This window comes from Dromiciops gliroides, chromosome 6 (assembly GCF_019393635.1).
Source record: "Dromiciops gliroides isolate mDroGli1 chromosome 6, mDroGli1.pri, whole genome shotgun sequence".
Lineage (NCBI taxonomy): Eukaryota > Metazoa > Chordata > Mammalia > Microbiotheria > Microbiotheriidae > Dromiciops > Dromiciops gliroides.
In genome coordinates this window covers 260389996-260462084 of record NC_057866.1, presented here as the reverse complement: position 1 = coordinate 260462084, position 72089 = coordinate 260389996, and the positions used below count along the sequence as shown (strand labels likewise).

At 36.9% G+C, this 72089-nt stretch overlaps 1 protein-coding gene across 1 annotated transcript; it reads left to right on the top strand.

Annotated features, from left to right (window-relative positions):
• The first annotated feature begins 35651 nt into the window (after positions 1–35651).
• On the top strand, positions 35652–66897 carry EREG (epiregulin). Its single transcript, XM_043973477.1, has 5 exons — positions 35652–36002; positions 55784–55870; positions 63122–63245; positions 64671–64820; positions 66762–66897. Exons 1-5 carry the CDS (start codon positions 35957–35959, stop codon positions 66850–66852), a joined length of 498 nt encoding a protein of 165 aa, XP_043829412.1. The 5' UTR covers positions 35652–35956; the 3' UTR covers positions 66853–66897.
• Positions 66898–72089: the final 5192 nt, after the last annotated feature.

Sequence of the window (72089 nt, the reverse complement as noted above, 5' to 3'; positions counted from 1 at the left end):
ATGATTGAAGAAAGTTTAATTGTTCATAGGTAGACAGGGACAATATAACAAAAATGACAATTTTATCTGAAGTGATACATTTGTTCAATGCCATCCCAATTAAATTGCCACAAAAGTATTTTATTGAATCAGAAAAAATAATAATAAAATTCATTTGGAAGAACAAAAATGTCAATGATATCAAAGGAACTAATAAAAATAAAGAAAAGAGGTTTAGCAGTACCAGATCTTAAAACTATATTATAAAGCAGTAATTAGCAAAACTTTTTGGTACTGGCTAAGAAATAGAAAGGTAGCTCAATACAAAAGAGTAGACATAAAAATTGTAGTAGCAAGTAAATATAGAATACTTGTAGCTGACAAATGTAAAGAAAAGATCTTGCAATAAGAATTCGTTATTTGGTAAAAATTGTTGGCAAAACTGGAAAGCAATATGGCAGAAATAGGGCATAGAACAGTATCTTATACCATTTATCAAAATAAGGCCAAAATGGATACAGGACCTAGATATAAAGAGAGAGAGATTACATGAAAATTTGAAGAACATGGAACATATGAGAAAATCCCCTATTTCACTGAACATCCATTTTCTCCTGAAGGAAAGGAAAAGTCAGTTTTCCTGGGTAGTTGATTCTTGGTTGTAATCCTAGTTCCTTTGCCCTCTAGAATATCATATTCCAAGCCCTCTTATCCTTTAATGGAGAACCTGCTAAATCTCGTGTTATCGTGACTGTGGGTCCATGATACTTTATTTCTTTCTGGCTGGTTGGAATATTTTCTCCTTGACTTGGGAATTCTGGAATTTGGCTATAATATTCCTGGAAGTTTTCATTTTGGGATTACTTTCAGGAGGTGATTGGTGGATTCTTTCAATTTCTATCTTGCCCTTTGGTTCTAGAATATCAGGGCAGTTTTCCTGGATAATTTCTTAAAAGATGATGTCTAGGCTCTTTTTTTGATCATGGCTTTCAAATAGTCCAAAATTTTTAAAATTATCTCTCCTGTATCTATTTTACAGGTGAATTATTTTTCCAATTACATATTTCACAGTCTTCTGTTTTTCATTCTTTTGGCTTTGTTTTGTTAGTTTTTGATGTCTCATAGAGTCATTAGCTTCCATTTGCTCAATTCTAATTTTTAAAGAATTATTTTCTTCAGTGAGCTTTTGTATCTCCTTTTCTATTTGTCCTATTTTATTTTATTTTTGTTGTTGTTTGTTTTGGTTTTGGGATTTTTTTGTGGGGCAATGAGGATTAAGTGACTTGCTCAAGGTCACACAGCTAGTATGTATCAAGTGTCAGAGGCCAGATTTGAGCTCAGGTCCTCCTGAATCCAGGGCCAGTGCTCTATCCACTGTGCCACCTGGCTGCCCCTTGTCCTATTTTATTTTTAAGGAGTTCTTTTCTTCAGTGAATTTTTGTGCTTCTTTTTCCATTTGGCCAATATTGCTTTTCTTTTTGGGGGGGGTGGGGGGCAGGGTAATGAGGGTTAAGTGACTTGCCCAGGGTCACACAGCTAGGAAGTGTCAAGTAGCTGAGGCTGCAATATTGCTTTTCAAAGCATTCTTCTCCTCATTGAATTTTTGTGCCTCTTTTACTATTTGGCCTATTCTGATTTTTAAGGTGTTATTTTCTTCAGTATTTTTGTGCCTCCTTGACTCTTTTTTTCATGATTTTCTTGCATAACTTTTATTTCTATTCCCAATTTCTCCCCTACCTCCCTTGATTTTTAAAATCCTTTCTGAGTTCTTCTATGGCATGAGACCAACTGATATTTTTCTTAGAGCCTTTGGATGTAGGAGCTTTGACTTTGTTTTTTTTCTGAGAAAGTGTTTTGATCTTACTTGTTACTATAGTAATTTTCTATAGTCAGATTTTTTCCATTGTTTTCACTCATTTTCCAGCCTACTTCTTGAGTTTTAACTTAGCTAAAGTGGGGATATGCTTCCAGGGTGGAAGGTGCACTGTCCTAAGCTTCAGGGGTTTTGTGCATCTGTTTTCAGGGATACTTCTAGGAACCTTTAAGTTTTTGGTTCTTCCAAGGTAATATAGTCTAAGGAGAGGTGTGTTTACTACTCTCCTGTGCTCCAGTCTGTATGTGACCAAAGCCCTCTTTTATGCCCTGGAGCTGTGATGAGAGTCCCTGCTCCATGGCAGCCAGAAGTTCCAATGTTATAGTGGTCTTCCTTGCCCTGTGACCGCCATCCAGGACTGTGACCCAAATCCATGTATAGGTAAAGCAACAGAGTCATGCCCCCAGTGCCAGCAAAGAGACCCATGTCAACTCCTTCTTATCAGTTGTCACCACCACCACAACCACCCCTTGCCATCTGTGGGCTGAGAGCTCCAGAAGCAGCTGTTGCCACTGCTGACTTACTGGCTCCCAAGGCCTGCTCCTGGTTTACAGGGTCCTGTACTGGACTGTACTTCACTCTCAGCAAATTGCAACAGACCTTTCCTGCTGACCTTCAAAGTTGTTTTTTGGTGGTAAAATTATTTCACCCTTTGGTGAATTTTGTGAGTTCTGTTGCTCTGGAATTTATTTTAGGGCACTATTTAAAGGTGTTCAGAGGGGTTTTGGGGAGGGCTAAGGAGAGTCCCTGCCTTTTTTCTGCCATCTTCTTCCACTACCACCCCCAGCATTATTGTTTTAAGAACACCTTTGAGGTCGGGGTGGAGCCAAGATGGTGGAGAGGAAGCAGCAAACTGCCTGAGCTCTCCTTCTGTTCCCTCAAAAAGAACATGAAATCAAGCCTCTGGACGGATTCTGAAACTACAGAACCTGCAAAGGGACAGAGAGACACAGTCCTCCAACCAGAGATAATTTAGAAGACTTCAGGAAAAGGTCGGTCTGACTCGGGCAAAAGGGAGGCCCAGCGCAGGGCAGCAACCCAGCTCCGAGGGGGTTGGGGCAAGTCAGCAGGAGCTGCGGGCCATAGCCGAACAACTGAGGCCCCTGGAACCTGGTTCAAAAATCTGGTGGCCAAGGACAGTGGAAAAACCTACCTGCACCGGCCAGGAGGGCGACGAATGGGTCAGGCGGGAACGGACGCCAGGAGCGGGCGCCTGGCTGGCCAAGTGCACCCAGACAGGAAGTGCAGGGCGGGGGATCTCCACACACCATAAAGGCCTCATAGTAAAAAGCCGGTCACACAGCACCTATACCCCTGCACAAGAAGCCCAAAACAGGGACTCTGGTGCCCCGAGAGCAGACCTCAACTTAAAAAAAAAAAATAAGCTGCAATAATGAGTAAGAAGCAAAAAAGAGCCCTCTCTCTCCATTGAGAGCTTCTGTATCAATAGGGAAGAAGCCAACACAAACTCAGATGAGGACAGTACCCTCAAATTGCCTACATGTGAAGCCTCACGAGGGAAGGTGAATTGATCTCAGGAACAAAAAGCCTTCCTGGAAGAGCTCAAAAAGGATTTTAAAAATCAATTGAGAGAGGTAGAAGAAAAAATGAGGAGAGAAATGAAAGCAAAACAAGAAAACTATGAAAAAAGAATCAGCAGCTTGGAAAAGGAAGCACAAAGATTGACTGGCCAAATGGGAAAAAAAAAGTGCATAATTTCACTGAAGAAAACAATGCCTTAAAAAATTCAGTTGGCCAAATGGAAAAAAAGGTGCATAATCTTACTGAAGAAAACAGTGCCTTAAAAAATTCACTTGGCCAAATGGAAAAAAAGGTGCATAATCTTACTGAAGAAAACAATGCTTTAAAAATTAAAATTGGACAGTTGGAAGATAAGGAATCCATGAGACACCAGGAATCAGTCAAGCAGAATCAAAAGAATGAAAAAATAGAAGAAAATGTGAAATACCTCATTGGAAAGACAACTGATCTAGAAAACAGATCCAGGAGAGACAATTTGAGAATCATTGGACTGCCTGAAAGCCATGACCAGAAAAAGAATCTAGACACCATATTCCAGGAAATTAATAAGGAGAACTGCCCTGATATCATAGAATCAGAGGATAAAATCATCATTGAAAGAATCCACCGATCACCTCCTGAAAGAGACCCCAAAAGGAAAACTCCAAGGAATATTGTAGCCAAATTCCAGAATTATCAGGTGAAGGAGAAAATACTCCAAGCAGCCAGAAAGAAGCAATTTAAATACCATGGAGCCACAGTCAGGATTGCTCAGGACCTGGCAGCTTCAACATTAAAGGACCGCAAGGCTTGGAATATGATATTCTGGAAGGCAAAGGAGCTTGGATTGCAGCCAAGAATCTATTACCCAGCAAAAATGTGCATTTTCTTTCAGGGGAAAAGATGGACATTTAATGACATTGGGGACTTTCAATCTTTCCTGGTGAAAATACCAGAACTGAATAGATAATTTGATCTCAACATACAAGACTCAAGAGAAGTTTAAAAAGGTAAAGAGAGGGGGAGAAAAAAAAAGGTTACCCTATTAGGTTAAACTGTTTATATCCCTACATGGGAAGATAATGCTCATAACTCTTAAGAACTGTAAATGTATTTGGGCAGAGAGAAGGACTTCACACAGAGGGTATAAATATAAAATGTCTTTGATGTGATGATACAAAAACAATTTTAAGGGGTTAAAAAGGGAGTCTATGAGGAGGAGAGGAAAGGGGAGGTGGAGGGGATGAATTATATCATATGAAGAGGTGAAAAAAAAAACCTATTACAATAGAGGGAAAGAAAGGAGGGGTGAACATTGTTTCAACCCTATTCTCATTAGATTTGATTCAAAGAGGGAATAACATATACGTTCATTGGGATAAAGAAACTTAACTCATTCTTTAGGGAATCAAAAGGGGAAGGGAAATGGGGGGCACTGATAGAAGGGAGGACAAAAGCAAGGGAGAAAAGGGTAAAGAAAAGAGAGGGGGGTGATAAAAAGGGAGGGCAGATTGGGGGAGGCAGGGGTAAGAAGTAAAACGTCGGTGAGGAGGAATAGGGTGAAAGAAGGGGGGGAAAGTACAAAGGGGGTAAATAGAATGGAGGGGAATAGACAGTCAGTAATAATAACCGTGAATGTGAATGGGATGAAATCTGCTATAAAACGGAAGCGAATTGCAGAGTGGATTAAAAACCAGAATCCTACAATATGCTGTTTACAGGAAACACATTTGAAGCAGAGAGATACACACAGAGTAAAGGTAAAAGGCTGGAGTAGAATATATTATGCTTCAGCCAAAGTAAAAAAAGCAGGGGTAGCAATCCTTATCTCAGACAAAGTGCAGGCAAAAATAGATCTCATTAAAAGAGATAAGGAAGGAAATTACATCTTGCTTAAAGGTACTATAGATAATGAAGTAATATCAATATTGAATATGTATGCGCCAAGTGGTGTAGCATCCAAATTCTTAGAGAAGTTAAATGAGTTACAAGAGAAATTAGACAGTAATACTATACTAGTGGGGGACCTGAATCTCCCCCTCTCAGAATTAGATAAGTCTAGCCAAAAAATAAATAAGAAAGAAGTGAAAGAGGTGAATAGATTACCAGAAAAGTTAGACATGATAGATGTATGGAGAAAATTGAATGGGGATAGAAAGGAATATACCTTTTTTCTCAGCAGTACATGGCACATTTTCAAAAATTGACCATGTATTAGGGCACAAAAACATCATAGCCAAATGTAGAAAGGCAGAAATAGGGGATCCTTACATGTAATTCTTACATGTAATTAAAATTACATGTAAGAAAGAGCCAGGGAAAAGTAGAATGAAAATCAATTGGAAACTAAATAATTTCATTCTAAAGAATGAATGGGCCAAACAAGAAATCATAGAAACAATCAATAACTATATCCAAGAAAATGACAATAATGAGACAACATACCAAAATCTATGGGATGCAGCCAAAGCAGTGCTCAGGGGAAAATTTATAGCTCTAAATGCTTACATGAATAAAAAAGAGAAAGAGGAGATTAATGAATTAGGCATGGAACTTAAAAAGCTGGAAAAAGAACAAATTAGAAATCCCCAATTAGATACTAAATTAGAGATCCTGAAAATCAAAGGAGAAATTAATAAGATTGAAAGCAAAAAAAGCTATAGAATTAATCAATAAAACTAAGAGCTGGTTTTATGAAAAAACCAATAAAATAGATAAAATATTGGTTAATTTGATTTAAAAAAGAAAGAAGAAAACCAAATTACCAGTATCAAAAATGAAAAAATGGATGTTACCACCAATGAAGTGGAAATTAAATCAATAATTAGGAATTATTTTGCCCAACTGTATGCCAATAAATTTGACAATCTAAATGAAATGGATGAATATTTACAAAAATACAAATTGCCCAGGTTAACTGAAGAAGAAATAAAATCCTTAAATAAACCCATATTAGAAAAAGAAATTGAACAAGCCATTAGTGAACTCCCTAAGAAAAAATCCCCAGGGCCAGATGGGTTTACGGGTGAATTTTACCAAACATTTAAAGAACAATTAATTCCAATATTATACAAATTATTTGGAAAAATAGGTGAAGAAGGAGTTCTACCAAATTCGTTTTATGACACAAATATGGTGGTGATACCAAAACCAGGCAAAGCAAAAACAGAGAAAGAAAATTATAGACCAATTTCCCTAGTGAATATTGATGCTAAAATCTTAAATAAGGTATTAGCAAGGAGATTACAGCAAATGATCACCAGGATAATACACTATGACCAGGTGGGATTTATACCAGGAATGCAGGGCTGGTTCAAGATTAGGAAAACTATTAACATAATCAACCACATCAATAAGAAAACCAACCAAAATCATATGATTATCTCAATAGATGCAGAGAAAGCTTTTGACAAAATACAACACCCATTCCTAATAAAAACACTGGAGAGTTTAGGAATAGGTGGAGCTTTCCTTAGAATAATAAACAGTATCTACCTAAAGCCATCAGCAAGTATTATATGCAATGGAGATAAATTAGAGTCCTTCCCAATAAGATCAGGGGTGAAACAGGGATGTCCATTATCACCCCTATTATTTAATGTTGTACTAGAAATGTTAGCTTTAGCAATCAGAGAAGAGAAAGGAATTAAAGGAATTAGAATAGGCAAGGAGGAAACAAAACTATCACTCTTTGCAGATGATATGATGGTATACTTAAGGAATCCTTGAGAATCAACTCAAAAATTACTTGAAACAATTAACAACTTTAGCAAAGTAGCAGGATATAAAATAAATCCACATAAATCATCAGCATTTCTATACATGACCAACAAAGTCCAGCAGTAAGAGATAGAAAGAGAAATTCCATTTAAAGTAACAGTAGATAATATAAAATACTTGGGAGTCTACTTGCCAAGACAAACCCAGGAACTCTATGAACACAACTATCAAACACTCTTCACACAAATCAAATCAGATCTAAATAATTGGAAAGATATCAATTGCTCATGGATAGGCAGAGCTAATATAGTAAAAATGACAATACTGCCTAAATTACTTTACTTTTTCAGTGCCATACCAATCAGACTACCTAAAAATTATTTTATAGAGCTAGAAAGAATAATAACAAAATTCATCTGGAAAAACAAAAAATCAAGAATATCCAGGGAAATAATGAAAAAAAATTCACAGGAAGGTGGGTTAGCGGTACCAAACCTGGAGCTTTACTATAAAGCGGCAGTCATCAAAACTATCTGGTACTGGCTAAAAAATAGAGTGGTAGATCAATGGAATAGGCTAGGCTCAGGAAATGCAGTAGTAAATGACACTAGTAATGTAGTGTTTGATAAACCCAAAGACTCCAGCTTCTGGGATAGGAACTCAGTATTCGACAAAAACTGCTGGGAAAACTGGAAGATAGTATGGCAGAAATTAGGCTTAGACCAACATCTTACACCTTATACTAAAATAAGGTCAAAATGGATACATGATTTAGACATAAGAGGTGATACCATAGGTAAATTAGGAGAGAAAGGAATAGTGTACCTATCAGATCTTTGGAAAGGAGAACAGTTTTTGACCAAACATGAGATAGAGTATATTATAAAATGCAAAGTGGATGATTTTGATTATATTAAATTAAAAAATTTTTGTACAAACAGAAGCAATGCATCCAAAATTAGAAGGGAGGCAGAAAGCTGGGAAACAATTTTTGAGGCCAGTGCTTCTGATAAAGGCCTCATCTCTAAAATATATAGGGAATTAAATCAAATTTATAAGAATCCAAGTCATTCCCCAATTGAGAAATGGTCAAAGGATATGAACAGGCAGTTTTCTGATGAAGAAACCAAAGCTATCTATTCCCATATGAAAAAATGCTCTAAATCTCTAATGATTAGAGAGATGCAAATTAAAACAACTCTGAGGTACCACCTGACACCTATCAGATTGGCTAAAATGACAAAAAAGGAAGATAATAAATGTTGGAGAGGCTGTGGGAAAATTGGAACACTAATGCATTGTTGGTGGAGCTGTGAGCTGATCCAACCATTCTGGAGAGCAATTTGGAATTATGCCCAAAGGGCGATAAAGCTGTGCATACCCTTTGACCCAGCAATCCCACTTTTAGGTCTTTTGCCCAAAGAAATCATGGAAGGGGGAAAGGGACCCACATGTACAAAAATATTTATAGCTGCTCTTTACGTGGTAGCAAGGAATTGGAAGTTGAGGGGGTGCCCATCAATTGGGGAATGGCTGGACAAGTTGTGGTATATGAATACAATGGAATACTATTGTGCTGTAAGAAATGATGAGCAGGAAGAGTTCAGAGAAACCTGGAGGGTCTTACGTGAGCTGATGATGAGTGAGATGAGCAGAACCAGAAGAACATTGTACACAGTATCATCAACATTGAGTGTTGACCTACTGTGATGGACTATATTCTTCTCACCAATGCAATGGTACAGAAGAGTTCCAGGGAACTCATGATAGAAGAGGATCTCCAAATCCAAGAAAAAAAAAGAAAGAAAGAACTGTGGAGTATAGATGCTGATTGAACCATATTATTTCTTTTGTTTTGGGTGCTGTTGTTTTTTTTTTCTATTTTGAGGTTTTGCATCACTGCTCTGATTCTTTCTCTTGTAACAGGATTAATGCAGAAATAGGATTAATGTTATTATGTGTATATATATGTGTGTGTATATATATATCTATATGTATATGTATAGATATATATAGATATAACCTATATCAGATTACCTGCTGTCTAGGGGATGGGGGGAGGGAGGGGAGGGAGGGAGGGAGAAAAATCTGAAATTGTAAAGCATGTATAAACAAAAGTTGAGAACTATCTTTACATGTAACGGAAAAAATAAAATATCTCAAAAAAAAAAAAAGAATAGGCAAGGAGGAAACAAAACTATCACTCTTTGCAGATGATATGATGGTATACTTAAGGAATCCTTGAGAATCAACTCAAAAATTACTTGAAACAATTAACAACTTTAGCAAAGTAGCAGGATATAAAATAAATCCACATAAATCATCAGCATTTCTATACATGACCAACAAAGTCCAGCAGTAAGAGATAGAAAGAGAAATTCCATTTAAAGTAACAGTAGATAATATAAAATACTTGGGAGTCTACTTGCCAAGACAAACCCAGGAACTCTATGAACACAACTATCAAACACTCTTCACACAAATCAAATCAGATCTAAATAATTGGAAAGATATCAATTGCTCATGGATAGGCAGAGCTAATATAGTAAAAATGACAATACTGCCTAAATTACTTTACTTTTTCAGTGCCATACCAATCAGACTACCTAAAAATTATTTTATAGAGCTAGAAAGAATAATAACAAAATTCATCTGGAAAAACAAAAAATCAAGAATATACAGGGAAATAATGAAAAAAAATTCACAGGAAGGTGGGTTAGCGGTACCAAACCTGGAGCTCTACTATAAAGTGGCAGTCATCAAAACTATCTGGTACTGGCTAAAAAATAGAGTGGTAGATCAATGGAATAGGCTAGGCTCAGGAAATGCAGTAGTAAATGACACTAGTAATGTAGTGTTTGATAAACCCAAAGACTCCTGGGATAGGAACTCAGTATTTGACAAAAACTGCTGGGAAAACTGGAAGATAGTATGGCAGAAATTAGGCATGGACCAACATCTTATACCTTATACTAAAATAAAGTCAAAATGGATACACGATTTAGACATAAGAGGTGATACCATAGGTAAATTAGGAGAGAAAAGAATAGTCTACCTATCAGATCTTTGGAAAGGAAAACAGTTTTTGACCAAACAAGAGATAGAGTATATTATAAAATGCAAAGTGGATGATTTTGATTACATTAAATTAAAAAATTTTTTGTACAAACAGAAGCAATGCATCCAAAATTAGAAGGGAGGCAGAAAGCTGGGAAATAATTTTTGAGGCCAGTACTTGTGATAAAGGCTTCATCTCTAAAATATATAGGGAACTAAATCAAATTTATAAGAACCCAAGTCATTCCCCAATTGAGAAATGGTCAAAGGATATGAACAGGCAGTTTTCTGATGACGAAACCAAAGCTACCTATTCCCATATGAAAAAATGCTCTAAATCTCTAATGATTAGAGAGATACAAATAAAAACAACTCTGAGGTACCACCTGACACCTATCAGATTGGCTAAAATGACAAAAAAGGAAAATAATAAATGTTGGAGAAGCTGTGGGAGAATTGGAACACTAATCCATTGTTGGTGGAGCTGTGAGCTGATCCAACCATTCTGAAGAGAAATTTGGAATTATGCCCAAAGAGCAATAAAGCTGTGCATACCCTTTGACCCAGCAATACCACTTTTGGGTCTTTTTCCCAAAGAAATCATGGAAGGGGGAAAGGGACCCACATGTACAAAAATATTTACAGCTGCTCTTTATGTGGTGGCAAAGAATTGGAAGTTGAGGGGGTGACCATCAATTGGGGAATGGCTGGACAAGTTGTGGTATATGAATACAATGGAATACTATTGTGCTATAAGAAACGATGAGCAGGAGGAGTTCAGAGAAACCTGGAGGGTCTTGCGTGGGCTGATGATGAGTGAGATGAGCAGAACTAGAAGAACATTGTACACAGTAATATCAACATTGAGTGTTAATCTACTGTGATGGACTATATTCTTCTCACCAATGCAATGGCACAGAAGAGTTCCAGGGAACTCGTGATGGAAGAGGATCTCCAAATACAGGAAAAAAAAAAAAAAAAGAACTGCAGAGTATAGATGCTAAATGAACCATACTATTTCCTTTGTTTTTGATGCTGTTGTTTTTTTTCTATTTTGAGGTTTTCCATCATTGCTCTGATTTTTTTCTCTTGTAACACGACTAATGCAGAAATAGGATTAATGTTATTATGTGTGTGTATATATATATATATATAACCTATATCAGATGACCTGCTATCTAGGGGAGGGGGGAGGGAGGGGAGGGAGGGAGAAAAATCTGAAATTGTAAAGCTTGTATAAACAAAGGTTGAGAACTATCTTTAAAAAAAAAAAAAGCATTAGTCAGGCTTCTCTCTTCTCTCTTGGTTTAATATCCTCTTCAGGGACTTCTTTCTAAATTCCAGTGAGAGAAGAGAAACAAATCCTGTTAATGTAGAGGCTGACATGTGGTTCATGAATATGAGACTCAATTCTTTATGTTAGTGTTTGTTCTTTCATTTGGGTGAAGATTAATCTGGTAGCTTTGTCCTTGTGAATTTCAAAGGGTATCTAAATAGTATAGGGGAGAGTGTGCCCCTAACGTGTTCGAATGAAAATGTTTATACCTTTGTTCTTCCTATATCTTGGCAGTAAATATAGCTTGGAAAAACCTAAAAAAAAAAAACACCTTTGAGCAACAAAGTCATTTTGACTACTATAAATATCCAAATTAACTACAAAGGACATATGAAGGAAGACTCCATCTGCATCTAGAATTAACTGATAAATATAACTATGTATAGAATGATTTTACACACACACACATACATACACAAGTGTGTGTTTAATTGTATCCATCTCTATTGTGGGGGAGAAGGAAGAAAAAAATTTACACGATAACTTTACTATATATTTCAAAGGAATAGCAAGTTGTATAAAATAAATTTGCACTTTCATTTGTACTCTTTTTAAGATTATACTATGCTCTGGAAATGCATTTTTTATTCCATAAGTCAACAATTTTAAAATAAAATACAATTCCACCTTCTGCAGGGGGAAAACATCTTGCAGAGCATTTTATCAATGTCCTCTTGTTAAACCCTCACAACATGCCAGGAAGTTAGGTGCCACAATGAGTTCAATTTTATATGTGAGGAAAGTGAGTCTGACAAATGACTTACCCAGGCTGACACAACTTCTCCAGGCTGACACAACTCATAATATTAAATGTATGGGGACATATTTTGGGTCAGGTCTTCCTGACTCCAGGTCAAGTTCTCTATCACTGTGGAACCAGCTGCCTCATTGTGACTGCATGATTCATTTGTATTGTTCATGGGATAGGGTCATAAGAAATATTTGTTCCTTTTTATTTTAAAAGGAGAAATTTTCTGTATAAATATGGTTTCCATCAACTCAATCAGGAAGGTGACGTGACTTTTCCAGTTTCTGACTCTTTGTGTTGCTTTTTAATGAGAGATCATGAGTCATAAAGCTGTAAGGAAAGGGAAGAAACTGAAAAAATGAAAAAGGAGCTTCAACCAAGGTCCTTAATGTAGGAAAATGTGAATGATCTTGGACAACGAAGGAAGCCCACATCTTCCTAAAGTCATAATTTGTGCTAATGTAATTTCAAGCCAATCTATAAATCATTTATGACTGTACTGCTTGCTGCCCAGTCACAAGAGATTTGGATGATGGAAGAAAATTCTTTTGATTTTGTATTTTTAATAAAAGATCTCATAAATCATAAAATATTAGAGCTGAAAAAGACCTTATATTTTTAATTCAGTCTCTGCAATTTTAGAGATGAGGACTACAAGGCTCAAAAAGGTTAATTGATTTACTAACATTCTAGAGACTCATGGCAAGGTCATAATCAGTGCAGTATTCTTTTCACTATACTCCCATTGTGCATATATATATATATATATATATATATATATATATATATATATATATATATATACACACACACACACATATATATGTCTTTCTGTGTATACACACATGTATATATATATGTGTGTGTATATATATATATATGTACATATCTGTAGTTCAATTATTTCAACCATGTCAACCTTTTCATGACTCCATTTGGGATTTTCTTGGCAAATGTACTAGAGTGGTTTGCCATTTCCTTCTCCAACTCAATTTTACAAATGAGGAAACTAAGGCAAACAGAGCTAAGTGATTTTCTCAGAGTCACATGGCTAGTAAGTGTCCAAGGGGAGGTTTGAACTCAGTAAGATGAGTTTCCCTGGTTACCAGTCTAGTGTTCTATCCACTGCATGACATATAGATGTAGAGATATAGATATATCCATCTATACCTGTATCTATATATTTGTGTTTAATGGTAGCCATTTCTAGGGCAGGGGGTAAAGGAATAAAAAAATCCCATGATATACACACATGATATTAAATGATGCCCTCGTGTATGTATATGTGCATATGTAGTCTGTATATGTATACATACATCTATACATATATGTGGGCAGCTAGATGGTATAGTGAATAGAGCACTGACCCAGAAGTTTGGAGGACTTGAGTTGCAATCTCACCTCAGACCCTCCCTCGCTGTGTGACCTTTGGCAAGTCACTTAACCCCAATTGCCTTAAACATCTTGGGCCATCTCCAGTCATCCTGATCTATATCTTGCTACTGGACCCAGATAACTCTGGAAGGAAGAGTGAGGTTGGGGACCTTGCACATCCCTCTCTAACTTAAATGCAAGTCATGACACCACCCCAATATCATGGTCCTCTTCAAGAATGAAGGACAAATAAAAACACATATATGTATATGGGTATGTATATGCATGAATATATGTATATTGTGTATGTGTATATGAGTGTACATATATGTGTATATACATATATTATGTGTGTATGTATATATATAGTGTATACATGTGTATAATAAATAATGATTTGTTCAATCATTCTCCAACTGATGGGTACCCCCAATTATTTCCAATTATTTGCCACTACAAAAAGAGCTACTATAAATATTTTTGTATATATGGATGCTTTCCCTCTTTTCTTGAGCTCTTTGGGTAATAGATCTAATTGTAGTTCATGTGTGGATTAAAGAATATGCACAGTCTAATGGATTTCTTCCTTTTAGAATTGACTATTTATATCCTTTCACCATGTATCTATTGCAGTAATAGTTGTATTTCTTACATATTTGAAATAATTCCTTATCTCTTTTGAACATTGTTACTTTGACAGAGAGACTTCCTACAAACCTCCCTCTCCAGTTAACAGTTTCCCTTTTAATTTAAACTGGATTGATTTTTGTATTTTACAAAACCTTTTCAATTTTATGTAATCAAAACTATTCATTTTTATCTTTGGTGATCTTCTCTGCCCTTGTTTGGCTATGATCTCATTCCCTATCAACATTGTGAAAATAATTTTGTTCCTTGATATTCAATTTTTATTTATGATCTTTTACCATTTATATATTTGAAAATTATTTTGGTATAAGATGAAAAATGTCAGTCTAAACCAAAGTTCTGCTAGTCTTCCCTTCCAGTTTTACTAGCAATTCTTGTGGAAAAGTGAGTACTTCTGGTAGCTCTTACTGGCTGATGAGAGCCAATTGTTAAATTTTCAGTGTGAGCATTTACACCTCAGAAATTAGCAAATGTTATAAAACACGGCTTGATTTCTTGTTTTGTGAATTGTCTAGACTTTAAAAAGTGATAGAAAAATTCAGAGTACATTTAAAAGTGCACATTCATTTATTTTTTCAAAGAACCAGTTACTAAACATTTACCAGCATACCCCTGCTTTTTCCCCAGAAGCTAGGTTCTTTGGTTTTATTAAGCAACTATTATCTATTTCTTTAAGTTGTACACCTAATCTGTTCCATTTATCATCCTCTCTAATTTTAACAAGTTCCAAAGAGTTTTAAAGACCACTATTTTTAGCACAGTTTGAAAATCTAATACTACTAAGTCTCTTTCCTTTCTATTTTACCCAGTTATTTCTTTTGAAATTTTTGACCTTTTTTCTCCTGATGAGTTTTGTAATTCTATTCTATTCTAGGTTTCTAATGTAACCTTTTAGTAGTTTTTTCGGCATGGTACTTAATGAATTAAATAGCTCCAGTAATATTGTTATTTTTATCATTACTATTTTTCCAATTAGTCAGGCATCTCTTGAATTTTATAGTGTTTTGGAATTGTATCCATGAACTCTCAAATATTTCATACATGCTGCATGCATGTTCTCTTCCTGCAAGTCACTAACCCTTTGTGGGGGGGGGGGGTAAGTTTCTTCATCTGTAAAATGGGGATTTATGTGGGATTATTTCATATACTGAAGCTTTGCTGAAATTATTATTTAAAGTAAATTTTAAGCATCTTGATGTAGATCATAGTATCATCTACAACAAAAAATTTTGGTTCTTCTTTGCTTATGTTCATTCTCTTAATTTGTCTTGTTTTCTGGTTATAATTATCATTTCTAGCATTATATCATATACTAATAACAATGGTAATGAATGTTTTTTACTTTGCCCTTGATCTTATTGGAAAGACTTCCAGTTTATCCCCATTATGTATAATGCTAGATCTTGATTTGAGATATTATTTTTTATTTAAAAAAACCAAACATCGATTTATTCCTATGCTTTTTAGTGCAGTCAATAGTAATAGCAAATTACAATTTATCAAACGCTTCTCCTACCCAAAATCTATTAATATGTTTGTGACTTTATTGTTTTGACATCAATATGATGTTATATTTATAATTTTCCTGAACTCCAAATTCCTTTTCTTTTTTTCTTTTCTTTTTTGCAGGGCAATGAGAGTTAAGTGACTTGCACAAGATCCCACAGCTAGTAAGTGTCAAGTGTCTGAGACCGCACTTGAATTCAGGTCCTTCTGAATCCAGGGCTGGTGCTTTATCCACTGCACCACCTGACTGCCCCCTGAATTTCTTTTCTAAAACTAACATAATTATATAATTTATTTAATTTGCTCTGTACTTTTTACTAATATTTCATTTAAAATGTTTGCCTTGAGATTCATTTTCATTTTCTTTCTCTGTTTTGTCTTTTCCTGGTTCATATGTAAAAAACCATATTTCTGTCATAGAAAGGATCTGTCAAAGCCAAATATTTTTGCAAGTGGTTTAGAATTAATTATTCTCTCTATATAGAGTACTGTGCCAGGAATCCAGAAGTTTAGAGTCAATGTCACACTTACTAGGTATGTAACCCTGGGCAAGTCACTTAACCTTTTTTTTTAGGGGGGGTCAATTTCTTCATCTATAAAATGGGCATAAAACCAGCACCTTACCTCTTAGGGTTGTTGTGAAGATAAAATGAAATAATTGTAAGGAGTTTTGAAAATCTTAAAGTACTATGGTAAATGTTTGCTGTTATTGTTACTGTCATTATCATCATTGTTATAAATGCATTTGATCCTAGGAATTTTTTTAAATAATAAACTTTTTATTTATAGTTTTGAGTTCCAATTTTTATCCCTCCTTCCCTCCCTCCATCCCCTTCCCTCTCCCTAAGGTGACAAGGAATCTAATATGGCATATACATGTGAGATTATGTAAAACATTACCATATTAGTCATTTTATACAAGAAAACTTGAATAAAAGGGAAAAATGAGAGGAAGTGAAAAATAACATGCTTCAGTCTTTGTTCAATCAATATCAGTTCTTTCTTTGGAGGTGGATAGTATATTTCATCAATAGTCCTTTGGGATTGTTTTGGATCATTGCGTTGCTGAGAATAGTGAAGTCATTCACAGTTCTTCAACAAACAATATTGCACTCACTCTAGAAAGCATTCTTCTGCTTCTGTTCACTTCGCTACGATTCTAGGACTTTTTATGGAGTTGCTCATTTATGACCTCATCAACATCTTTTTCTGAGATTGAACTATTTAAATTATCTTTTTCTTGTTCTGCTGACATGGGCAGTTTTATGTTTCTGAAAATATTCATCCATTTCATTAAAGCTATCAGTTTTGTTGATACATAGTTGCACAAAAAGTTTTTAGTAATTTTTTAAAATTTCTTTTTAATTTGTTGTGAATTCTTTTTCATTTTGGATATGGGATATTTTGTTTTCCTCATTTAATAAAATCAGATTTTTAATGGTTTATCTATTTTGGTTTTTTTCAACGTGAAATATACTCCTGGTTTTATTATTCAGATTATTTTTCATAAATTGGGCCAAATTTTGCATTCTCTAATCTTGAAGTACCTCTCTTGTTTTCCATGACATTTCAAATGTCAACAATGGCTTTATAATCACATCTGCCAGTTCTTTCAGGATCTTAGGATGTAGTTCATTTGAGCCATGTGATTTGAATTCATCAAGGGCAATGAAGTGTTCTCTTACTATTTCCTTATTTATCTAGGGAATTAATTCACTGATAGTAATTTTCTCTCTGTCATCTCCAATGGAAGGGTTATTTTCCTTTGCAGAGAAAGTGGAAAGAAAACAAAAATAGAGCAGCCCTCCTTTCTCTTTTATCGGTTATCATCAACCCATCCATCTCCAAGACATAATACTAACCTTCTTTGGTACCCTCCCCCCACTTCTTCCAACATAACAACAGAAAAGAAAACCTCAGCCCTTTTGTTGTCCTTAGCTTTGTTTCTGGCCACGAGACCAAACTCCATACTAACATTCATTTTCTATTATCATCATCCATACATTTCTCTTTAAAACTCAGTTGGTTGGGGGCAGCTAGATGGCACAGTGGATAGAGCACTGGTCCTGGATTCAGGAGGAGCTGAGTTCAAATCCAGCCTCAGACACTTGACACTAGCTGTGTGACCCTGGGAAAGTCACTTAACCCTCATTGCCCTGCCAAAAAAAATTAAAAAAACTCAATTGGTTGGTGTGTTCCCTATGCATCCATATCAATCTATTTAGAAAAATCCATTGTTTTCCTCTTCATTGGAATTATGTTTTGTTTATTTATTTTATTTTTAATTTATGAAATAAAACAAGCATTTCCATAACAGTAGAATTTTAAGATGATTGCAATGAAACTGTAAACCTAATGTGTACAACTTGCTTTTCCTCTTAAGTATATAATAAAGTTACCATGTACATTTCCTTTTTCCCTTTTTTTCTTCCCTCCCCCAGACCTTGAGATAGCTATCATAAGATACAAATGTGTGTATGTATGTACGTATGTGTATATGTGTGTATGTAAAATCAATCTATATATACTTCTATTTATCAAGTCTTTCTCTGGATGCAGATGGTGTTTTCCTTTATATGTCCCTTGTAGTTAATTTGGGTATTTATAAAGTCCAAATGACTTAGTCATCAATGTTCTTAAAACAATATTACTCGGGGCAGCTAGGTGGCGGAGTACATAAGGCACCGGCCCTGGATTCAGGAGTACCTGAGTTCAAATCTGGTCTCAGATACTTGACACTTTCTAGCTATGTGACCCTGGGCAAGTCACTTAACCCCCATTGCCCCATAAAAAAACAAACAAACAAACAAGATTGCTGGGGGCAGCTAAATGGTGAAGTGGATAAAGCACCAGCCCAGGATTCAGGAGGACCTGAGTTCAAATCTGACCTCAGACACATCACACTTACTAGCTGAGAGACCCTAGGCAAGTCACTTAACCCTCATTGAAGTTACTGCCCCCCAACAACAACAACAACAACAACAACAACAAAAACCAAACAAAAACACCAACCCACAACCAATATTGCTGTTACTGTAAAAACATTCTCTTAGTCCTGCTCATTTCAATCTTCATTATTTCATACATGTTTTTCTACAATCAATGAGCCCATCATTTCTTATAGCACAGTAGTATTGCATCATGATTATATTCCACAACTTCTTCAGCCATTCCTCAATTGACAGGCATCCTGCAATTCCTAGTTCTTTACCACCACAAAGAAAGCTGCTATAAATCTTTTAGAACATATAAAGTGGAATTAATTTAATTTTTGTCTCCAGGATTTCATCCTTGAGAATGTCCCATTCCCCACTGGTCTGACTTCCTCTAAAGTAACTTAGTCCACTGGAGCCTTCTTATAGTTCTTCTGAAACCATGAAATTGAGAATGAATGTCAAACAATGGACAGTTTTTCTCCCCTCTGTTATAAACTTTAGGATCTTGTGATCTCTTCTTTCCATGACTTTTTCCTGAGAAATCAGTTCTCTCAGTGAGATTCATATCCAGAACAGAATATCTCTTCATGGATTCAAGCAAAATTATTAGCTGCTTTGTTTTTGAGAAAGTGGGAGAGAAAAGAGCAGAGAACAGATGTCTCGATAATTGAAGTCCCCCTTCACGCCTTTGTGCTGAAATTGTGATTTTTTCCCCCAAATTCCTCATCTGTTTTTTCTTCCTGTTCAGATAATCCAAAGTGTACTCCAATGAGAAAATAAGATTTTTTTTTTATATACAAAAGATACCTTATGCCTTCTCTCCTTTATTCTATGCCCTTTATTTTATGTTCATCCAGCACCATGTTATATTCATAGGTTTCATTCCAGCAAGTCTCAGAAATGCCTATGAGGTTTTAGAAAGAGTGAAATAAAATCAAAGACTCACAAGTGTTTTTGTTATGTTGTGGTGACCTTAAAGGGGGTGGGGAATTCTAGTTTGTTACACAATATTTGCCAATTTGAATGTAGACATAGGGCCACATTGTGGTTTTTCCCTACTGGATTCTTTCCTAGATTTTTTATCTTATGAATTTCTGGGTGTTTTAGCTGCCATTTTTCTTCATTCTTTAAGGCTGACTTTATAGATATACACTGGTTGTCTTCTTCTTTGTTTAGTTTTTTTTTTAATTTGAAAACTGTTTGCTTTGGCTTGTAAGACATCCTGAAAATAAAATTCTTATATGATTTTATTAGGTATACGCTATCTCTGTTGAGGAATTGATCCTGCCCTATATTCTAAACTGTCATTCAAAAATCCTAGTCCCTCTCTTAGACAGCAGCTTGTTAACTCAATATTTATTTCCCAAATTGGTTTTTCTCTTCTGCATCCTTCCCTTTCCTTGAATAGGCAACAGTCAAAAATGCATATCATGGCCTTATATTCTTTGGTTTCTTGTCCAAGATTTCATAATCATTGGCAATATTTTCTTTTCCATAGTTTTTTTGTAGCCCTGTGAGTGATCAAAGGGGGAAGATGTCATTCATTTTGATATGTTGGAAAGTTCTTTTGTTTTAAACCCATGACCCAGGAAGACAAGAGATAGTTCTACTTTTGCTATTAGGTCAGTCAGTCAAGAAGCTTTTAAGTGGTTACTATGTACCCGGTACTTACCATTCTAAAGTTAAGGAATAGTCATCTCAGTACCCTGGATCAGAGAATTGGCAATGAATATTGAGTTCTTCTTCTCCATCTGCCCCTTATTGGGTCATCCCTCCTATGATAGCTTCTATGTATCTGTTTTAACATGCTTGGGAGTTTAAATAGTTTTTCCTCCTTACTGGAATCAGCTCTCTCCTCTTCAGGAAAAATTTTATTTTTAAAAACTTAACTGTAACATTGTACTTTTCCTGCTCTTTCCTCTCTGAGAACCTTTCACTTTCTGTCATTCTCACAAAGGTCAAATCTGTCATTCTCCACCTTAACCTCGCCACCCTCACTTTTATTTTAATTGAAGCCTAGCATCTGTTTCCTTTAGGAGTTCTTCATTCTAACAAACCTATTGCATAGATAAGAATGTTTTGAATCCCTTTATCTTCTCCTCTTGAATACAGTATTATTAATTGATCTGTTTTTATTTTTTTCTAGTTGCTTTCATTTTCTTTGGTAAAATTATCTCCTGTTTCTATGATTAGTTCTGTCATTCACCAATTCTTTAAGATTAAATGACTTAATCTCCATCTAATTTTTATTTTGTTCTTCGATAGTTCTTTATTGGATATAATTTTTATTACATTGTGGTCAGTAAATGATGAGCTTAATGTTTCTACTTTTCTGAATTTGTTTGTGACATTTTTATGTCCTAATCATTAACTTTTGTAAATGTGTCATGTATGGCTGAGAATTACATATACTTATTTTTATTAACATTAGTAATTACCAGAGATTTATCATATCTAACTTTTCTAAAAGTCTATTCACTTCCTTACTGTCTTTCATATGTATTTTTGTGTTTTATTAGATTTGTCTAAGTCTAAAAAGATGTACATTGAGATTCCCAGTTCTTATATTTTTACTGTATATTTCTCCCTATAGCTTGTTTCATTTTCCTTCAGGCATTCAGATACAATATCATTTGGCTAAAATATTGTGAGAAAATGGGTAATTGTCTCCTCTCAATGAGGCTATAACAATCAATCATACTCCTCCTGACCTGTTTTTAGGACAAAGGTCTCAGATCTCTTCCTCCCCCTCTGGCTAACAAAATCACATGGTTCAAGTAGCCCTGATCTCAATAAGGTCTGCTCCAGAGTTGGGAGTTGTGTCCATATAAGGAAGAATTGATTAGGGATGGGAATACTGCATTCAGATTAGCTAGATTTTGCACATAGATTGTAACCCTTGAGTAATCAGACCAATGATGAAAAAGGGGAGGGTCCATTCATGTTAGAGACTAGGGTTTAAAACAAGGCCTGCGAGCCCCCATTCTTGGCACCCACTGCACACTAGGGTGCCCCTTTTTCACAAGAAGGAAATAACTGAGCCTTTGTCACATCACTGCTAAGTTCCTGAGAATTATTGAGAAGAGGATTGTTTCCCCCAGAAATATATTATGTATAGATTTTAATTCATTGTCCAACCCCATAAACTTTCCCAGTTTATCTCCATTAATTAAATGTATTTTATTGCATTGTCAGAGACCATGATTACCAGCCTGATTTAATCAGTTCAGAAAAAAGTAATGCTCAAAGGACGCCCAGTCTCACCACCATTTCCTCTACATTTTATAATCTTCTTGTGTACCCTTAATGTGTTAGTAAGTTCTCCCTTCCTCCCCTTTTATTGTCTAGCACAGGGATTCCTAATCTTGTTCCACTTATGACCCCTTTTCACCAGATAAAAATTTTACATGACCCCTGGTATATAGGTATATAAAATAGGTATGCAAATCAAACATTTATTGCCAAATTTTTCGCAACCCCCACATTCAGTTATGTGACCCCATGTGGCATCATGACCCACAGCTTAAGAAACTTTGCTTTATCTAACACATTCCTTCTTTTAAGGCTACAGTAACATAACAGAACCACTTGCAGGCCTTTGGTTTTATTATACTCTCTCTATGACCTTTGTTGATATTAGGGTTTTGAGGACACAGTTGTTTCTTCTCTCCTATTAAAATGAAAACACTTTATTTTATATAGAGCCCTTTCCAAATGCTCAGATATATTTACCTTTGTATACTTCACTTCTGTGTTTCTATTTCAAAGTTTTTATTTAGCTCTAGTCTTTTCATCAAGAATATTTGAAAAGGTTCTATTTAATAAAAGTACCATCCCCCACCAAAAAAAATTATATTCAGATTTGCAAGGCAAGTGATTCTTGGGTGTAATCCTTTATGATCTGTCTTCTTAAATATCATATGCTAAGCTTTGTTCTTCTTTAATAATGGTAGTTAAGTCTTGTGTGATCCTGACTATGGTTCTTCTGTATTTGAACCTTTTCTGGTTGCTTGGAATATTTGTACCAGAAGACTGTGGACTGTGGCTATAATATCACTGGAAGTTTTCAGTTTGGGGTTTCTTTGGAGAATTGACTGGTAGATCATTTCTAGTTTTACTTTGCCCTCTGTTTCTAATATGCCCGAGGAGTTTAAATTTATAACTTTCTTAAATATGATTCCTGGATTCATTTGTTTATTTGTGCCTTTCAAGTAGTCCAACAATTCCTAGTTTATTTTCTCCCCATCTTTTTTTTACAGTTTTGTAATATAAGGTTATATTTTCTTCTATTTTTTCCAAAATTTTAATTTTAAAAAATATTTATTATTATATTATGGAGTCATTTACTCATTTTCAGTCAATTCCAATTTTCATGGAATCTGTTACATTAACAATATTTCACACCTATTGTAATGTATTAATTCTTCTTCCAAGCCTTTCCTCTGAAACTCTCACTTCTTTTCCATTTTTTAGAGCTCTCATTTCATTTAAATGTAATTCTAATAATAATAAGAATAGCATTTATATAGCACTTACTATGTTCCAGGAACTATACAAAACACTTAACACATATCTTATTTGATCTTCACAATCAACCAAGAATATAGGTGCTACTATTATTCCTATTTTGCAGTTGAGGAAAAAGCAAACAGAGATTAAGTGACTTGCCCAAGGTCATACAACTAATAGATATCTGAAGTCAGATTTGAACTAAGGTGATTGCAGGTTGAATGTTCTATCCACTGTTCCACCTGACTGCCTTTTAATTCATGGTTCATATTTTCTAAGAATTCTAGTTGAACTTAACATCCAAACCATGTTTTGATTGATGGCTATGCTTGCAGTTATTTTGTTATTTTCTTCTTTTGGATATGTGTCTTGGGTATTGACTCTACCATATTTCTTCATTGTTGGTCTCATTTCCTGTTTACTAATTTTTCTAACTTTAATCCTGAAATTGAGATTTTATGTTGGTGCCAGACTCTGCAAAAGTATGCACTAACTTGGCAATAAACTATATTCTCTTAATTCTTGCTGCTACCTTTTCTAGGCATGGCGAGTTGTGATCTCTAAGTATTTTGGAAGAAGTGCAGGCCAGTGAGCTTCAAACAGTGCACCCCATGCAGTCTATAGATTATAGTCTGATAACCATCCTCCTGCTCTGAGTTTTGCAGCCTTCTTACCCCAGTAGGGAATGTAGATTACACAACTATATATGTGACTTTCTAATAGAATGTAAGTTCTTTGAAGGCAGTATCACCTATGACTAGTATATTACCTTGTACATTGCAAGTATTTAATAGATGTTTATTGACTAAAAGATTGAATGATTTATAGTGAGCAAAAGGTTCTGTCATTTTTCCTTGGTAAGAATACAATTCCCATTTTTACCCCCTGTTTAAAGTCTTCTATTCTTTGCTATATCTTGAAAATTGATTTCTTAAGGATTTCCAAAAATGTGTGACATCTAATATGGATTTCTTCTGACTGTGCTTGGTCTGGTCATTCTTCTTGATTTAAATTTCTGGAGAGCCATTTTTACTTTCTCACTGGGAATTCAAACATGATATTGCCATTATATTCAAAGATCTGTACTGATAAGGAGAAACCATTATATCAATTCCATTTCACATTTCTGTTTTTATCTTCCATTTTAATTTTTAAAAGGCTGGCTAAGATAATTTCAGTACTTTTAAACCTCATTTTCTAATTATTTTGCATGGGTTAAACTTCTCTAAAGTTTAAAACTGATGTTTCTTCATGACATGGAGTTAGCCCATGCTTTTGAAGGCTATGAGAGCAGGCTCTATGAACATGAAAAGGTTATGAATATGGACACAGTGATGAAATGGATATCTGTCATTCAAGGACAAGTCTAGCTAAATTCAGAGATACTTATCATTGCATTGCTTCAGAGTGACTAACTTTTAAATTATAGTAACTCTCAAAGGACTCCTCAGTCCTGGAGGAATTGCATGCTATATGGATCTCCTGCACGAATGAAATTGTAAGTATTAATGTAGGTTAATGTCTCTAAGGTATGATGATAATGAGTCTATACTTTTCAGGGTTAGCAACTTGTTTAAATAGGACAGGTAGGAGCTTTTCAGTGTCAGTCTTCTCATGTTTATCCTTCCTCTGATTTGGTGTTAAATTTCACCTTTGTCCTAATTCATCTAACTAACTATATACAGCTTATTTGTATATGATTCCCACAAATCAGACTGTTAATATATATTCATTTCACTTCTTTGGTGATATTATTCAATGTTCATTGCATCCTCCACTATTTTCATGAATAATTATATGTATGTCCCTCAAATGTAGCACATTGCTTGGTACACAGTAGGTACATATTAAATACTTGTCATTTGATCAGCTGATTGATATAAAGGTGTGATGTCTCTGAATAATCTACAAACCATTGGTCTCTCCTATTTCTTCATCCTAAACAATGTTTGACAAAATATTATTTCACCACCTCCATCCATTCCCACCTTGTCATTTTAGTCAGAGTATCAATTTATATGTTGACAATTGTAGCATCTTATGAAGTTCTTCATAGAATTTCTCTTCTTCTTTATGCTCTGCAACTACTTACTGCATAAGATGCAACAATGTTTAAAGTAGTCCCCTTGCCAGCAACTTAATCCTGACCACTGCAATTCAAGATGTCCATGTGTCCCAGGAAACTATGTTTCTGGATACCCTTTGGTGCAAAATTAAACCAACTGAACCAACTCTTCTATTTGCCCTTCCAAGAACTCAATTAGCCATCCTTCCATTTCGCCATGAGATCTTCATTAATTTTGGTGTTACTTTGATCAAAAACGTCATTATGAATGTGGTTCACTACTCTTATTAGAATGCAGTCATTAAACAAATATCTCCCATTTAAAGTAGCTAAAGTCAAATTAATGTGAGTAGATTCTCTAAAAAAAAAAAAAAAAGACTCCCAGTAGCTTTTTTTCACTCTTCTACCTCTGTCATTATTTCTATAAGCTTAAAAGAGATTTTAGCTGTGTGACCCTAGGTAAGTCACTTAACCCTCGTTGCCCTGAAAAAAAAAAAAGAGGCTGCATGACATTAAGAGGCATTTTGTATTTTTATATGTTTCATGTAATGTGCCTAAGAATTCATCCTGCATGGTGACTTTTTAATTTTACTTAGCTAGAATGGTCCCCAAACAATATGGTTGTCACCAGGACCATGCTTCAGAACTTTCTTACTAAGCAGAACCAGTCACAGTCCCTGAAATAGCCTTGGAGTATCTGCCATGCCCCAGTGAGGCATCATGGTAGAAGTTCTGTGAAAATAATTACCAAGAATCAATGTGAATTATCTATTTTAGAGTCAGTTAGGACATTACTTAGAATATATTAGAAAGTGTATGTGTGTTTATATTTTATAACTATATATATATACACACATATATAGTATATACTATTCAGAATAGATTATAGATAATATATGTAGATATATATCCTTTCTAATAATGTATAGAGGATATGCTGGTGGTATCCTAATATTATTTAGGATAGACTAGAGAGTGAATAAGTATGTATATGTCTGTATATATAGTGTGTGTATACAAGTATACCTATGTGTATACATAGATATGTACATACACATACACACATACACTCTAATCTTTTATAAGTACTGTTATGACACTAATACTAATAATAGTTATTACTAATACTACTTATTGTGAACATAATAATATATGACTATATAGAAACAAATATGTATATTTATATATACACACACACACTCTATTCTAAGTAGTATTAGAATACTGCTAGAGTATCATCTGTTAGGAAGAGAGAAAGCTAGAGAGAGAGGGAGGAAGGGAGGATGTGTGTGTGTGTATATATATATAATATGCATAATATATAATTGTATAGTATAATATATATACATACATATATTACTCTCTCTAATGTATTCTACATAGTTTCTTAATACTACTTAAGTGTGTGTATGTGTATGTGTACATATATATGTACATAGACATATATAAACACACACTCCCTAATCTAATCTAAGTAGTATCCTACTAGATATTGGGATATACACATGTCCTATACATATACCTATGTACATATGTATAAACATATAGTCCTTTAATTGAAATTAATAATGCTGACATGTTACAAGTCAACAAAAACAAACAGATATACATTAGATCCTGATGATTCATTATTTTATGCTTTTACTAGCATTTTTTTCGTTCTTAAATGCTACAAGGATCAGAAAGTACAACTGAATCAAAGCACAAAATGGACAGTGAATCCAGGGGTGAAAACATTTCCTAAAACTTTCTAATTTGTCAAATCTGTCTTCAAATGCTTTTCCCGGATTTGGCTATATTAACATTGTTCGCAGACTTTTCGAGAGGAAAATATTTCAACCATTTTAAAGAGGTTTAGTAATATCTTCATTTACAAAAGACTTTTCCATGTACTTTCTCCAAATGGTGAAGGTGTTATTATTCACATTTTATTTTTTACAGGAAATCAAGGTTTAAAGAAGGTTACCAAAATTATACTAAGTAGGGATGTGAGCCTATCTCAGGCCTTCTTTTTACAGGTCCAAACTCTCTCTTTCTCTAAAAAGATGTTAAATTCCACAGAAACTAAATGAATGAAGGAATACACATTGACGGACCATTTGCCTAAATCAATAATTAAAATTATATGAATTCTTTAACAACAAGGCTTGCAGCTCCTGAAGTTGGATATTTTAATTTCACTTATAAGAAAATAAAAAGTTTTCATTTTAATTCATGGCAACACTCCATATGTGTGGAATGAGATTGTGGTTAGTCCTAAAGAATAGCTTTGATCCTGTAGCTCTTCTGCTGAAAATTCTTCAGTGCATCTCTTTTGTCTGTAGGCTAAATCACAAATTCCTCAGCCTGGTGTTTAATACTTGCCTTCCAGACTTATTTCATATTACTGCCTTTCTTGTAATCTACATTCCAGACAATCTGGCCTGGCCTACTTACTGACAATTAAACTCAGCATTCCATCTCTTGCCTCCTGCATGTTGTCCAAGCTTGGAATGGATTCCTTACTTTTATTCACGTCTTCTAATTCCTGGCTTCCTTCAAGGATCATCCAAGGTGCCACCTCCTAAAGGAAATCTCTCCCAATCTCCCTAGGAACTGGTTCTCTTCTCAAATGATCACATATTTATCTGTTTCCATGTTGTATCCCCCCAGTAGAAAAGAAGTCTCCTGTTGTCAGGAACTCTGTTCATTTTGCTTTGGGCTCCATGCCTAATGCAGTTCCTTGTGCTCAGAAGACCTTTAATAAGCTTTTGTTAAATTGAATTAGTACAGGGGAAGAGAGAGGATTTGACGTGGTCTAGGAACACCCAGGGATTCTTCCTTTTTTTTTTCTTCGGTGGGGCAATGAGAGCTAAGTGACTTGCCCTGGATCACACAGGACTAAGTGTCAAGTGTCTGAGGCCAGATTTGAACTCAAGTCATCCTGAATCCAGGACTGGTGCTTTATCCACCACACCACCTAGCTGCCCCACTACATCACCTAGCTGCCCCCAGGGATTCTTATCACTCTCTTTTTTTCAAGATTGGTCAAAAAGTCGAAAAGCTAAAGCTATAGGATGGCAGTTCTTAACTTGGGGCCCTCAGAAAGATTTCAGGAGGTCTGTGAACATGGATGGAAAAAAAGGTCTGTTTCAAGACTTCCCAGTAAAAAGGAATTTAGATGTTATCTAGTCTATTGGCTTCATTTTATAAGAGGAAATTGAAGCCCAGATCACACGACTCTACATTTAGGACTCTTTCCCCTACATTGCAATTGTGGTCAAATTTCTAGAAAAAAATCGCCTTTTTATTTTTTGTCCACCAATCCAAAATTAGATTGCTGAAACTAAGTCCAGAGACTGAATCATGTTAATATTCATGTTAAAGATGCATTCAGTACTGGTTCATTAATACTATTAAATCTTGGTGCAAAGTCTTTGGTCAAAGTTACCTCTTTATTTTAGGAGGAGTGCAGAAGAATTAGCAAGAATCAGTAGACGATATCAAAGTTGATGCTTCATGCACATAACTAGAAAATCCAACAAAGGTGATTTCAATAAGGACAGCAGCATTCCAAACTCTAAGGAGGGGTTTCTAATTAAGTGTCTCTTCCATGTCATTTTCAAGTGATATTTGAATATCTCAACCATCTTTATAATTAGTATTCCACAGGTATTCATGACTCAATTTCATTTAAAGAAGAAACTGTTATAAAGTCACAACTCACCACTAGTGCTGTGTTGAATGATAGTTTCCAAGAAACATCAAAATCAATATATAATGTGATAAGCCAATCTCCCTAGGAATTTAAAGATTACTGAAAATGTGTATGCATAATGAAGCTCAAGGGAGTAGCTCTTTGGATGTGCCACTTCTTGAATGTTATTAATATTTGCAAGTAAACAAAATCAAGTTTTCAAGGGATGACTTGTCATCATAGCACAGATGGGAGGATGTTCCTGGTGTTTTAAAAAGCCTTGGGGCATCTAGGTGGCACAGTGGATAAAGCACTGGCCCTGAATTCAGGAGTACCTGAGTTCAAATCCAGCCTCAGACACTTGACATTTACTAGCTGTGTGACCCTGGGCAAGTCACTTAACCCTCATTGCCCTGCAAAATAAACAAACAAAAAACAACAACAAAAACCTTGATTATACTGCATGTGTGCACTATTAGAGGGTCATTTCATTGCATTTCTCCCTTTAGAGATAAGCCCTGTAATCCTCAGAGCTTCTTCCTTCCATAGATATGAAATCAAGCATAACTTCACAGATGGAAGATGTATACTTATGTGCCAAATTACCTTTTAATATATTTTGAGGAGAGGAGAGAAGAGTAAGGAATATGAAAATAGGCTTCCACCTAAAGGTTAAAAGGAAACTGTAGAGCCTGTTTCTCTGATAAGAAATCTTGTGTTGTTTTTTTTCCACATTTTATTGATGTGTTTTATTTTTACATTACAAACATTTACACATTACTCCCACTTTGTTAGAGGTTTTTTGTAACAAAATAAAACAGTTGAGTAAAAGCAATAATGCAGTGACCTCATCTGAAAATTCATGCAACAGTTCACATCTGTTGCACCCCCCTTTTCTATTAAAAAAAATAACAAAGCCATTTTTTACCTCTCTCCAACTTCCCACTTCATTGGAAAAAGAAAAAGGAAAGAAAAAAAAGAAAGAGAAGAAAACATCCTGTAAGAAAAAATGCATAGTCAAGAAAAACAAATTATGCAAAATTATACATCTTTCATTCTGTATCCTAAATCCATCAGTTCTCTTTAATGAGTAACCGTTTTATCATCTGTCCTCTGGAATCATGATTGTTCATTATATATTGTTTGTAGTTCTTAGAGCTTTCAGCTATTTGTCTTTAAAGTGTAATTGGTACTGTACAAATGGCTTTCCTGGTTTTACTTATTTCACTTTTCATCATTCTATAGAAATCTTTAAAATTGTTCCTTTTATAATCTTGATGTCATAATATACAATTGTTCTGGCTCTATTCACTTCACTAGGCACCACTTCATATCATTCTGTTTGTTGTTTAAATCATCAATTTTGGGGGCAGCTAGGTGGCACAGTGGACAAAGCACTGGCCATGAATTCAGGAGGACCTGAGTTCAAATCTGGCCTCAGACACTTGACACTAACTAGCTGTGTGACCCTGGGCAAGTCACTTAACCCTCATTGCCCTGCCCCCCACCCCTGACAATACCATCAATTTCCTCACATTCATTTACCACAATTTATTCAATCATTTTCAAGAATTGCATAAAATAGAAATCAAACATTTTCCCCCTAGAGGTCATCAAAGTCTCTTAAATTGTTTTGTGTGTGTGCATTTTTTAAGGAAAGATTACAGGCAAAAAGTGATTGATAATAATAGGTAGGGTAGGGGCAGCTAGATGGTGTAGTGGATAGAGCACCGGCCCTGGAGTCAGGAGGACCTGAGTTCAAATCCAGCCTCAGACATTTAACACTTACTAGCTGTGTGACCCTGGGCAAGTCACTTAACCCCAATTGCCTCACCAAAAAAAAATTTAAAAAAATTGAATGATAATAATAGGTAGAGGTTAACACCTCAAGATAGTCAGAGTACAAGGATGGAAAGAGAGACTGGACATGTGACTTTATTGCTCTAAGGAACTCCCCACGTGAAGAAACTCCCTCCATCAATGAATAACAGTACCTGCTCTGCAACTTAAAGGCTTAGGGAGCTACTTAGAGCATTGAGAGATGAAGTGCCATGCCTATTAGTAGTCACACAGGTAGTATGTGTCCAGAGGTGGACTTGGAACCAAATTTTCTTGATGACATTGAGGCCAGCTCTCTCTCCCCCATGCCATGTTCCTTAGAATCTGAGGGAATTGGACTCCTGATGTTCAATTCCAGATTTTATAACTTGATCTTGGACAAGATACCCAAATTTTTGGAACTCAACTTATAAAAATGGAATCCAATGTTAACCTATTTATCTTAGAGGGATGCAGTAATAATAATCATAAATATAATCATGATTGTGTATATTATTATAACTTGCCTTTATGTAGCACTTTAAGATTTCAAAGTGCTTTACATATGCTATCTAATTTGACCTCAGGAACCAACTAACAACCTTCCCAATCATCTAGTGATTTAAATTCAAATTTGTTAGCATTATTAAGTCCAGTGGTCCTTGTAAAATATACTTGTTTCCTAATGAAATATAAAATTTTTGGTATTCCATGTTGCAGATATAACTCACCTTAGCTTGGTGGGCCACTAAAATATTAAGTGGGCCTTGGAAAGTAAAGTTGTAAGATCTGATATAGTCATCTTTTTTTAAGTTGGTTTTGGGTTGTGGTTCTTTGAATAGGAAATCTGATTATTTGTATACCTGTTATTTAGGATCTCAGTTCTATCCCCTAACTATGTGAACTTGAAGAAGCCAACTAAACTCTCTTGGCCTTGATCTCATTTGTCAAATGAGAAGTTTGAACTAGATCAGGAATTGTTAAACTGGGGTCCACAGACCCTCAAGGAGTCCATTGATAGATTTCCAAGGGTCTGTAAACATTTATGAAAAAAAAACCCACATCACAACCCTCCATCCTTATTTCAATGTAATGGTTTTTCTTTATAGTCCTATGCATTTTAATTTATGTCATGTATTTAAAAACATTATTCTAAGAAGAACAAAGATTTCACATTGAAATTTAAGGGCATACTCACAGCTCAGACAGACAATTCATTCTTTTTAGTCTTTATCCTTTATCCAAACATTTTTGTTCATGACTATTTATCCTGCCTTTTGAAATATAGTACCAAAACCATAATGGGGCAGCAGCAGAATTTTATGTCTAATTTCACATACTAGAAAGAGTAGAGATCTAGCTTTTTTTTTTTTTTAAAGAAGAGCTCCAAGAGATTCACCAGATTGCCAACGGGGTCCTTGACAGAAAAAGGTAAGATTCTCTGAGATGATCTTAAGGTCCTTTCCAATCCTTACCTTCCTTAGGACTTGAATCTTCAAAGTTCCAATACAACCATTTCTTCAAATGTGTTTTGTGTTCTTTAAGATTAACCAAGATGATGCTGCCTATACATATACTTGATTATAAATTCATGATTTATATCTCTTGGTTTAAGAAGGGGGAAGAAACTCAAAGGAATAAATAATAAGTAATTGTAGTGCAGTCATGGACCACTGAGCTTCTAAATGTGTCATGAAGAAGCAATTCGTGAAAGTTCATGACTAAAAAACAATGAGTAAACATAGAGACAAAAAAAAAAAGAAATGTTTCTTTATCCCATATGAAATAAGATTATGCTGTGGAAAATTTTGGAATCAAGGTTGAATTTTTTTTTTTCAAACAGATGATAAGATTTAGCTTTATAGGCTTAACCAAGGACAAAACAATTCTTCTCTCCATATCAATACTGTAATGCTAACTTGTGCCTTGAAGCCATTCTCCTCATTTCCTCCCCTACCTCATCTTTCTCTTAAATATACAGCCCTGCACTGGGTTAGCTTACCTAAGATGTATTCAAATTGAATGCATTTTTCCTTCCTGTTACTGCTTGTAAGGACTTGACAGACTTCACATTGAAATTTAAGGACATACAGCTCAGATGTACCATGCTTTTTATAGTCTGAATCCTTTTTTTTCAAACATTTTTGTTCATGGTTACTTTTCCTATTCTTTGAAATATGGTACTAAAATTATCATAGGGCAGCAGCAAAATTTTATGTCTAATTTCACAAACTAGAGAGAGTAGAGACCTAGCTTTCTTTAAACAACAACGACAACAAAAACTAGATCTGTGATTTTATTGGTGTGTAGGGAGTTCCTCTACTAGTACAAGTAGGCTTCTTCTCTGCAATTTGTGGTCTTGGAGAGCAGCCTGGTGGTGATGGGAGACTGAGAAGTTAAGCAACCTGCCTGGAGTCACACAGCCAGGACATAGGAAGGACTTAAACTAAGGGAACTAAGGGGGATGCAATAATAACAATAATAAATATAATCAAACAGAGAGACAGAAACAGAAAAACACTAATATTGATTTATTAAACAGTTCTCCTTCACCTAAATGATATTCTAACCCATTACACATCTCTTAATCAGATTTGTTATTCGTGAATTTCATGTAAAAAAAAAAAAGAAAATAGTCTAACCAAAGGATTTGATGATGATTACAGTTCATGGGGTTCCACAGAGTGGTTCGAGGACATTAGCTTTAGAATGTAAGCTTCTACCATTCTCTGAGAAGTAGCTTTTGTTTAATGTAAAAATGTTGAACAAGAGAATAAAGTTCTGGGCAGGGAAAGAGATGGGAAAAGAGGAAAGTAAGAAATAGGCATCATTAGATGCTGATAAAAATTTACTTATTCAATACATATTTATAGAAATCTTTGAGAAGCATGAAGTTTAAGTTCCTGCCCTCATGAACTTACCATCTAGAGAGAAAAACAACATAGACACAAACAAAAAGTTAAAAAATAATAAAAGATACCATATGGTTGGATGCTAAGTGATTTAAAGGGGGGGGCAAAAGTCACAAAGGGGTTTTAATAATGCCTTTTTCTTATTTTTAATTTAAAATACCACAGTATCATATACATTATATGTAGGAAATGAATTTATATCACATGTGAAAAATCAAATCTCATAAATGGTGAAAAATAAAGAAAAAATAGTTTTCAAAAAGTTACTAAACACCATGGCTTTTGACCCACCCTGTATAAGCTATAAATTTGGGAAGATTTTAGTGAAAGAAGAGATCAGTGTAACCTGGGGTAGTCAAGGAATGCTTTGTGAAGCTAAACGTAGACCTTGAAGCATGGATCTTAAGTCAAAGGGGGAAACACATCCAAGGAGACAGGTGAGAATAAGCAAAGCAAATCGTCCAGGCATAACGACTAAATGACCCAGTTAATGCTGGAGATTTTGTATTGGGCAATATTGGAGTGAGGGTTGGAAAACAAGAGTGATCCTAAATAAAATGTCAAGCTAAGAAGGGAAAATAAGCACTTATTAAGTGCCTACTCTGGGCCAAGTACTTTACTAATTTTATCTCATTTGATTTTTACAATTCTGTGAGATAGGCTTTCTTATTATCCCCATTTTATAGTTGAGGAAACTAAGGCAGACAGAGGTGTGTGTGTGTGTGTGTGTGTGTGTGTGTGTGTGTGTATGTGTGTATTTGTTTTTTTTTAAGTGACTTGCTCAAGGTCACCCAAGTAATATCTGAGGACAGATTTAAACTCAGGTCCTCTTGATTCCAGAACTTTATCCACTGTGCCACCTAGGTTTTGTTGTTGTTGTTGTTGTTTTGGTTTTTTGTTGTTTTGTTTTGTTTTGTTTTGTTTTGTTTTGAGGCAATTGGGATTGTGACTTGCCCAGGGTCACACAGCTAGTAAGTGTCAAGAATCTGAGGTCGGATTTGAACTCAGGTCCTCCTGACTCAAGGGCCGGTGCTCTATCCACTGTTCCAACTAACTGCCCCCCCCCCTAAATTTTTGAACACAGAAATGAGATGGCAAAACTAGACTTTTCAGAAGGCTATTTTAACAACAGTATGCAGGATAGATTGGAGCGGGAGAAAAACTGGATGCAGGGAACAATTAGGAGATGGCAAGCGATCGCCTAGATTGGAAGGGGAGAGGGAGCAAAGGATAGGAAAGGATAAAAAATAACTCCAAGGAACTGTGCTTGACTGACTGATTTGCTGATCAAATCCCCACTGAACCAAAACAAGGTGGAGCATTTATTTCTGATGGGACTCACATACAAACACCTTCGTCCGCTAAAACTACGCAATGGGGGCATCTTTTGCAGGAAAAGACTCCCCCCCACCCTCAACCCCAAACTTTACCTACTTCCCTTGGTGGATAGTGGAAGTTCCTTTTAATTGTGCCAAGCTTCTGTTAATTGTGATCCCACCTTCCTCTCCTCAAATAAATTAGCCCAAGCAAAAGACTTGGCTATTCAGCGGGAATCTCTTGCCACCCCACCCACTGTCTCCTTTGCTCCTCCCAACAAATCCCTGCTTTTCCCTAAGGAGCTCAGACATTTTCAGCTTCACTAGAGGTGGAATTCCGGCCTTTTCCAAGTCCTTGGCAGTTGTCCCTGCCCTTCATTCCTAAACCAGAGAGAAGGACCCGGTAATGTTGTCGGAATTAGCCACGCGGTCACACTTCGCTAGGGGAGAAGCAAATAGTTTTCCCCGTAGCCAGGTCCAGGTGGGCGAGGATACCAACCGCCTTCCATCCTTACGGGGGCAGTGTCCAGGGCAGTGTTCTGGGTCACTCCTCCCTCTCCCCGCCCCTCAACCCGGGATCGTAGCGACTGTCCCCAAAACTATTACGACATTTTGGAAGTTCGTGCCCAGGTCTCTTGGACCGAGGTCCCTCCCACTGTGGACTTATAAAAACACTGCGCTGATCGGGTCCACCTCACTCGTCGGACAGGAACGGCTGCATTGTCCCACACACCGTCCGACCAAGGCACACCTGAGGCTGACAGTCCGTCGCGCCCGTCCTTAGCGAGCCAGCCCCATCGCTAGCCGGGCTCGACCCTGTCTGCCCGCCCCTCCAAGGCCATTTCCTGGGATTTCCACCACAGGCAGCAGGATATTCACCTGCACCCAGCCCAGAGTAGACGTCCCATTTCGTCCATTCATTGTTAGCCTGGAAAGCAAAGGCGTGGGCGCAGTCCCCCAGGATGATCAGCTACTTCAGGAAGATGCCAGCTGTGCTGCTCGCCATTGGTAAGCTCCACCCCCCCCCATTCCCCCGGCCCCCTTCTGTCTAACCTCTTCGGCTCTTTTTCCTTTTGGATGGAGTTAGGTCAGAAGATTCTCGATTTAGGCTTGGAAGGGACGGTAGAGATAATCTAATCTAGTGGTTCTCAGGACCCCTGAAAATTACCGAGGATCCTACAAAGAGCTTTTTTTTTTTTAAATGCGACTTACAGTTATTATTTATCATTATTTACTGTATTAGAAATCAAAATGTCTTAGTATTGCTGTGATTACCAGTTTTAACTTGGAGGACTCCTAGAAGTTTTCCGATCTCTCTTTGAAAAAAAAAAAACCCGCCCATTTAGTTCAACCCCATCTTTTTATTTTATTTTTCGGGTTTTTTTTGCAGGGCAGTGAGGGTTAAGTGACTTGCCCAGGGTCACACAGCTAGTAAGTGTCAAGTGTCTGAGGTTGGATTTGAACTCAGGTCCTCCTGAATCCAGGGCCAGTGCTTTATCCACTGCAGCGCCACCTAGCTGCCCCCAACCTCCTCTTTTTAAAGGAGACTGTGAAGTTTAGAGAATTCAAAGGATTTGACAAAAGTCAATCAGGTAGAAGTGGCAGAATTGGTATTTGCACCCAGGTCCTCTAGATACAGGGATCTTTCACTTTCTATCCATTGCCTGCATCGAAAGGAGCCTATTTGGGATGAAAATAGGACCAAGAAGGAAAATAAGATCTTTGCTTTACCTTCTAATACCTGGAAAGAATAAAAATAAAACCATTCCCCAGTTAAACGTGCAGGGCGCGTTCCACTTTGCCTGATTACCAGAGAGCATGACAGTAACATTCTATATGGCATTCTCAGGCACCGGAAAACGAGAAGGGAAGTGTGTAGGTTCTCCTCCCCATCCCCCCACGCTTTCCTCTCTAGAGGCATCACTCAAGCTGCCTCCCTCACCTGTGCTCTTCAGGTGGCTACAGAGTCTCGCTTTACTCCCGGCGAAGTGCTCATTCCTTCCTGTCCTGTGTGGTCAGTAAATGTGTCACATTTTTAATGGATTTATGGGTTAATCATCATGGGGGGGGGTCATAAACACTCTCTTGATAGAGTTCCTCTAGGAAAAAAATAAGGCTTCTTCGGGTTCAACTTTAGTAAAAGGCTGAAGTGTTTCCCAATAGTCCTGCTGGAAAGTAGAATGATTGTTCTCGCCTTCTCTCTGAGATTCAAGTGGAATTCCTCTGATGTTCCGAGCCCACATATTGCAGTTAAATCATGCTTTGGACACCTTGGCCTCAGAAGTAGGTAGACCAGTTGAAAGACATGCTATGCATATTTCCAATTTACATTACAAGGGCAGGGACTGGGTCTAGATCTTTGAGGGAGTAACTAGGTTTCGGGGAATTCTTCCTGAAGGAAACAAGATATGATAATCACACCGACTTTCTGCTGCAACATCTTACACCATAAAAAAAAAAAAGAAAAACAAAACAAAATAAAATAGTTTGTCCTCTTGTATGTTGGCAAGCTGGGCAGCTAGCTGGCGCAGTGGATGGAATGCTAGCCCTGGAGTCAGAAAGATTCATTTCTTGAGTTGAAATCTGGCCTCAAATACTTATTAGATGTGTGACCCTGGGTAAATCACTCATCCCTCTTTACCTCAGTTTCCTCATGCGTAAAATGAGCTAGGGAGGGAAATGGCAAAACCCTCCAGTGTCTTTGTCAAGAAAACCCCAAATGGGGTCACAAAGAATTAAAAACAATTCAACAACAATATACTGGCAACTATTTCTGGTGGGGGAAAAACACAAAAATTATAAATTGGCAACATTTGTTGTTGTTTATGGACTTAGGAAATTAACCTAGAGGTAAAAAATCTCTTGGGACTAGCTTTCCCTCTCATATTACAATGCAGGTGGCTCTTCAGCAACTAAAATTTTATTATTCAAATCTGAAACTCTAAGGACCTATAAATAAACTGGTTACTACCTAGGTAGTATGTTTTTGTTGTTGTCATGAAAGTGCTTAACCACTTTGTTGCACTACTTAATTAATCATAGTTGACCTGTTTCATCAGCTACCCAAGCCTGTTTCCAAATAAGCCACTTCAGTTTCTGTTTTCCCAGTCTGTTGAGATATTTCCAAGCCTCTTGGAAAATTCTTTTTTGAAGCTTAATTCTTTTTATTCTAGTACCTGGCAGTTATTTGTTTGCCAAAGTCAATGAAATACCCAATGCCATCCAAGAATGAGAGATCCTATCTCTGCTTTTAATGTGATCAATTACATAGAGAGACAGTGGGTAAGGGGGGTAGAATCATGGCATTATCAGAGTTGGAATGGTCTTAAGAGTTGTATCTCAAATGTACCAATACCTAAAAAAAAATTCTCCTCATATCTCAGGAGGAGATTGCATTTCTTTGGCTCTTGTTACATCCTAGAATAAGTTGCTGAATAATATAAAATTTCTTTTGAAAGGGGCATATTTTTCTAGGCCTGTCAAGCTTTTTGCTGTTCCTTGTTAAAGCTCATTTAAAAGGTTATTCTTGAAAAAATGCCCAGAATGTTGTCAAGATAAAGTCAGCATAAATGAGTGCTTCTAGGTCCCTTTTTATTTGGTATTCCTTTGTCACGCTATTTGCTTTTTGCAAAATGTAAGCATGTGAACACGTGTGTTTGTGTGTGTGTGTGTGTGTGTGTGTGTGTGTGTTCTATACACTGATTCCCCCATGGTACAAATTGGAACATTGATTCACAGGGAAGCTGGATGATTTGCCTAAAGTCACAAAGTATGTGAATGGAAAGAGAGCATCCTCTTTCAATTTCATTTCCTTGAAGAGCAAGTAAAAGGACAAGTAAGGATCTTAAAGAACTCAAAGAAATTGCTGCTACAAACATAATGAATACAGTCTAAATAAAAGAGCTTAGCCATATGCTTCTTTTTTTTTAAAGTGTTCCATTCCAGCATCAATCAGAAGAAAGTCTTCTTAAACTTGAGAAGCTCCAGTACTTTTTCTCTTAAGTTGTAGCATGGCTAGAGTAGACAGTTTCAATTCAGGAGATGACAAGCATGCATTTGGGCACATTTCCGTACATAGAAACTTCCAAAAGTAAATTCTCCAAAGAATTATGGTGTTTCTAAAATGTACTTGTCCTGTCACCCTCAGTTTACCATGGAATTATATCCACAGTCAGAGGGTGTGGTTGCAACTCGAAGCATTCCCAAGAGATCTACCTGAGCCTTTGGCTGGCTCTAATATCAAATTAACATAGGAAGGTAATTATGCTCCAGGTATTTAATCCTTTATGGAAAGTAGGATCGTTGTACAGTAGGGCTGTCCTGGTTCAGGATGATCCTGGGCCTTGATTTTACCCAAAACCAAGTAATAAGAACCTTGTGATTTTTTCCCTTTATGTTATATATTATAATAACTTGCTGAAATGAATGTACTAAGGGAAAATGTTTTTTCAAGAAAACATAATAAGTAGTAGTAGTGGTATGCATATATATAATGCTTTGCAAAGCTTTTCGTATATGTGGTCTCATTTCATTCTCACAACAATCCTATGAAATAGGTCTACTGTAAATGATTCCCATTTTATAGACAAGGAAAATGAAGCTAACAGTAGTTAAGTGAGTTGCCCAGGGTCACAACAGCTATTAAATTTCTAAGGCAGGACTTTCTGGACCCCAAGTCCAGCACTCTATTCACTGTACCACCTGTTTTTTAAAAAAAGAACTTGGATTCCTTTTAATCTTATTTTGCATGAGGAGATTCCATTTCCTGTTTAATAGTCATTTGTGGTTATACAAATGTCCAGTCAGAAATATCATTTAATGGAATCCTATATGAAGAAGTTTCTGTACCCGTCAAGCCCAATAAATTGGTATTTGTTTATTATATTTATATATAATGAAAATTTATAGTTATAATCTGATTGATGTCAATATAAGTTCTAATTAGGTCATTCTAGTGGAAGACAAAGGAAATTCTACTCCAAAATGTAATCCCAGAGGTACGTGGGAGGAGAAACATAACCAAAAGACTAGTAAGAGAGATTTAGATGATTTTTTAAAGTGAAAGAATGCAAGAGTGGATATTGCCTAATAAAAACATATTTATATACATATACATATACATATGGATATGAAATAGGTACCATATAATCTAACCTGTGTAATATGAGATCTCACAATATGTATAAATGTGTGTATGTACCTATATATGTGGGTATATATGTACATATATTAACACATAGATACATCATTACTGGCCAAATATATTTCATTAAATTCCACATTAGTGTAATGATTTCCTTAATTTATATGCCATCTGAAAGTTTAAAATGTTTTCAGCTCCTTCTCAGGTCAGTTTATTCTCAACAGATACCTGTACCATCTCTTATGAATTTATCATGTATTATAATAATGTGTATATGTAACCTACCCCCCATGAGAGAAATGACTTCTTATCTCAACTTTGTATCGATCACAAACTTTGTTCCTTTATTCTACTGTACGTAGTGAAATGCTTAGTATTCATTAGGTGTTTAATAATTTTATCTTAATGAAGATGATTTTGCATTAAAACAAGAACAACTGCAGGCATCTCTTGACTTAGGAGGCACCAAACGATTTTAATATTAATAAGACATAGATGAGTTAACAGTTGGTATCACTGAGGGAAATGATTTTAAATAAACAACTTGCCCAGAAAAAAGCAACTATCCCTCAAGTTGATTAATTAGGAGGAAATTTCTTAGAATCATAAAAGAGAACAAAATTCCATGAGGAAATTTCATATCACATCTATGATCTACATTTATAGATTTTCAGAATACAACCACACATGCTGCCTTCTTCCCCCATTCAAGATTCTATGGCTTAGGGGCAGCTAGGTGGCGCAGTGGATAGAGCATTGGCCCTGGATTCAGGAGGACCAGAGTTCAAATCCAGCCTCAGACACTTGACACTTACTAGCTGTGTGACCTTGGGCAAGTCACTTAACCCCAACTGCCTTGCCCCCCCCCCAAAAGATTCTATGGTTTCTCTGCAAATTTCAAAGTGAACATGAAGTTACATGGTTTTTATTGCATATATTATTAATGATTGGAGCAAAACTACAAGTGTACTATTTAGAAAACAAGATGTCAGAATTTAAATTCCAAATAAAATGTAATTTTATTTTAAAAATTTAGGCTCATTTGTTTCTCATTAAGACATTTCCAAAGAGTAACTAATTGAAGTATTTCAGCTATAGGGATCACTATTTTTTTTTTTCCTGTGAAGCTCTTCCAAGCCTCACAATTCAAATAAGCATAAATAATACATCTTCAAAGGAGGTAGAGAATATGTGGTAGGGAATAGACTTGAAGAGATAATTCCAGTGGAAAACCAGTTGAAATTTATAGAAATAAGTTGCTTATAGCTAATCTGCTTTGATGGCTGGTCCTTTCCAAATCTAGATTTAGGTCAAGTTACTCATTGACTCTTGAGTGTGCTAATAAGGAAACTGAGGCCCATGGTAGTTAAGAAAAGAAAAAGGGATATGTAGTGTGGCCCTTTCCAGTTATTTCCTTGGGTGTACATTGTGATTTTTATTCACTATTGTTTTCCAGTTATTTCCACTATTTCCCCCCCAACATTTTTGTAGTTGCTGCCAAGGCTAGTAACAGATTTTGAAAACTGGAATGAATTAATTCACAAATTCATTTAACCTCCATTTTCAAAGGATCAATTCAAGTGGATGTTTAAGAATGTACTTGAAATTAAAAGAAGTCTCCAACCTTGGGCAAGCCATTTACCTTCCATGGACCTCGGTTTCCCCATCTGTAAAATGAGAAGGGAGTTAACCCAGAAAGATTTTGTGGTCTCATATAGCTTTAGCTGATGTTTTTATCCTATAAACAAAGTCAAGGGAGGATGAGTGCAGATGATCTAATCCGAGGGCTATCTCTCCTTCTGACACAGTAAGGGGCACAAAAATATCATATCTGTAATTGTTAGCTGTGCAGCTAGGTGGCATAGTGGATAAAGTAACAGGCCTGGAGTCAGGAAGATTCATCTTTCTGAGTTCAAATCCAGCCTTAGATAATTACTAGCTGCTGTAGTAGTCCTCAAGGGGTGGTGATGATCTAGTCATTGTGGGAGAGATAGGGAGGAGACAGACAGGAGATATGTTGATAAGAAAGTAACTGTACTGGGAGATGAAGTTAATATTAATGTCAGTCCAGGAAAGATCTATAATTTTACCATTGTGGAAAATTTAGAGTGTGGAAATTCCTCGATAAGTATAAGTTTCAACCCATTTACATGTTAGGAGCTTTATGAAGCATCTATATACTTTATATATGAAGCATCTTATGACCATAAGAAAAAAATAAAAGTGCCTGCCCTGGAGAAACTTACATTTTACTATCAGGTTAACAATACTATAGATAAGTACAGAGTGGGCCAAAAGTCACTAAGGGGTCTGATGACTTAATAACTTTTTGAAAATTAATTTTTCTTTACTTTTCTCTATGAGGTTTGATTTTTCACACATAATTGGAAGGTCTAAGATGCTAACTGTGATGTCTAAAATCTAATGAATAGTCGCCTTAAATTAGAAAACGTATAGCACCAATCTTTGGCCATTAAGTATTTATTAAATTATATTAGGGGTTAGTAAAGAGAAACACATGGATAAAGTATGAGTTTTGCTTACTCTCCCTATTCTGCCTGTCCCGGCCGCCAAGCCACAGTCCAGGACCCCAAAGACTTCACTCCTAAGCAGCTTCTACCAGAAGCCTCCTGTGAAATAAGAAAAAGGGCCGTCCACACGTAGAGCTCCAAGCTAATTGGCTGGTAACACTGATTGACAGGATACTAACTCATATGCTTTCTTTTCATGGTGGAGCTTCCCTGCAATGTCCTTCTCAGCAGGTTGGTAGCGCTCTAATTCTCACATAATACAAATGCGTTTCCTATAGATATATAGATATAGATGTAGATGTAGAGAGATATAGATATAGATTACTGTATATGATGCTATGGTGTTGTAAATTAAGAACAAAAAGTAAAGGAGTTATTAAATATTTGTGACTTTTGGCCCACCCTGTAGATGAAAGTGTAACCCAGGATTATCTGGGCATGGCCAGTTCTAAATGGAGAACCCTTTGAGGGGCCTTCAGAACATGTCCACATTGCTTATAATGGAAGCCACTTTGTCCCCTTGCACATGGTTGTGAGTACACTCCTTTGATTGGCTGCCTTTGCCTTTAAAACTGTTGAGACTGTTCTGATTGGCCACTCTTTTCCGCTCTTCCCTTTCAGCTGCACTCTTGTCAGTTTATATTTTGCAGTGGTTAGGGTGGTCTTTGGCTATTCCAGCATGGATGCCATGAACTGAACTAGCAGTATCCTTCCCCTGTTGCCTCTCAGTGTGTGAGAGAGGAGTCCTTAACAACTGAGGGAATCAGAGAAAGGAGACACCATGATGACATTTAAGCTGAGTCTTAGAGAAACAATCATTTCTATGAGTCTATCCAAATCCATAAAGGCGGGAAAAGGAATGTGGCATACTTGGAGAACTAAGGAAGCCAGTTTGGGAGGAGGGCTGTGTGGAGGTTGGGGATAGGGATGTGGGGAATGCCTAATGTTTTTGGAAGGCATATTAGGGGGCAGCTAGGTGGAACAGTGGATGGAGCACTAGCCTTGAAGACAATCTGGCCTCAGACATTTGACACTTACTGGCTGGGCAAGTCACTTAACCCTAACTGCCTCACAAAAAAAGAAGGCATATTAAAGTCAGATTGTGAAGGATTGGAGAGAAGGTTTGCATTTTTTCCAAGAGGAAATAGGGAGACACAGAGCTTTTTCAGATAAAGAGTGGCATGGCCCTACTTATGGTTTAGGAATATACATTTACCAGTTGTTTGGATGATTAATTAGAAGAGAGAAGTTGCATACAGAAATGCAAAAGCAAAGCAAAACAAAACAAAAACAAATGAAAAACTCATGAATTGCCTAATGTACAGTATTTAAGAGACTTAACTCAGAGGAAGGATTTAAACTCATGTTTTTTACCTCCAAATATTAGATACTGGGGGAGCCAAAAAGCTTATATGAGGCCTGGCCTCAGGAAACTTGCAGTCTGGTATGATTTAAAAAACCATCAATCATTATAATGTAATCCAAGTCTTTTAAAAATTATTTTACACAATAGCTAGATGAATATATAAGTAAGTGAAGAGATGCACATCTCCCTTGGTGACACTTTTTCTTTATCAAAAAAAAAAAAGGATCAGACTATATGATTATCAATGATGGGTATATGGATGGTAGAGCTAAATTTGAGATCTGAGATCCTAAAAGTCAATATAGCTTTGGTTGAACCATCTGTGAAGCATAAAAGGAGCATAATACCTGCCCTTACCTCACATAAAGTTTTTTGTTTATTTATTTGTTCATTTTTGCTTGGGGTAATGAGGGTTAAGTGACTTGCCCAGGGTCACACAGCTAGTTAGTGTGATTTGAACTCAGGTCCTCCTGAATCCAGGACCAGTGCTTTATCCGCTGAGCCACTTAGCTACCCCCAAATGAATGGATGAATGAATGAATGAATTTGTTTGTTTTTGTTTATTTATTTAATTTATATAAAGTGTTTTGTAAATCTAAACCCACTACCCTCTACTCAGATTATTTTTTTACTTGTGCCAACCAGTTCTTACTTACCCTTTTTATGGAATATATAGACCCCACTGCACTAATTCTTATGCACAATTGCCTTATCTCCTGAAATCTCATACTACAAGCTACCTTCAGAGTTTTCAAAGTATGGCTGCATTTTCTGCATCCATGCATTACTGCATTTTCCTCACTGGCAAAATAAATGACTGCAGGTATGTGTGTTTTAGTATTTTTATTTTCTATTCATCAATTGTCTTTTGTAAATATTGATTAAAATTGTATTTTCCTCCAATGAGATGTTAACCAAAATGTTTCTAAGAGAGAAAAAAGTCATTGTCAGCAGCATGCAGAGATTCAGTCATATTAGGAAGACAATGAAAAGCATAAAAGAATATAACGAGAAGATATTCCCAGGTTCACAAAACCAGAATCGTCCACTGGTAGCAATCTTCCAGAAGCAGGCAGAATTGAGGGTGAGAGAGGAGAGGGGACAAATGTTACCCTTCTAACCCTATTTTTTTCTTTTTTTTTAGATTTTTTTTTTATCTCAACAAACATTTATTTTATTTTTTCCAGTTACATGTAAGGGTAATTTAAAACACTCATTTTCATAAGATTTAGAGTTCCAAATTTTTCTCCCTCACTCACTTTTCTTCCCCCTCCACAAGACAGCAATTAGGTTATATGTGTACAATCCACAAGTGCTCTTGTATTGCTGAGAGTACTGAAGTCATTCACAATTGCTCACTAAACAATACTGCTGTCACTATGCACAATTTCCTCCCAGTTGTACTCACTTCACTATACATCAGTTCATGAGTCTTTCCAAGTTTTTCTGGGATCATCTTGTTTGTCATTTCCTATAGCACAATAGCAGGCCACTACAATCATATACCACAGCTTCTTCAGTCATTCCTCAATTGATGGGCATTCCTTTGATTCTCAATTCTTAGCCACCACAAAGAGTTGCTATAAATATTTTTTGTACAATTTTCCCCTTTTTTCTCTTTTTCATGATTACTATTGCTAACTGTTTCCCTTCCATCCTATTCCCTTCCCCATGATATTTATTCTATTATCCATCTTCTTTTATCCTATTCCTCTTCAAAAGGGATTTGCTTCTGTCTGTCCCCTCCTCCAACCTGCCCTCCCTTCTTTTGCCCCTCTCTCTTTATCCCCTTCCCCTCTTATTTTCCTGCAGGGTTAGAGAGATTACTCCACCCAATTGATTGTGTATTTTATTCACTCCTTGAGCCAATTCTGATGAGATTGATGTCTTTGAGCCAATTCTGATGAGTGTTAGGCTCATTTACTGCCCAGATTAAATAGATTATTCCACCCAATTGGGTGTGTGTTAATCCCTCCTTGAGGCAACTCTGATGAGTTTAAGGTCTTTGAGCCTTTTCTGATGAGTGTAAAATTCATTTACTGCCCTGCTCCTTCCCCATCCCTTCCCCCTACTCTGTAAGACCTTTCCTGTTTCTTTCATGGAGGATTTCACCTCTGCCCTTCCTCCTCCCCCAGTGCATTCCCATCACCTCTCAATTTAACCCTAAAGATGCTATCATGGGGCAGCTAGGTGACACAGTGGACAAAGCATCCCCCCCTGGACTCAAGGGGATCCCAGCCAAAACCCAGCCTCAGACACAAGATGGTCACCCACTACATGACCCAAGGGATGTCCCCCAACTCCAATTTTTTATGGTTCTCTAGGGTCTTGTATTTGAAAGTCAAATTTGCCATTCAGTTCAGGTCTTTTCATAACGAATACCTGAAAGTACACTTTTTCATTAAAGTCTCATTTTTTCCTCTGAAAAATTATGATCAGTGTTGCTAGGTATGTGATTCTTGGTTGTAATCCCAATTCCTTTGCCCTCTAGAATATCATATTCCATGCCCACCCTTCTACCCTCTTTAAAAAGGACATTAAGCACAATGTACCTACCTTGTGGGGGTCAAGCCCCACAATTATCCAGCCATATTCTCTTTTCTGAGCTCTATTCCTGCATCACCAACAACCTATTGGACAGCTCCACCTGAACATTCCATAGGCATCTCAAAGTCTCCAATTCCCAATTTGTTTACCTCCTACCTTTCCAGTCTTCTTACACCTTACTCATCACCACATATTCTGTGACCCAGTGATACTGGCCTCTTTGTTCTTCTTCAATCAATGATATTCCATCTCCCAAATACATGCATTTTCCCTGGCTGTCCTGCATGCTGAGAATTCTCTCCTCATCTCCTCCTGGCTTTCCTGGCTTCCTTCACATAGCCAGCTAAAATCCCACCTTTTATAGGAAGCTTTTTCAGATCCTCCCCCCCACCCCCATGCTAGTTTCTTTAACTATTGCCAGCTTGTCTATATTTGTACATAGTTTCTTGCATATCATCTCTCCCATTAGACTCTGAGCTCCTTGAGAGCAGAGACTATTTTTGCCTTTCTTTGTATCTTTCGCACTTAACACAGTAGCCTGGCACATCATAGGTGATTTTTTTTTTTTGCAGGGCAATGAGGGTTAAATGACTTGCCCAGTGTCACACAGCTAGTAAGTGTCAAGTGTCTGAGGCTGGATTTAAACTGAGGTCTTCCTGAATCCAGGGCCAGTGCTTTATCCACTTCCATACCTAGCTTCCCCCACATCATAGGTGATTAATAAATGCTTGCTGACTTGTTGGCTTTCCTCAACTTGAGGGAGTTGACAGTCTCAACCCCCAAATCCAATCAAGTTGCCAAGTATTTTCTAGTCTTTTCCCGTGACATCTCTATCATCTGTCCCCTTCCCATCATCCATATGGTAATTGTTCTAGTTCAATTCCTTCTAACATCTCACATGGATTGCTTTGATAGCTTCCTATTTCTCCCCTATATCTAGTACAAACCATCTCCAAACTATTCTCCACACTTAGTTGCCAAAACAACCTTAAGCAGGAATCTGACCATAGCACAGTTTATAGAGCTCTGGCGAAGGAGCCAAGAAGAATTGAATTCAAACCCTGACTCAATTATTAGCTATGTCACCTAGGGCAAGTCACATAACTTGTCTGCCTCATTTTCCTCATCAGTAAAATACAAATAATAATAGTGCCTATCAGGATTATTGTAAGGATCAAATGAGTTAATATACATATATGTGTGTATGTGTGTATGCATGCATGCATGTATATGTATATGTATATGTATATATGTGTGTATATGTGTCTATGTATGCATCCTGTAAGGATTGAAGTGATGCCACCTGCTGGAGAGTTACTGTAGGAAAGTTCCGCCATGAGAAGAAGGCATCTGAGGGCAAGCCATGCGGCTTCTCTTTGGCATTAGGAAGTGACGCTTGCTCGTGGGTACTGTCTATCAAAGCTACCAGCCAATTAGCTTGGAGCTGTGTGTGGGGGTTGTGCCCAGTTTCACAGGAGGCTTGTGGGAGGAAGGAGGAAGCATTGGGTCCTTTTTGTTCCTGACCTTGCCATGACAGGTCGGATGATGGGGTCTCTTAGAAATAGTTTTATTTTTACCTTTCTCTCTGATCCTCATGCTCTTTAATAAATACTTAAACACTTAAAACTCTTGCTAAAGCTTATAATTTATTCGTAACCACTCATTAGATTTTAGATAGTATAGCTAGAATTTTAGCCCCTTACAATAGACACATATATACATACATACATACAATACACATACATACAATACACACACACACACATATATATAAAGTGCATTGCAAATCTTTAAGTGCCATTCCATAGGAAACCCACGTAACTTTTTTCAGTGTCCTAGGCAAGAGGATAAATTGGAGAGGATCACCAACCTGTAGTGATCGAGGAAATTTCTTCCTCCTTCTTCACTAGTCGAGGAATTTCTTCTATCTGAACCTCTGGTTCCATTGATATTGATAGAAGAAATTCCCTTATCAATGAAATCAGAGGTCTAGTCCCTATCCCTCCCTGAATGCTATATCTATAGACTGTCCCAAAAGTCTCCATGGAGTTTTAAGCCTTGATAAGCTTGGAACTGCACAGAGACTTCTGGGACATGCTGCATTTTAAAAGGCAATAAAACTTCAGGGTTTTCTAGTCATTTGCCTCATTTACACCTCACAACAAAAATCAGAACTGCTGTTTTAGAGATGATCAACTCAAGGCTAAATTATACTGAGGGAGTTGCCCTTGATCATACAGTTAATGTGTCAAAAGTGGAATTTGAACCCAGGGCTTACTGATTCCAAGTCTAGCCCTCTCCTATATCATATCATATGACCTTTGACTGAGGGCAGGAATTGCTTTTACTTTTTGTCTTTCTTTTTTTTTTTTTTTTCTATTTTTAGCTTTTACTTTTTGACCTAGCCTAGGGACCTGAAATGTGTGTGTGTGTGTGTGTGTGTGTGTGTGTGTGTGTGTGTGCGTGAGTGATTTTTTATAATCATAGACAGTTTCAAGTGAGATAATTTCCTCTACCAATGTTGATCAGCCACTGTTCCATAACTTATGATCTTTAGATAGTTGCCTGAGAGGTTTGAGAGGCTGAGATTTGCCCCATCACATAACCAGCATGTGTCAAAGATGGGATTATGAACTTGTTTTCCCTCACTCCAAAGCTGGCTCCCTAGCCACTATGCCACATTATTTTAACCTTGTATTTAACCAGTATTTAATAAGAGTTTCATGAAAAGAAAAAATAAGGAAAGATCTATAGAATCCCAAAACAAAACAAAACAAACAAACAAAAAACAACTCTAAGAAACCCAATTAGGGAAGTTAGGTAGCAAAGTGGATAGAGCACTGGGCTTGGAATCAGGAAGACATTCTCATGAGTTCAAATTTGGCCTCAGACAATTCCTAGTTGTGTGAACCTGGGCAAGCCATTTAACCCTGTTTGCCAAAGTTTCTAATCTGTAAAACGAGCTGGAGAAGGAAATGGCAAACCACTCCAGTATCTTTGCCAAGGAAACCCCAAAGGGGTTCAACAAAGAGTCAGAAACAACTGAAAAGACTCAAAAAACAGCAACAGCAAAAGCAATTAAATGTGCATTTGAACAGTACATTTTATAGAACAAGGATATCCTTCCATAAGTGTCTCATTATAATAATTCCATGAATCCATGGTTAGCTATAATATAGCTTCACTTAAAAAAATGTGCTGGTGTTTTCTTAGAATGTGTGAGCCCAACTTTGAATGAAATTATGAAAACAAAAATACAAGGTGTTAATATAACTAGCTGTAGGTAAAATACTAATAAATTACAGTAATAAAGCAAAATGTCTCAAAAGGGCAAATTCAGGGTAATTCTATCCTACCTCTGAATGAAAGAGGAATATAGGTTGAGAGTTCCTGCCCTGTTGCATAAGAACTATTTCAGGTCTTGGTTTTTAAATGTAAATATCTGCAAATTCCTCTTATGTTTATCAAGATCTAGATTCATTTTAAACAATTCTTAAGCATTTTTTTTTGCATTCAACCCTTAATGAAACATAATTATATGTTTGTTGGCAGACAGTTTAGGAATAGGAGTCATTTATAGCCCAATCAAAGGCTTGCAAAAACTCTTACATTTGCATTCTTCTCTAAAACTAAACATGTTGCAAATTGAAAAGCGCTAGTAGAAAACAGTGCTTATTCACAACTAAGAGGAAAAGGAATTTATCATGATTTTTTAGTTGGCAAAGTATGACCTTACCTGTTAATGAAATTTAATAACAGATTGAGGACTTAAGCCTATTCCTTTCATGTAAAAAAAAAATTCCTGTGAAGTTTTGGGCAAATGCTAAAATCATAGCATGCATGGAAGAATTATTGTTAACTAGAAATAGGTCAGGAGTTGGTCAGTCTTCACAGAAAATAGAAAAGTGAAGAAAGACTTTGTGACCTGCTTGGGCTGGACAATGATTGCTGATCTAAAAGCTGAATGTATTTTACATACTTGAAGACTTCAGGAATCTGTGATGAATATTCCCTCTACTGATGTGGACTGAAGCCTTTCTATGACGTCATTACTTCCTAAATTGGAGTGGCCCAAGTCCCTTGACTGGTGATTAGCCTATTGATTATGAGCTTCTCTAAATCTGCCTCGATGGTTTTGAAATGGCAACCATACAATCCACCTCTGGGCCTATAGGTGAAGGCTTTCCAATGTGGGAGGACCTGCCAGAACTTGCACTCCATGGTCATCACCCTTGAGAGTCATGGGTGGTCTCCAAGACAGAATAAGGAAACAGAGGAGGAGTGTGGTGCTGGGTATTTTTCTTTTATCCTTAGCTGAAATTCAGTTAAGTTAAATTAAGAAAGTAAGACCCATTCCCTTCCATGTTACAGTTATTCCTGAGAGTGACAATTAATTTTTCAACTGTGTCTAGTTTAACTCATACCCGTGTTGTTACCTTTACCAATTGTGCTACACAATGTGTCTTTTAGGAGCAAAGTTAGAGAGAACTATATACAATGAAGAACGGCATTTCGGAGCCCCAGAATGCCTGCGAATGATAGGGCTAGGACCTTCTGAAGTAGCGAATGCTCCAGGGAAGTCAGTGTTAAGTAATAGGGCTTTGCCCCCATTCCAAAGGATGGCACTCATGCCTCCCACACACCAAGGCCCCTAGACCTGTGCAAGGGTGTGGGTTGAGTCCTGACTCAGAGGGAAGAGGTAGCTTGTCTGCTGTGAGTCACCCACCACACTTCCTGCTGCTGGACCTGAGTTTTCATTGATGCAAAACCACTGAAAAGCTTGTACCCATCAGAGTTTGGGGACCTGAGAAGTTCAGGACCCAAGCATGATTTCATTGGATTTATTATGTCTTTTACAAGTTTATATGAGAAAAAAAAAATTGAATGTGGGGGGGTGGGGGTGGGGAGGTTTGGGGGAGAAGAGACATGGCAAACAAATTAGATTTTTAAAGCAAATTTGCTTAGCCTGGGCAAGAGTCTACACTATCTCTAGTAGTTTTCTTTTTCATATTGTAGAGGCTCTCTCTCTCTCTCTCTCTCTCTCGGTATAAATATACATGCACATAGGTATAAGTATGTATACATATATACAATACTTTTAGGTATATATATGTGTGTGATACTTTTAGATATAGGTATATATACATACATGATACTTTTAGTTTTATATATATATATGCATATATATGTGTGAGATACTTTTAGGTATATATATATGCATATATATGCATGTGAGATACTTTTAGGTATAGGTACATATACATATAAATGATATATTTATTGATTAACTATCCCTAGGAGACAGCATGGCATAATATATAGCACAGGTATACCCTGTGTTACCTGGGGCAAGTCACATACTCTCTAAGCTCCAGTTTCTTAATCTATATAATGGGGTGTAGAGTTGGACCCAATGGCCTGTGAAGTCCCTTCCAGGTCTCAGTCTATGATTCTGTGACCCTATTGGACAGGTCTAGTTTATCTCATTGGAGCGGCAGCTGGACCAGTGTGTTGAATCAGTCTGTATACCCCATTAGGAGAGAAAAATCACAGCACAAGTTATTTCAACTAAGGATTGAAATGTTTTCCTGGATGTAAATAATTGAACTGTAGAATAGTTGTTCTGTTCCCATAATCCAGAGAAACTGAGCTATTCAGAAATTCATAGGTGAAGCATTGATACCACCTTTAATTGATTGAATTTTAGTTTGTCATTGTGGTGCCTATGTAATGTCATATAACTGGCTTAGTTCCATGTTCATTAGGCATCTACCTGGAAAGGTAATGGAAGCTGAGCTGGATTTGTGCTATAGGAGACCTAGATTTGTATCCCAGGTTAGCCACTTAGTCACTATGGGACCTCAGCAACTCATTTCACCTCTCTAGGACTCAGTTTTCTCATTGGTGAAATGAAGATGTTAAAACGGACGATCTCCAATGTTTCTATCATCTCCAAAGACTGTGATCTTACATGTCTGTCCCATGCTAGGTAGAAGGGGAGATACAAAGATAAATTTGTAAAAATCCCATCCTCATGTTGCCATCTCCTAATGACTACAGTCAAATAAGTGGAAGATGGCAAACCATACAGCGAATGAGAGGAGCCATTTACATGATTTAAATTTAGACTGAAAAATGAAATCTTTGCTGCAATATTAATCTAATAATTCAGTGGCAGGTCTCACGGAAATCTTCCTGATTGCTGGACTGGCTCCAAGGGAGGGCCGCAGGTAAGGAGAGCCCAGTTCTCAGGCTGGCACACCCTGAATTGAACATTCTTTAATTACCAAAGACAAATATTTCACCTGTGTCCTGAATGAACTGGAACCAAGTTTCTGACAGTGGAAAAATTAGCAGTGGAAGGGCTAGGATCTGGCTTCTGTAAAGCATACAGAGTCTGGATACAGTGTGTGCTTTACAAAATTGTTCTTTCTTGTGAGAAGACTTGCTAATAAGCCCTCGAACTAATCATAATTGGTTGGGAAGAATGAATGAGTATAGACAACAATATAGCTAAAAACATCCAATTTACATATGTGACCATATGAGCTAACAAGGATGTACATTTCCATGGAAGTATTATATTGGGAAATTTACCAAAAGTTGAAGTAGATAAGGATTCAATTTGTCCTTTGCAATGAGCAATGTGGATCAGTAATTTTTTTTCTTCTTCATCTTAGTCCATTTGGATGAAAATAAGCAATAAAGATTGTGTGTCTATAGTTTATCCTCAAAGAAAGTAATACATATTGAAATTTTAGCCTACTCAAAGGTGAAGTCTAGGTAGACAATTTTAAGGTTTTAAAAACCATTAACTTCATTTTTTTGTTTGGTGAAGACAGAATGAAGATATACTTTTTTTCCCTAACCTTCCAATTAACCAGTATTTTCACATTTCAAAGACTTAATTATTGGCCATTTACAACCTGTGCCATCTTTTGGACAAAACATTTGTTTCTTCATTTCTAAAAATGAACATTTTGGCATAGATAGCTTATATGGTTCTTGCCACCTTTGAAATCATAGGAATCTGGGGGCAGCTAGGTGGCACAGTGGATAAATCACCCACCCTGGATTCAGGAGGGCCTGAATTTAAATCCAGCCTCAAATACTTGCCACTTACTAGCTGTGTGACCCTGGGTAAGTCACTTAACCCTCACTGCCCCACAAAAAAAATCCTAGTAATCCAAGAAATACATGGGACTATAGCAAATAAACCAATATTCTATTGGTACTAACACCATTTGGCTTCAAGAGATTGGACATGCTATGTATACTTTTAGTGACTGAAAAACAGAGCATTCAGCTTAACACACCTACCCACCAGCCATTTCAAGAAGAGAGAATACCAATCCACTGGTCATAGACAAGTCTTTAAAAAATGCCAAATAGAAAACTGGGTGGGCAGGGTTGTTTCCTCTTGAATGAGACCATACTAATTTTACTGTCTGACAGTAGAGGGCACTCTCAGCACACCCTGCCCACAAATGACTGCATACATGTATACATGTGTGAATGTATGTGTATGTATATGTGCATGTGCATACACACATATACATACACAAATAGACAGCTAAATCAATCAATGAATGATTCATTAAATATCCAGAACTAGGTAGATTCCTTGAGAAGAAAACCCCAGTTATAACTTTAAGTTGTTTTTTCTTTAATTCTAAACTTCACATACACAAAATGAAATGATCACTTCCATATACATTGTAGAACAGATGGAAAGGACTGCATAAAATGCTGAGAAGCTCTGCTCTGTAGAGCTGTCTTTCTAACCTCTATTGCTTAATTGTGATTATCTCTGGCCTTTTTTTTCTGCCACTTCCAACTTCTGGGATCATATCATCTAAATTAAACTTCCTTCTCAGAAATTCAGACAATTAGGACATAATATCAGAAAGCTATAACAGAGTATCAGAATACTTAATCTTATCTATCCACGGTATCTATTTAGGTATTTCCTATGCACATAACCGAATTTCACTTCAAGTTTATGCATTGGGAGATTTTTTAAATTTTAAATTATCTCAACGTAAATTAATGTAAAAGTTACTTTAGAAAAAGAATACTGAATTTTTTTAAGGTTCGGTTTCCATGTCAGTTGTCAGTGGAAGATCTCAGTTCAATTCTGACCCCAGACACTTCCTAGCTGTATAACCCTGTGCAAGTCACTTAACCTGTTTGCCTCAGTTACCTCAACTATAAAATGGAAATAATAACTACCTACCTTGCAGTGTTGTTGAGATAATCAAATGAGATAATATTTCTAAAGCACTTAGCACAGAGTCTGGAACATAATAGGTCCTTAATAAATGCTAACTCCTTTCCCCCAACATATATAGTATCATTGATATAGTTTGGCATTTCTTTTATATATTAGCCTTAAAGTATGACTCCAATAGATACACTCATTTCATTGTTCTTGAATCATTTTCAGTCGTGCCCAACTCTTCATGACCTCATTTGGGGTTTTCTTGACAAAGCTAACAGAGTGGTTTGCCACTGAAACTGAGGCAAAGAAGGCTAAATAACCTGCTCAGGATCATCCAACTAGTAAGTATGTTAGGCCAGATCTGAACTCATGAACACAGGTCTTCCTGCCTCCAGGGCTAGCACTTTATCTACTATAGTACCTCGCTGCCCCAGACATTCATTTTATGGTAGACTTAATGGAATTTCTGGAGTTGACTTACAGATTATGAATTCAACTCTTCCCTTCTCTCCACCAGTGTTCTTCTTTTCAATTTGTGCTTCTTAATTTATTTAACTTAGTTCATGTGACTTAATGTTTTGTTTTTGGAAAGGTTACTTATGACATGTTAGTTAATAAAATAATATATGCCACTACTGAAATATAATGAATTTTATGTTTATGCTAAAGAATTGAATTCTTTTCATTATTTCATTGATCTTGAGATGGTGCTTATGGCTAAGAAATGCTTGAAAAGTTTCCATGAAAATTGTAATTATTGGGGCAGCTAGGTGGCACAGTGGATAAAGCACCAGCCCTGGATTCAGGAGGACCTGAGTTCAAATCTGGCCTCAAATACTTGACACTTATTAGCTGTGTGATCTTGGGCAAGTCACTTAACCCTCATTGCCCTGAAAAAAAAATGCATTTATTTAAAAGACTATCCAGGCTATTATTTGAAACATTCATTGAAATCTCTTGTCATCTCTTCTTTGGAAACAGGTCTGTGCCTTTTGCAAGATGCTCATGACACAACTGTGATTCCATCATGCATCCCAGGAGAATCAGATGATAACTGCACCGCTTTAGGTATAGTCTTCTATAAAAATGATTTTTGCATTTATTTATAATCTCTCTCTTCCACTACTCTTCTCCTATGGTGCTAAAACAACTCCCTCACCCCCCCCAAAAAAACCCACAAAAACCCCACCTCTCATCATAAGCATGAGTAGCCCTGTAAAGCAAATTCCCACATTGTCTATCCCTGAAAATGTACTTCGCTCTCTGCATTTAGAGTTCATCACCCCCTTTGTCAGGAGGTAAGTGGCTTGGTCCATCTTTGACCCTCTGGAATGATGGTTTATCATCACACTGACCAGAGTTTTAGAGGCTCTCAGAGTTTCTTTTCTTTACAATGTTGCTGTAAATGTATAAATTGTTATGTTAGTTCTGTTCACTTAGTGCTGTATCAGTTCATAGAACTCTTCCCAATTTCCTCTGAAGTTCTCAGAGAAGCTTTAATGGCACAATAATATTTATGTTCATATGCCATAATTTGTTTAGCTACTCCTCAATAGGAGGCCAGCTCCTTAGTTTCCATATTTTAGTTCTTACTATAAGGAATTAATTATGATTTGGGGTTTCCATAACCCTATCTTTGCTTCATTATGGTCAGACTGAAAAAAAATGTAAGCTTAAAAGCCTAAGAGAAGATGGGTGTGTACTTTGGGAGATAATTGAACAAACAAGAGGAACTCTGAACACAGGGAACATTTATTGAAACTAAGTAACTAAGCCTCCCCTGATAGCTTTCCCACGCCCACATGGGCCTGGCCAGATTATAATGGAGACAGCCCATGCGGGTGTGCTGAGCCAATTGGAAACTTAGCCTGGCTAAGAACTACTTTCTGTGGGAAAGATAGTTAGAGGCAGTTAGAGGAAGAGGGTTAAGGGAGTTTTTCTGAGGAGAGTTTTCTGAGAGGAATGGGGAAGGAAGGTAGACAGAGGAGCTGCTGGTGTTTGACAAAAACAGAGGAGACTACACAGCTAATTCTCCTTAGAGCTACAGATTTGGGGTGTTGGTGAGTTTGTGTTTTTGAGGCAAAGCAGCTGGCTGGGCTGGAAGCAGGTTCGGCGTGTCTGGGGCCAGAGATTGCTCATTTTTACAGATGGATAAACTGAGTCAAACAGGGTTGAGTAACTTGCCAAGAGTTACAAATCCAGAAGGTGTCTTAACTTAGACTTGAACTCAGCTTTTCCTGACTCCAGGGCTGGAGCTCTATCCAGCCATCAGCTGGATCCAGCTATCCCAAATCTAGTCATTGAATGACTTTTATGATTTTAGCATAGGGATTAGATAAGAACTGAACCTGTGATTTCAGGTGTAGGGGACTCCTCAAAGAGGAAATTCCCTGTACTAATGCAGGTATCATTTTCCCAGGTTTATAATAGTCATATACTGGAGTTCTGCTACAGAACTCTTTTCAGAAAACATTCTCCTGGGAGAAGTCATCAATGAAACTGAATAAGGGGAAGTCTGCACATGCTAAGCACTCAGTACATCTTTTCTTTTTTTTTTTTTTTTGCATGTGTGGAATTAGCCTATCTCAAATCTATTTTATTTTCAACCTTTGGGGCTTTCAAGTTTCATAAAGCTTGTCATAACCTGAAGTGCCAGGAAACTGAAGGATTAATGAGCCATGAAGCTAATAATGAGGGAATAGGTGATACCCACAGACACAGGGGACACCCCAACTGTCAGCAGGAAGAACTCGGAGTTTGGCAAGGCAAGGAGCCAGGAAGTCAAACAGAGGTGGGGAAGGGAGTCCAACTTTACAAGGCCAACGATCAAATCCAAAGAGAGAGGTCAAGAATGGAAAGTGAGGTTCTAACACAAAGTAGGTGGGACTGATAGTAATCATATCTTCCTGTCTGTCACTTCATTTCACAGGACTGTGGGATATAAAGATGGGAGGGACCTCAAAGATAAGAAAGTTTAATGCCTTCCTTTTACAGATGAAACTAAGAGGGGGGTGGGGGTGCTAAGTTATATGACCAAGGTTACAAAGGGAGAAAGCATCAGAGAATTTTGACCTCGGTCCTCTGAATGGAGAGCCAGTGCTTTCCCCACAGTAACTTAAATTAGTTCCATTTCTGAGCCTCAGTTGTCTCCTCTATAAAATGAGGATAATAATAGCACCTACTTCCCAGGGTTATTATCTTCAATTATTATTTCTAATTTAACCTGTTTGTATGTAGTGGTTTGTGTGTCATCTCCCTCATTAGACTATTCTTGAAAAAGGAGACATGGGTACGATGCTTCCATAATACATAGAGCACTGGGCTGGGAATCAGAAAGACCTGAGTTCAAATCCAACCTCAGACATTTACTAGCTGTATGACCCTGGGCAAGTCACCTAACTTCTGTTTGACCCAGTTTCTTCAACTGTAAAATGGAGACAATTATAGCACCGATCTGCTGGAGTAGTTATAAGGATCAAATGAAGTAGTATTTGAAAAGTACTTAACTCAGTGCCTGGAACTTCAGAAATAAGCTTTTCTCCTTCCTTGGGAGAATAGACTGGTTATTTTTTTTTTGGGGGGGGCTTTTTGTATGCCAAGACCTAAGCACAGTCCTTGGCACATAGTTTTAATGTTGTTATTCTTGAGTTGTTTTTCAATCATATCTAATTCTTCATAAGGCTATTTAGGGGTTGCTGGGAAAAGATGCTGGCATGGTTTGCCATTTCCTTCTCCCATTCACTTATAGATGAGAAAACTGAGGCCAACAGGGTTAAGTGACTTGCCCAAGGTCATACAGCTAGTAAGTGTCTGAATCCAGATTTGAACTCAGGTAGGTGAGGCTTACTGACTCCAGGTTCTGTACTCTATCCATTGTACCAACTAGCTGTCTCACCCTGGCATATAATAGGCATTTAATAATTGCTTGTTGATGACGGGTTGTGAGGATAAAATGGGACAACATTTGTAAAACTCTTTGCAAACCTTAAAGCTTTATATACATTTTATCTATTTTTATCATCATCATCACCTCCAAAGGTCCCTTACAAGTTTAGATCTATGATTCTTTTTTTTTTTTTTTTTTTGCGGGGCAATTGGGGTTAAGTGACTTGCTAAAGGTCACACAGCTAGTAAGTGTCAAGTGTCTGAGGCCAGATTTGAACTCAGGTCCTCTTGAATCCAGGGCCGGTGCTCTATTCACTGCGCCACCTAGCTGCCCCTATCTATTATTCTTTATGGGGAAAAAAAAAACAAAACCTTTTTTTTTTTTTAAATTTACAAAGCACTTGCTTCCCAAACCCCTCCCCCAGCTAAGTGGCTAGGTTCAATACTTTGATCCCCATTTTACAATTGAGGAAACTGAGTCTCAGAAAAGAAAAACAACTCATGGACATTGACATAGGTAATAAGTAGAAAAAAAAAGATTTGTCCAAAAGCCCTCTTCCCCCTGCTCACCACCACATGCCCTTTCAGGGCTGGTGCCAGAGCTCCATTAAAGGAAACTGGGACTGGGAATTGGGGCTTCAGGGCTCCCCTCCTTGTATCACCTATTTCCTTGAATCCCTCTACTTGGACCTGCCAGATTACTACCGACCATGGATCCTTACGGTGCTACCCCCAAATGAACACCTTAAGGACAATTGACAGGTGGGCTTCAGTAAGTCTCCCCTTGAATTGGGATAATTGTACACTTGTTGGAATAGCTCACAGTGCCATCAGCCATGCAAAGGAAGAGTCCCTGCAAGGTCTTTAAGTCAGTATCAGTTGGACATGTTTCCCTCCCCCTCCCTCCCACCACACTGCAGCATCTAAGCACTAGTCCGCAATAACCTAGGTGCTGCATTGCAGAATCAGGTACTTCCTGTTCTACTTCATACCAGGCTACACCCAGGGCTCAGCACAAGGGAGCTGCTCGTAGGATCTCTTCATTGGGGATGACAATGGTGAGTGCTGAAGGGGAGACAGCAGCACTGCCCAAGGCAATATCTACAGGTTGTGGGGAGAGAGAGAGGGAGGAAGGAAGGAAGAGAAGGAGGTCTTCTCCTACATTCTTCTTTTTAAAATTAAATATTCCTTCCAATTAATAAGCATTTATTTTCTCTCCCTCCTATTGGGAAAAAATAAAAGAAGAAAACCCCCCTCCAAACCCTAGTAACACAACAAATTCCCACATTGTCTATGTCCCAAAACATGTCTCATTCTGCATCTTGAGTCCAACCCCCTCTAACAGGATGTGGGCTGCATCTTCTTCCTCCTTGGAAGAAGATTCCCACATTCCATGGGGGTGTGGGTATTTGGGAGAATCCAGTTGTTACTAGTCGTACTAATAACTCATGTTTCTATCAGGCTTTGTTTCTCTTCAAGGGGTCTTCATGCACATTATTGAGAAAGAAAAACAATGCTTTTAGGAAGCTGGCCTCAGAATCAGGAAAACCTGAGTTCAACTCTCACATCTAACACATACTAGTTGTGTGATCTTGGGCAAGTTCCAACCTCTTGGTGTGCCAGGCAAATCTCTAAGACTATGTTGCAGAAAAGGTATTGACTGACACTGATAGTGGGGATTTTTCCCTGGCAGTTCTTTTTATCAGTGAAATCACAGGTCCAATTTAAAAGGGGGGGGGCATGGGAAGGAATAACTTTTCCATCCATTATACTAGTTGACCATCACAAGGACCCCATGATGGGTGGGTATCCAGAGGGCAATTGGACATTAATTTGGCAATTTGGAATAGGCTTTTCTGTTTGTTTAGAGGGTTAGGGTGAGTGATAGTAGCTGAAGTCAGTCAAGCACTTATTAAGCCCTAGCTGTGTCTTGGGCACTGTGCTGAGGTTACAAAAAAAAAAAAAAAAAGAAACAAACAAAAATTGGAAGAGGATTATAAGGACAAACAGGTAGGTTAGGCTTGACAACAACTCTAGTCCATGTTATTATTAATCATAGTGGTAATGATGATATCTAGAGTTTATGGAGAAATTTAAGGTTTTTAGGCCTCTTTACAAACACAACAACCTTGGGAGGTAGATGCTATTATTAGCCACATTTTAAAGATGAGGAAACTGAGGCAAACAGAGGTTAAATTAACTTGCCCAGGATCACACAAACAAAAAGTGTCTGAAGGGGAAAGAGGAAGAGAATCAGCATTTATTATATGTCTACAGTATGCTAGGCACTGTCCTAAGGGCATTACAGGTATTATCATCTCATTTGATTCTCACAGCAACCCTGGGGAGGTCAGTGCTATTAGGACCTCTGTTTTACAGTTGAGGAAACTGAGGCAGATAGAAGTTAAGTGAATTGCCCAGGGTCACATAGGTAGTGAGTGTCTGAGGCTAGATTCTAACTTAGGTCTTCTTGACTCCCAGCACTTTGTGCACTATGGCTGCCCTGTTTGAGGCAGGATCTGAACATGATACCATATTAGCATAAATTAAAAGAACTGAGGGATGTTCAACCTGGTGACTTAAGAGAAACATGGATGTTGTGTTCAAGCACCTGAAGGATCTTGAGCCAGGAAGAGCTGGCATTAAAACCCACCAAAGACATTCACTGCCTGTGTGACCCTGAGCTTAATCTCTATTTACCTCCATCTCCTTATTTATGAAAAGGGGATAAAAGTAGCACCTAGCTCCCAGGGTTATTGTGAGGATAAATTAAAGAATTTTTGTTAAGTGCTTTGAAAACCTTAAAGTGCTATAAAAAGGTGATATATTATTATTATTATTATCATAAGAGTATAGGAAAAAGTTACACAATGTATACAAATTCTATTATTATTATTAAACTATGAGTAGTAGGAAGAAATTTTATAAAATGCTATATAAATGTTATTTATTATTATTATTAAATTATGAGTAATGGGGGCAGCTAGGTGGCGCTGCAGTGGATAAAGCACCAGCCCTGGATTCAGGAGAACCTGAGTTCAAATCTGGCCTCAGACACTTGACACTTACTAGCTGTGTGACCCAGGGGAAGTCACTTAACCCTCATTGCCCCACAAAAAAACAAAATAAAATAAAATAAAAAAGAATAACGGGTGGAAGTTATATAAAGGATTATATCAATTCCATCATCACCACCATCATCAAACTAAGAGTAATCGGTAAAAGTTATATTAAATATAATATAAATACTGTTATTATTAAACTAAGGGTAATGGGTGGAGATTACACAGAAACGTTTAACTTAACTTCAGATGGTTGTTATTATCATTGGGTCGTTTCAATGTTGTCCAATTGTTTGTGACCTCATTTGTGGTTTTCTTGGCAGAGATACTGGAGTGGTCTGCCATTTCCTTCTCCAGCTCATTTTACAGATGAGAAAACAGAGACAAACAGGGTTAAGGGATTGACTGAGACATACAGGGTTAAGAGACTGATCCAGGGTTGCACAGCTGATAAGTTTCTGAGGTCATGATTGAACTCATGAACATGAGTCTTCCTGATTCCGAGTCCATCACACTATCCATTATGCCACATAGCAGCCCTAGTTGGTGCAGCTAGATGGTGCAGTGAATAGAGCACAGTCCCTAAAGTTGGGAGGCCCTGGGTCCAAATCTGATCTGACACTTACTAACTGTTTGATGCCATGCAAGTCACTTAACCCCAATTGCTTTAAATATCCAGGGCCATCTTCAGTCTTCCTGATATATATCTTGCCACAGGACCCAGATGGCTCTGCAGGAGAGAGTGAGGCTGGTGATTTTGCACAGCCCTCCCTCACTTAATCCAATTTACTAAAAGTTATGACATCACCCTAACATCATGGTCCTCTTGGAAAATGAAGGACAAACAATAATCCCTGCTCTTCTTAACATCAGGAAAAGCTTCCTAAAAATTAGATGGGGCAAGAGGCACAGGCTGGCTTTTTAGGTGCCCTTTTATTCCTCATCAATGCTGATCTTTAGGCAGTGGCTAGATGACTACTTGGCAAGGAGGGATGTGCCCATGGGGGTTCTTGCTCAAGGAGTAGAAGCCCCTGAATATTGGCTCATATAAGATTGTGCTCTCTGGTCCCACAGCCATAGCATGCTTGGCCCAGCAGATAGCTACTTTGTATATTTTTCTGTGTCACCCCCGACTTTAGGCATGCCATGGGTAAGTGGCTCAATTTCCTCACTTCTAAAGTTCTTCCAACTCAGAGCTTCTATGCCTCTATTAAGAAAACAAAACCAAACAAACTCCAAGAGGCCTGGGTTCTTGGAAAATGGCCTCACCTGCTTGCCAGGGAAGCTTGATGACATGTATCATTATGGTGAAGGTAACAGTTTTGATAAGACTGAATCAAAAGAACCCATCTGTTTTCCCTTCTTTCCACAGTTGAAATGGAAAACAGTCCTCGGGTGGCTCAAGTGGCAATTACAAAATGTGAAGAGGACATGCAAGGCTACTGTTTACATGGGCAGTGTAGCTATGTGGTGGATATGAGTCAACACGTTTGTAGGTAAGTGGCCATCATCACCTCTTGCTTGGATAATTTCTTTTTAATTGTTCTACCAGCTTCTGGACTCTCCCCTTCCCAATTCATTCTTTGAAGATATGCCAAAATAATCTTCCTATGGCTTCCCTGCTCCTAGGAGCTCACAGTGCCTGGCACATAGTAGGCACTTAATGTGTGCTTGTTTGGGTTGAATTGAACTGATATGTATTTTGTGTGTGCCTTGTAGGATTTTTTTTTGATGGGGCAATGAGGGTTAAGTGACTTGCCTGGGGTCACACAGCTAGTAAGTGTCAAGTGTCTAGGCCAGATTTGAACTTAGGTCCTCCTGAATCCATGGCTGGTGCTTTATCTACTGTCCCATCTAGCTGCCCCTGCCTTATATGAATTTGAAGAAAATTTCAGGCAATATAAAAATAGTAAATGGGCACAAATGTTTTCTAGAGTTGTTGAGTCATTTTACTCATGTCCTACTCTCTATAAACCCATTTGTGGTTTTCTGATACTGGAGCAGTTAACCATTTCCTTCTCTAGCTCATTTGACACATGAGGAAACTAAGGCAAACAAGGTGAAGTGACTTCCCCAGGATCACACCGCTAGTAAGTATCTGAGGCCAGATTTGAACTCAGGTTCTCCTAACTGCAGGGCTGGCCCTCTAACCACTATGTTACCTAGCTGCCCTATTCTAGAGTGTTCAGTTAATTACTCTGTTGAATGAAGCCATTTATCTCCATAAAATCACAATTTACTTCAAACAATGAAATGGTGACTTAGAGGGTTCAAAAACTCCACTTTATTTGTTCTTTTATAAATAGCCAGCATTTATATAGCACTTTCCAAATATTATCTCACTTAAGCCTCACAACACCCTTGTAAGATAGAGGGTGTTTCTATTCCCATTTTACAGATGAGAAAATCGAGGCAGATAGCCATAAAGTGACTTGCCTGCCCAGTGTTACATAGGTAATAAGTGACTGAAGTCAGATTTGAACTCAGGTCTTCCTGAATCTAGGTGCAGCACTCTAATAATTGTTCCATTTAGCTGCCCCTAAGACTATTTTATGAAATATAACTTTCAGATTTTTATATACAATGATGCTTTCTTTTATAACCATTCATGGCCATGAGAAATTACTTTGTTCCTTCCATTGTTTAATTTTTGTATTCTTTCAATTTAACAAATTGTTGTTGTTGTTGTTTGTTGTTTGTCCTTTGGTGTTAAAGGGATTATTCTCTGCCAAGTACTAGAAATACAAAAGAAAAAAAGCCCTACCTTCAGGGGGCTTATATTCTATTGGGGAGTGGGGAGCAGCATGTCAATGAACTCACAAGATCATGGCTTCTGCCATGCCAAGATTCCAAACTTTTCTTTTACTTCAAGATGAATCTTGTATGAATTAATCATACCTATCTTTTCTATTTTTACCTAGGTGTGAACTGGGCTACACTGGCAGCCGATGTGAACATTTTTTACTAACTGTTCACAAACCCTTGAGCAAAGAATATGTGGTACTGACGGTCATTCTTGTTTTTCTGGTCCTGATCATCATTGCTGGGTCCATATATTACTTCCTCAGGTGGTAAGACACAATTTCTTTACATTCTTCTTTTCCTTCTGATATTTTTAGCTAGGAAGAGTAGTTATAGGTTGGGTAAAAGTCTAGACAAAATTTTCATCAAGACTTAATAGACATGTGAGTCTCAGTCTGTTCATTCACGAATTGGAAATGGTTTGTAGTAGAGCAATCGTTGGGCTTTGAGTTCAGAGACCTAGCCTCAGATCTTGGCTCTGAAATTTATCTACTGTGTGATTTTAGACAAGTAGATGAAACTCTCTGAGCTTTCAGTTTCTTATTTGTAAAGTAGGTAAAATAGTATACGTAGATATAATATTGAGAAAAACATGTTTTTATTCTTCTAATGCTATATAATTGCTAGCTTAAATTAACCAATTCACACAGGTTGGCATGGAGGCCTGTAAAGGGAAGGGGGTTAGGTCCTGGGCTTATGATTTTTATTGGTATGAGGAACTCCCTGATGAAGAAATTACTTCTTCCAATGGAGGCTGGCACTTTCTCTACAACCTACAACTAAGCTTCCTGCATGTCATCTGGAGCACTGAGATACCATATAACTCACTCAGGGTTGTGCATCCTTGCAATCCCAAGAGAAAGTGAGGAAGAACATTGAGTAGTCTCCTAAGGTGGTCTCATGGACAGGATGGGCAAGCATGGATGAGTTATCATTGGCATGACTGGATGAAACATCCCAATTATTGAGATCACAGATGCACATGAGTGTTTGAGATGAAAAGAGTGATAGTAGTAGGGAGGGAGTAAGTACTGTGTATAACCATACCTACAGCCCTTTATTAGAAAAAAAAAAACTTGTTTACTGAGACTCAAAGTGTAACTGTGCAAGAGAACATAAAACTGAGGACTGAAAAAGAGATAGTGGGCCAATAGGCTCACTTTCTCTCTCTGTCTCTCTGTCTCTCTATCTCTGTCTCTGTCTGTCTGTCTGTCACTCTCTCTGTTTGTCTTTTCTTATAAGATAGGTGAGGGATATATTGGTAAAGATGAGTGATGTCAAAATAAATTCTATAAAACATATATACATATTATTATGTGAAGTTATTATATTATAGATACATATTAAACAGAGAGGGAGAGGGGAAAAGGAAGGGAGAGAAACCAATAAATAAAATTGATGATTTTTAAACATCATTTAAACATCATTTTTAAACATCATTTAAACATCATTAATCATCCTTTAGGGTGCAAATTGTTGTTGTCAAGTGCAGTATTTATATAGCTGTTGATAAAGGAACATTTTATTGAGAGTATTTGTGAAAGTGTTGGTGGCTGAGTTGAAGGCATAAGGATGGTTAGAGGCTAATGGGGAAATGCCTTGAATTTGGGGTGTAGGTATTAGAGAGAAATGGAACCTGAGTTTGGATCCAAGCTATGCTATTCATTACTTATATATCCTTGAACAGATCACTTTATCTATTTGGTCTCAGTTTCCTTGTCTGTAAAATGAGGAGACTAGACTAGACAACTTCTAAGGTCTCTTCCAACTCTAGATCTAAAATTTCATTGGTTAACAGTGGTTTGTTATTTAAAAAAAACATGCCATATTTCTTATAAAGCTTCAAATTCTTGAGTTAAGGTCTGATTGGCATTCCTCTTTGTTGTTCAATGGTATAGTTCTATTTTTGATCATATGAAGTCAACAACAACAACAAAAACAATAAAAAAACATGTTATCATGTACCCATGGTTGATGATAATCAACAAATAGACAAGTCCTGACTATTTATCTTGCATTGAGGATAACTTAAACTTTGGTCAAGGCCATCTGCCCAAATCTGTCAGATGTTGGAAGCACTGATTATATGAGATGGGGGTCCATGCAGCTTTTGAGTACACATAGTTATTTCTATTGTTAAACATGATGGACTTACTTTACTATTGCCTGTGTACTGATAGGTTTTCCCCCCCATTTTTACATGTTCTCAGGTATAAAAACAGAAAAAGCAAAGAATCAAACAAGGAGTATGAAAGGGTGACTTCAAATGATGAAAAGAACCCAACATTGCTACAAGTTTGAAAGAAGAAGCAAATGATACATCCTACCACCTGCCTGCTGACAACCTCTTAGTGTTAGTTTTGTTTTATTATTAATAATATTTATGTTCAAAACAAAAAAAAAAAGGTCAAACCATATATATTTTTTTCTTTTTAAAAGAAGTCCATGGAGAAGATTTTATTTTTATTTTTATTTTATTATTTTTGTATTATGAAATGTTTGCTAGTATAAAGTGCATAGAGTATTTTATACATAAAATCAATTTTTATAAGAAATTCAAATTCCTGGGCTAAGTGCTTTATTGAAAGCAACAAAGATTGCAAGCCTTTGTATGGGAATCCAATCCAAGGTCATCTACTGGGATGAGTCCAGGATACTCAAGTAAATGTTGACAAATGACAGCAATGCATTTCTTACATAATAATTTGTTGCAAAAGAGCATGAAAATTGATAACAAAGGAATGGGATTGGAAGGTGAAGACACAAATTGCCTTGGAAACCTATGACAAACAAAACAATCAAAAATGTAAAAATTGGACAATGGGAATGGGCTGGGCAGAGACTTTTTTTTTCCTGCACTCTCTAGTAAGAAATGACTATTTACCACAAATGGCTATGTACCATATTCCATTTTAGGGCTTAATAAATGTAGAAATTCAAAGGTCAAATATTCAGCTAGGTCTCAATTAGTGTATATAATGAATCCTGGTATTCAAATGCTCACCAATCAAAATTATAATTAGGTAAAATATGATAATTAATGCACAACCTATGCAATGCAAACTTGAATAATACAACCACTTCAGGGGATTCATTAACATGAATCAGGGCCTAGTTATATTCTCCTCAATGAGCAAATTTTAAAAATGCTTTGCTATAATTTTAATTTTCAATTATCCTTTGTATTGAGAGGCAACTTAGAATCTTACCAGTTTTCTTCTTTGTATATTTGAATATTTCAAAATGTTTAAGATTTTCTCACTGTGTATTTCTCTACCAACAAACATAATTTTCCACATCTTCATAGTTTTCATGAGTTACTATGACAAAAATAATTCTTTAAATGCGGCACTAGCGGCCAACCTTTAGGTAATGAGCCTGTTGGAACTTAGATAGTTGATCTAGCAATCAATGGACACTTAGTAAATCTGCACCAAGCTCATGGTATAACTAGGCCCATATTCAGTAGTCTTTCTAGCTTGGTTGCATATCCTCTCTTGACCTAGACTACAGGAATCCAGGGTGACCCTCCATACCACAATGAAACATTGGAGAATTCATTAACAGTTCTATTTGTACAGTGTTATGTTAACAAGAGTCAACAGATGCTTGTTAATGTATTGTTTTGTTGTTTTTATATTATTATTGTTGTAATTGTTGAATTGTTGGGGGGTGGGGGAATCCCCAAATGAGAGAACAGATTCCATGCCTCTTCATCATTTATTTTCACAAAAATCTCATTTAAGAAATAGGATAAGGACTAGGTCCTTGGTAAAGTGTGGGCACATGGATAGAACACATGTGCATATGCACAAACACACACGCACAGACAGAAATACTTTGATGGCCTAAATTAATATTTCAAAGCATGATATTATTTAACGGTTGGTTTCATACTAGATAAAAAAGTAATGCAAGGTAAAAGTCACTCTGTATGTACATACCTTTGGTTTTCTCATCTACAAAGTGAATCCTACCCTACTGCTTTGTGTTGCATGGTGAGATTCTTCAAGGCTTGATGCTCCAAGATGCCAATGGAGCTGGGATGTCATTGACTTGCAAATGTCTTCCAGAGATGCAAACCATATTCTATCCCGTGTGACTCTTGTCCTTTCTCCCATAAGTCAGCCAGAAGGGGTCCACCCAATGTGTTAGTGGCCAGATGGGTATTATAAATTAGTCCTTGATGATATGTAGAGTTTTCCCAACATAAAAACCTAATGGCTACACAGATAACAACCTGTAGTCAGATACATATAGACAAGGTCTCCCTTTTCCCTAGTGGTTTATCTGCCTAATCAACATTGTAGCAATTATATTTCAGTCTCTGAGTTTGTAAGTCATGGATTCTTTTGACACATTCCTATGAAGTTTTCTAGTCATAAGAGGACACATAAAGTAAGAGACAACATGCTTCTTTTGAATTTAAATTAATAGTCTATAAGAACCTCAAGTCAGTTCCTGGGAACAGCTTTTAGCAAACCTATCCCTTCAACAAGTATTAGAATGTTCAAAAATTATTAAAATTGAGGGTAAGGCGGGCAGCTAGGTGGCACAGTGGATAGAGCACTGACCCTGGAGTCAGGAGTACCTGAGTTGAAATCCGGCCTCAGACGCTACCACTTACTCGCTGTGTGACCCTGGGCAAGTCACTTAAACCCAATTGCCTCACACAGACACAAAAAAAGAAAAGAAATTGAGGCTAAGGCTATTAGGATTGTGTCAAATGAGTTCCCTTCTCTTTTCTCTAGATTTTTCTTTGCCTTGTGTTCTGAGGTATAGACCCCCGGAACCACAGGCTAGGGACAGCAGTCATTAGCTCCAGAAGCTTCAGAACTTTCTATCTTTGGTAGCCATAAATCATACCATGGTGTTTGCATAAAAGCACACAGTATAAAAGTTTGTATAAAAGCACACACTTTGGACGTAGTACCTATTTCTTGTAAACTTTTGCATTGTGACTAGGGTTTTCAATAAGTTCCTTTTTAAAAAATATCTTAGAAATTTATCTAAAAAATACAATGATAAAATTAAATTAAAATAGGGTAATAAGAATCCGTGACCTCCTCTGGTTGCACAAATTAAATTAAATTGTCATCTAATTTTTTTAAAGATTTAAATTGGGGGTAACTATGTGGCACAATGGATGAAGCACTGGCCCTGGATTCAGGAGGACCTGAGTTCAAAAGTAGCCTCAGACACTTGACACTTACTAGCTGTGTGACCCTGGGCAAGTCACTTTACCCTCATTGACCTGCAAAAACCAAACCAAAAAACCCAACATTTAGATTTAAACATTTTAAAGTTTAAAATTTAAATTTAAACATTTCATTCATTCAACATATTTGAAAACCACCTACGTAAACACTGAACATCATGTTTCCAGTCAAGGTCATCATGTTTTCATCTGTATTTATGCCTTGGCTATTTCCAATCCATTGTCTAATTGACTGAAGTAATTGCTCAATGATAATCCCTTCATTTAATTTATAGACATGATCTATATCGAATTCACTATAGGAAAGCCAATCCAGAATGAAGTAAAAAGTCAATACTGTTTGATCTTGGTTTTGGTTCTAACAGTTCCTACTCCTTCCCTACCCCACCCCAAGCCCAGCTTTAAAATTCAGTTAAACAACTAACCTCCATAAGTAATTGGACTGCGAAAGCATATAAAAGAAAGAAATACAAACTAATACAAGAGAAAAAGTTGATCAATGCCACTAAGGCTTTTATTTTCAAATAAAAATCACTTGTCACTCAGTAGACACATTGGGCAGTGCTGTTTTCACATTTCTCATATGTTTCAAAGTATCCCACATTGAAGATGTCCATAAAATGCCTTCTATGTAGCTTCAGTACTTAATGCTTTTCACTATTGATGGCTTTCTTCACCCTTGCTTCCTGTAATATTTAAAGAAGGCTGTGTATCAGAGATATAACTTTAAAGAGTCAAGGATATGGTATGTGAATGGTAACAAGTTTATAAAGTTTGATACTAAACTCATGACTTCTCAGGAATCTGTAACATCCACTATACTCCAATAATGGAAAAAAAAAACAGTCCTAAAATAACCAACACGCCAAGGTCTGGAATTGCATTAAAAGGTCTTTCTGAAAACTTTCAACATTTAGTTTTTACTAATTCCTAATTTGATAGAATCTATTCCTAATTGCTTAAGTAGTTTCATTCTTTGGATGCAAGAAGATATTAAAGATCAGAATAAAATCCCATGTCATCTCCCAGCATGATACACTCACAGTGACCTTTTTTGGTCTTAAGAATGATAGTCAACTAACTTCTACCTGTTTGTTATATGAAACCAAGTCATACTTTTTGCAATGGCATAATGCCAATAGGGCAGCTAGGTGGTGCAGTAGATGGAGCACTGGCCCTGAAATTGGGAGACCTGAGTTCAAATCTCACCTCAGACATTTACTAGGTATGGGGCCCTAGGCAAGTCACTTAACCCCAATTGCCTTAAATATCTGGGGCCATATCCAGTTGTTCCAATTATCTATCTATCTATCTATCTATCTATCTATCTATCTATCTATCTATCTATCTATCAATCTATCGATCTATCGATCTATCATCTATGTATGTGGGTATGTATGTATGTATCTATCTATTTACTTAACTTGCCACTAGACTCAGATGACTCTGGAGGAGAGAATGAGGTTGGTGACTTTGTACAGTCCTCCCTCACTTAAATCCAATTCACTGCAAATCATGACATCCCCCTGAGGTCATTGTCCTCTTTGAGAATGAAGAACAAACAAGTACCAACATCTCATTTCTATTTACTTCCCTTTAGGAGGGATGTGTAAATTTGATTCACCTTTTCATTATTATTTTATTATTTATTTTATTTCATTATCATTTTGCTGATTAGTTTTAGAGGACTAAAACTTTGTCCTAAACATTTACTGGTTTTTCCCAATTTCAATGATATTGGGAGGGAGGACACATCTTAGACCAATTATGTCCTTGTAGCATGTCTTTTTTGTTGTTGTTGTTGTTGTTGAAGCAATTGGGGTTAAGTGACTTGCCCAGTGTCACACAGCTAGTAAGTGTTAAGTGTCTGAGGCCGGATTTGAAATCAGGTACACCTGAATCCAGGGTCGGTGTTTTATCCACTGTGCCATCTAGCTGCCCCTGTAGCATGTCTTAATATTTTCACCCAAAAAAAAAATCCACTTGAGTAATATCTGACCTTCAAATGTTATATGTTGTATATAAGATGTTATATTTTTCTCATCTTGCTTGCAAATCCTATAATTGCATGTATTTAATTCTGGAAAACATTCTAGGATACAGTTTATATTAAAAATCTTATGAAACATAAAATTGTATGGTATGCAATTTGTTGCTTATGATTGTCTGAACAGTAAGAGCCTACTAAATTGTATCAATTTGTTGTTTATTTCCAGTATCAGCTTTGATAGTAATGTACCTTAACATATTGAAGGAGAATGTCAAGACTACATACTATTGCATATTTTAAACATATCTATTGGGAAGAAAATAATTAAAC

Bases quoted from the DNA above. Each gene is read 5' to 3' on its own strand.
- EREG (XM_043973477.1), top strand. From the start codon at position 35,957: ATGATCAGCTACTTCAGGAAGATGCCAGCTGTGCTGCTCGCCATTG. The intron at 55,871-63,121 runs GTATAGTCTTCT...TTCTTTCCACAG, and splicing joins TGATAACTGCACCGCTTTAG to TTGAAATGGAAAACAGTCCT. The intron at 63,246-64,670 runs GTAAGTGGCCAT...ATTTTTACCTAG, and splicing joins ATGAGTCAACACGTTTGTAG to GTGTGAACTGGGCTACACTG.